Here is a 72,089-nt window from a genome sequence, read left to right as displayed (position 1 = left end):
ATAGCCTATTTATCTTTTTCATCCAACTAACACTCCCTCATCATCTGTACACAATATATTTTCCAGCACCTAGCTGATCCTCCCTAGAGTATAGAGCCAGTCTCTCCTGCCTACAAATCACAGAAGCCAATTCAGCACCTTATCCCATCCACAATGTGACACAGACAAGAGAAAACACCAGCAGCTACTACAAAAAAATCTAAAGAAACAAATATAAATTACTGAAGATGATCCAAAACCCAACAGTTTACACAGAAGAAACGGAGCCTTGAATTGTCAGAGAATTCAAGAGAATGTTGTTCATAGTCGCACAAGAAATTAGGGGATTAATCTTGAAAGCAGATGATAAGAGAGAGGTTAAGAATCCTGACACCAAAGGGAAATTCAAGAGTTAAGGCATGAGATAGCAGAACTAAGAAACAAAGTGAACGGTCTCAACAAAAAATGGAAGAATTGGAAAATCAAACCCATAAAAATGACGATAACAAGGTGAATCCAGTAAATGAGAGAAGCAGTCAAACAAAATGGCAAAAAAAAAATCTGAAGAAAGACTGAGGATAATGTGTAATTCTATGAAGTGAAACAATATCCGAATTATTGGGGTTGCTGAGCAGGAAGAAACAACTACGCCTACTGTGACAATTACATAATTTCCTGTCAACTTAAAAAAAGGTGGAGTCTAGACTGTCCACTAGGTTGCAGCTTGATGATCTCATTTTGGAGGTGCAAAGGAGATAAATAGCTCACTGGAGGCCAGATACACTCTCTGCTTGTCTCCCTGTGAGACACTCCTGATGACAAGCCTGATGGAGGTAGACTGATGCAGCCAGAGTCAAGCCTGATGGAGGTAGACTGATGCAGCCAGAGTCCTGCAGCTGGTGGAGCCATGTGGAGACAAACACCAGTGCTGGGATGCTTCTACCACCACTGGATCCACAAGAATTTCTGTCCACTGGCCTGTGATCTTCCTGTATTCATTGTCATTGTATATGTTCCATGAGTCTGAAGAGTAATTTGTAGACTGGTATTGCACATAATGGCTCATATAAGATTTATGGACTTGATCTAGACTGGGCTTGAATGTTTTATCCATATATAATTGCTCTTTTACAGAAAGGTCTTTCTCATATGCGTATGAATGTCAGTGATGATTATCTACTCAACCTAGACTAACACACCTACAGTTAAAATAGGAAGGGCATTCTTGGAAGAATACTTCTTCATTAACACAAAACAAGAGACAATAATATCCAGGAAGCACTGAGAACACCAATTAGATTAAAACTCCTCTGCCCCCCCCAATAAAAAACACATCAAGACATATAATTCTCAAATTATTCAACTTCAAAAAAACAAAACAAAAACGGAATCATGATAGCAACTAGAGAGGAAGGGGCAAAGTCACATATAAAGGTAAACAGATCAGAATAAGCTCAGACCTACAAAATAATAATTTATAAATTATCAAGGGCTCATGAGGGAGGGGGCAGAAGGGAGGGAGGGGAGAAAAAAAAGAGGACCTGATGCCAAGGGCTTAAATGGAGAACAAATGCTTTGAAAATGATGAGGGCAATGATCTTTACAAAATTGATGTATGTATGGATTATGATAGGAGTTGTATGAGTCCCTAAAAAATGTTAAATTAAAAAAAAGAATAAGCTCAGACCTCTCTTCAGAAACAATGCAGAAAAGAAGGAATTGCATATGGACCTTAAGAACTTAAACAGTCCCCTAGCAAAAATGAAATAGGCAAGGTCATCAAGAAACACCCAACTAAAAAAAGCCTCGGTACAAATGGCTTCACAGGAGAATTCTACCAAGCATTCAGAGAGGAGCTGACACCAATCCTAAACAAACTCTTTTGGAATACAGAAAGGGACAGAAAACTCCCAAACTCATTCTATGCAGGCAGTACAACCCTGATACCAAAAATTGGATAGACCCCACAAGAATTGAGAACTGCAAACCCATATCCCTCAGGACCATATATATAAAAAAAATCTTGGGCAATGAATGTACAAATGTGCTTTACACAATTAATGTATGTATGGGTTGTGATAAGAGTTGTATGAGCCCTTAGTAAAACAACAAAAAAATAGTGAATAAAAAACGAGAACAACTCCAAAGGTTACACAGGAACCTCAGTGAGTGGATATTAATGGAGGAAGCAACGGAAGGTGAGAATGGCTGCAGAGCTTGAAAAATCTTATCCATCACATCAGGCGGTGTGTAGACCATGTTGAACACATTTAGGATGCCATGCCGGTGGATGAGGCATTCTGTAAGCCCACAAATAGTAGTTTTGGCAGAAGCATCGCATGCAGGGAAGGCAAATCCATATCCCGAGTAGGTGTCTATTCCAGTAAGGAGAAAACACTGTTCCCTCCATGATGGAAGTGGTCCTGTGTAATCAACCTGCCACCAAGTTGCTGGTTGATCTCCCCAAGGAATGGTCCCATATCTTGGACTTACAGAATTTTGGTACCAGGAGTGCTTCTAGAGAAATAAATCATATATATGAGTTCCTTAGATTGGCTTTCCAACCTGATTCGTCTTAACCTCACTTCAACAACCCACTCCTGGTACCAAAATGTGTTAGACAGGGTTCTCTAGAGAGACAAAACCAGATTGCTAGTAATTATATATATAAAGATACATAAAACAAGAAATGAACCGATAAATTGCATACAGATAGATAGATAATACAAGCAATTAACAGTTAAATTTTAAATTTCAAAGCAGTGAGACACTAGCAGTCCTTTTAGTCTTGAGAGCTGTCAGTCCTTCTTCTGTAGAGAGAGCTGGGCTATATATACACGGAGGCAGCAAACAGCAAGGCAGGTCACCAACTGTTACCAACTGTGGGTCCCCAGCTCCAGAGATGAACATTCCAATCGTGTGAGTTTAAAGGGACCTTAACTTATAGAGACACAGTCCACAGGCTAGGCGTCCGGCAGGTAGTGTACCCTTAAAATTGAGGCACAGAACTAGCAAGGTGAGGCTCACCGAGCCATTTATCTCTCCGCCCTTCAATTAATCCTACTTGTGTTTATCGGCCAGGCTGGCACAACAAACTATCAAAAGTCAGCCAGTGGAATGAGAATTTGGGGTGGAGGGGAGCACAGAGGTGGTGATGGGGTGGGGTGAAGGTTATGATGTCCAAAGGTCCACATAGAAAAAGAATGTTTGGAAACTGCTCGTGGTATTAAATGTACAATTATGCTGGACATGATTGAACTATGGAATGATTTTTATATTTGTGTTAATCCCAATTAATAGTAATAACAAAAAATCCTTTTTATTCTTCACCCCATCACAAGTCTTTCTCTTATATATTGTTGTGTATTTTAGTCTGGGTAAACTAGGGAAACATATCCATAGAAATTACATATATATGAGAGAGCTATATATAAAAAGTAAGTGTACATTAAGAAAGCATCCCAACCCAGTGCTGTCCAAGCCAGTAAGCCCAACATTAGCCCATATGTCCGACACTGATCTACAAAGTCCTCCTCAGTCTCACAAAACACACGCAATGACGCTGACTGCAGGAGGAAAGCAGAATCAGTGAGTGTGTAACTATCTCATTGTTGGCAGGGGCCTCCACACGGCTACTCCAGCACTCAGGGCTGCATCACGGTAGGTCCATGTGGCTTCTCCTCGGGGGTGTCTGGCAGGAAGTGGGCCTTGCCAGCTGAAGCAGGGAACTGGCTAAGGCAGCTGCACCTTAGTCGGACCATCAGAGAGCAAGAGACCCGAGAACAAGGCTCACCAAGTGAATCCCACATGTGTTATTCAGTCAGGTTGGCACAATAAATTTAACAACCTCAATGTGGAAAATGAAGAACTTTTAATTAAGAAAAGAAATTTACGTAACCCAAAATTGATTCTGGTTTGTCTGTTCTGATCGTTGAAAGCGTGAAGAACCACAGCAGTCTAATGCCAACAGAAACAAACGAGAACACTGCTCAGTCAGTATCACTTCCACAGTTTCATTATTGAAAGGCAAAGCCTGTGGACCTTGTGAAAGAATGCTTAGCATGCCCCCTTAAATCACAGCATGCCGGTGCCACTGAATGAGCACCCCAGTTCCTGTTAGCTGAGGGCCCAGAATGGATAGAGGGAGACCGATGTTTCTGTTTCCAGCTCACTTTAAAAATATGTAGTAATGTGAAGAACAAGTGAGAGCTTAGTAATGTGAAGACCAAGTGAGAGCTTAGTAATGTGAAGACCAAGCGAGAGCGTAGTATTTCGGGACACTTTCTTGTGCCTTGGGTGAAAGTTTACAGATCACATTGGCTCCCCACCACGATTCCTTTCCTCAGTTACAAACCCCTCACACTGCCTGCTTCTTCCCTGCTTTCCAGTTTTCAATCTCCCGGCCCTTCCCGCTTCTGAACAGCTGCTAATCATGAAGTCTCTGTAGGAGAGAAACTTGGCCGTCCACCTGTAAAGATTACAGCCTTCGAACAGCAGAGGGCAGTTCTACTCTGTCCTGCAAGGTCTGTCTGAGTCGAAATCCAACCCGTGGCAAAGGGCTTGCTTGGGTCAGAGTCCCCTTCTGTTATACACTGGGGTCCCCATGAGCAGAACCGACCCAAGGACACCTATCAACAACAGCAGCAGCAGGTAAGCTGATTCTTTCAGGAAGAAAATGCACACAAGGTGCTTTTGTAGGCGTGTGGTCAGCACCGCCATATTCAGCTTCCTAACTTTTGCCTGGCCCAGTCAAGCTGTTCTTCAACTTAGAGACCTCTGGTCCCTCCAGCCTGCTATCCTCTCCGGTTAGCCATGGCATCGATGCCCTCCGTATGCAGGCTGAACTGCAGACTGAAACAGTCCACTATCACCCCCAGCCCCTGTGGCCCTACAGATCCGCTAATATCTCCTGAGGGAGTCTCCATTCTCCCTAGCCTGGGCAGTTTTTAATGTCGCGAACAGCAAAACCATGTAAAAACATAGGCTGGGGTGGGGGCTACATCTGATCTCTGAATTCACAGAGAGCAGATAGAATGAAACTCATCAGCCCAAGGCCAACCCTATGAGGTCAGCTTTACCTCACCTTCCAACCTTCTTAGCAATACTGACCCGACCATCCCTCCCAGGCACTGTCTTCTTCTCTGCTGGGGTCAGTGATCCCTGGCCATGGCCAACCAGAACTCACAGACAATAGTCATGATTAGAAGGTTTCTGCTCAGGACCGAGCAGCAGCCAGTTCTTGGGTCAGGACCGCCTCCTCTCAATTATGCTGGCGGACATGTGCAGGCCTTCAAGGCCCTGGCATGCTTGCACAAGTGCCACAAAGCTCCTTTGCTTCTCAATCCAGTGGTCCTTTGCTTTCCTTTTTTTTCCCCCCATCCCTCCCCATTCCCCCTTCCCTCATGAAATGAACCCTTGATAAGTTATAAATTACTATTGTTTTGTCATATCTTACACTGTCCAATGTCTCCTTTCACCCCCTTTTCTGTTGTCCATCCCCCAGGGAGGAAGTTATATGTAGATCCTTGTAATTGGTACCCCTTTCTACCCCACCCTCCTTCTACCCTCCCAGCATTGCCACTCTCGGCACTGGTCCTGAAGGGATCATCTGTCCTGGATTCCCTGTGCTTCTCGTTCTTATCTGTACCAGTGTACATCCTCTGGTCTAGCCAGATTTGTAAGTTAGGATCATGATGGAGGGGAAGGGAGGTGAACAAGCATTTAGGAACTAGAAAGTTTTACGTTTCATTGTTGCTACACTTCACCCTGACTGGCCCGTCTCCTCCCCATGACCCTTCCTTAACAGGATGTCCAGGTGACAACAGTTGGGTCTTGGGTTCCTAATCTGCATTCTTCCTCAATCACAATGATTTGATTTCTTTGTTCTTTGATTCCTGATACCTGGTCCCTTCCCCACCTTGTGATCACACAGGCTGATGTGCTTCTTCCATGTGGGCTTTGTTGTTTCTGAGCTAGATGGCCACTTGTTTAACTTTCAGGCCTTTAAGACCCCAGATGCTATATCTTTTGATAGCGGGAACCATCAGATTTCTTCACCACTTTTGCTTATGCACCCATTTGTCTTCAGCAATCCTATCAGGAAGGTGAGCACACAATGATATGAGTTTTTGTTCTTGGCTGCCTGATCCCTGATCCCTTCAGCACCTCGTGATCACATAGGCTGGTGTGCTTCTTCCATGTGGGCTTTGTTTCCTCTCAGTTCCTTCAAGTTTTTATGACCCTAGACGCTATATCTTTTGATAGCCAGGCTCCATGTGCTTCCTTCACCACATTTGCTTATTCACATGCCTTGTCGGTCCTTTGGTTTCTATCCTGCTTGAACACGATGACTCCACACAGTAAGTGCCATCTCCTGCAAGAAGACACATCTGAAGGTGTTCATGTCTAGCTCTCTGTCATATATCTGAGGCTTCTTACTGTCTCTGGTGTCTTCTGGATTGGGGAGATTCAGCACAGGGATTTCAGGGTCCATAGGACGTGGTCCATCCCTGCCTCGTCTTTCTTGATGGTGGTGAGAGCCCCCTTTGTACTTCTGAGAGGGCTCATTTTAAATCTACGGGGATGTCACAACTGTCCATGTAAGTTGTCCATGTTCATATACCCTATTTGCATGTTCCCACCCCAAAGGTGCCATGTATCTTGCAACTATCAGCAAGCTATCCAGTCCCTTTAATGAGCCACAGACAGTCCACATTTGCACAGTCTTGCTCAGTCCTGTATTAGGAATTACAAAGGCTAGAGCGAGAAAAGCACTATCAAGTAGTTCACTGTACCATGATCATCTACACTGTCACACAAGCTGTCTCCATCTAACATTGTGGGGAGAACGGGTCCTCAGGAGTGACTTTGCAATTGTGAAAAATATTAAAGACAGAGATTGCGGGGCACGAGGGATCCTCATCCCTACGTCAGGACCCAGAGAGAGAATGTATTTTCCAAAGGACATTTATAATGGGGATGATAGATCTTTCAAAAGGCAAACACATTACACAATCAATGGTCAATATCATAAGTGGGTAACATCCAGTGCTCCAAGACATGAATGCAACATGTCAGCGTGGAGTAGGGAACCAGTAGAGACATCTGGGGTGGGGGTGGCCCCAATCCCAACTACTACGTGGACACCTGCCCCTCGCTCCAGAAGAATTTATTTCGAAGGACGGCATTGAATCTTCAGCTCCGGGAGAGGGACATATCTGATCAGAGCACACAGGAGCAGATGGATGGGGGAGGAGGAGAGAGTGGAGCACATCCTGACCCACCAGGCCTTGAAGACGATGTTCCTAATTAGAACAGCCAGTTCACAGAGAGGACCAAATGGCCTGCCCAACTATGAGACATGACGCACCTCACTGACTCATAGCCCTACAGGGGACAACACCGGAGACACAGTGTGGGAATTGATCCCGACACAGCAAGGCAAAACACTAAGGGGGTGAAACATAACAGCAAGGGAATGGAACAGTGAGGTTCCCAGGGAATGCTGAAGGTGGACTTAGGGTCCACAGCGTGGCGCCCCAACACACTGGACTTGTAAACAAACACTCCTAAAGGCCAACAAACTTTCCTTGAACTAACTACAAGCTTTTCTTTCTTGTAGTGTTTTGGTTGTTGTTGTTTTTTTGTCATTAGTTTATTGTTGTTGTTTTGTTGGATATTGTTGCTTGGTTTTTCCTCTGTCTTGTGTTTGTCCATGTTATTATCTCCACAGGTCTGTCTAAATAAGATAGGCTGGATGAACAATCTGGAGGAGAAAATATCAGGACCGACAGTTCTGGCGGGGACTTGGGAGAGGGGGTGTTGGGGGCAAAGGTAGTAGTGTTAAAAAACCCAGGGCAAGGGAACAACAAGTGATCCAAATCAGTGGTGAGGAGGGTGTGGGAGGCCTGGTAGGACATGATCAAGGGTAATGTAACAAAGAGGAATTGCTGAAACCCAGGTGGGGGCTCAGCATGATAGTGGGACAGTAGGAAAGTCGAGGGACATAGAAGAAAGAGCTGGGAGCCAAAGAGGTCTAGATAAAGACACGTACATATGCAAATATATTTCTATATGACGATGGGGAAATAGATCTATGTGCATATATTATAGGTTTAGAATTAAGCTACTAGAAGGACATTGGGCCTCCACTCAAGTACTCCCTCAATACAAGAATACTTTCTTCTACTAAATTGGCATTCTTTGATGCTCACCATCTCCACACAATCGCTGACAACAAAGCGGGTGAATAAGCAAATGTGGTGAAGAAAGCTGATGGTGCCCGGCTATCAAAAGATATAGCGCCTGAGGTCTTAAAGGCTTGAAGGTCAACAAGCGGCCATCTAGCTCAGAAACAACAAAGCCCTCATGGAAGAAGCACCATCCTGTGCTATCACGAGGTGTGGAAGGGATCAGGTATCAGGCATCATCAAAATAAAAAAATCTTACCATAGTGAATGATGGGGGCAGTGCGGAGTAGAGACCCAAAGTCCATTTGTAGGCCACTGGATATCCCTTTACAGAAGGGTCTCGGGGAGGAGACGAGCCAGTCAGCGTGTGCTGTAACAATGATGAAAAATACAACTTTCTTCTAGTTCCTAAATGCTCCCCCCCCTACCCGGCTATTATCATTATCCCAATTCTACCCTGCAAGTCTAGCTAGACCAGAGGATATATACTGGTACAGATAGGAACTGGAAACACTGGGAATCCAGGGCGGATAATCCCTTCAGGACCAGTGGTGTTAGCAGTGATACTGGGAGGTTGGAGGGAGGGCAGGTTGGAAAGGGAGAACCGATTACAAGGATCTACATATAACCTCCTCTCTGTGGGATGGACAACAGAAAAGTGGGTGAAAGGAGTTGTTGGACAGTGTAATATATGACAAAATAATAATTTTTTAATTATTAAGGGTTCATGAGGGAGGGGGGAGCGGGGAGGGAGGGGAAAAAAGTGAGGACCTGATGCCAGGGGCTTAAGTGGAAAGCAAATATTTTGAGAATGATGAGGGCCATGAATGTACAAATGTGCTTTACACAATTGATGTATGTATGGATTGTGATAAGAGTTGTATGAGCCCCTAATAAGACGATCAAAAATAATTAAGAAAATAAAGAGCTACAAAAAAGTGGGTAACTTAATAAACAGACCATGAAATGAGTCAGTGACGTGATCTAGTACTAGTTGACCTCTGGCCACCTGAGACCTTTCCAGGGGGTGTAATCTTTGAACAGTATCAGTGAGAGATGTCAAAACAGAGTTTGCTACATTTTACCATTGGTTGGCTATAGAACCTCATTGTTCTTCTCTACAAATAACCTCCAGCCCTAGTGAAGCAGCCAGACACAAGGACGATTTATCTTTTATGGTAGCTCCTTTATGACTGCTCCTTAATGGAGGGTTGTGGGGTGTGTGTGTGTGCATCTTTTCAGCGTGGATAATGTGTATTTGAAAATATTTCTATCCTTGAAATGGAGATCTTTCTCAAAGTAGGGCTAGTTTTCCACTGGTCGGCATCTCCCTTCACCCACTTCCCTGTTGCCTATCCCCCAGAGAGGAGGTTATATGTAGATCCCCTTTCTACCCCCCTTTCCCTCCCAGTATCGCCACTCTCACCCTTGGTCCTAAGGGGTCCATCTGTCCTAGATTCCCTGTGTTTCCAGATCCTATCTGTACCGCTGTGCATCCTCTGGTCTAACCAGGTTAGCAAGGTAGAATTGGGATCATGAAAGTTGGGGGAGGAAGCATTTAAGAACTAGAGGAAGGTTGTGAGTTTCATTATTGCTACACTGAACCCTGAGCGACTCATCTCCTCCCCACTATGCCCTAAAAGTGATTCTTTGAATGCAGTTCTAAGTACACATTTCAGTCCATCTTTAAAGGCAAAATTCTAGGACTTGAGAAAGTGTGGACAGAAGCAGGAAGCAAAATGAATGTTATTATTCTTTAGCGTTAGTGAACGTTGCAGGGTGCAGCAATACCAATACGGGGTTACACACCAATCAGTAATATTGCAGTCAAATTTCAGCATCAACTGCTGCTACACGTCCATGATTTGATCTCCTAACCACGGGCCAGTTTGTTGCAGCTCAGTCACCTTCCCCTCCAGTTCATCATCCACCTTTACTAGAGTGGCGTAGAGTAAACTGGAGTTCAAAAAAACTCATCAGTTTTGAGAGAGGCCTAGAGTGTCTTCATGGTGGCAGGAGCAGTGGCAGAAATTGGAAGTCTCAGAAAGGCAACCATGGCCATGCTCACAAATCGGCGATGTCTTTCTGAAATGTCTGCAACAGGAGGCAGGGTCTTTTTGAGGTTTCTGTCAACATCTGCCCCTCAAGGTCTCTGGGTCGTCTCTCCACTCCCCATGCCACACCAGTGGTTGTCATGTCTTTCTTCCTGAAGAGAGTTCCATTTGCATTCACTTTCACCTGAGAAGACAGGAGCAAACAGCCCCTCCCTTTGGGCTGTTAGAACCCGGGGACAGAATTATCATCATTCACGGGATTCTCAAGTCGCTCCTCTTCCTTGGCTGCCTTTGCTCTCAGTCCTCTGCAGAAACATAAACAAACAGCCTCTCAATTTGACCCAAATGCGATTTTCCTCCTTCCACCAAATCTTTTCACAGTAAGGTTTTTCTGTAGGAGTGGAAAAGTATCCTTTTGCTAGATATTTTTACAGTTTTGGTTAGAGAAAATTGGGGGTAAATAAAGCTGAATGAAGTTTGTCACATAGTCTTCTTCCCCTTCATCTCCCCCTGTTTTAGTAATTGACATTTTTAAATGCTGTAATTTCCTACAGTTTCTTTGATGCAAAACCAGTTGAACCACTTAGACAATTTACATCTGTTATACAAATTCAGAATCTCTGCTCTCTGACAAATGACCCAACTCAGCACCTGTGGAATCAGCTCATAAAAAGCAGACAACCAAATGGCATAATTGAGATTCCTTGACACATACAGGTGAATTACAAGGGCTGAAAGTCATTTTAATATGGCCATTTTTTTTTTGCTTTTTTGGAATTACTTTCCCATAAGTGTGTAGGATTGAGTGTGACTACAAGCTTAATTAAACCATACTGCTCTTTAGGCTCTATACACTTTCGGCTGTAGGAAACCAGGAGGGGTTAGCGGCCTTGCCTTAAGTAATTGTTGATGACTAATATGATAGACAGGGTTCTCTAGAGAAACAAAAGTAGACACTTGTGATTTTATATATGTTGTACTATAGTGATTCATATCCTGTGGGTTGGTAGCATCGGGTGGCCTTTCCAGCACCTAGACAGGGAGGCCAGTCTGGTGTCCAGACCCCCTTGTTCTGAAATCCCCTCTCCATCCTTGAAGGTCAGGGTGCCTTTCTGCTTTGTTCAGCAGCCTGGCTCTTATCTTTATGAAGATCCTGTGTAAAGCTACCCTGCCTCTGGATTCCCAGGTGGTTCACTCCCCTGGGGCGCAGAGGCTTGACTCTGAGGTTTGCTTGGGGTTGACACCTGCTCGTCTACTGTCTTCTAATGCATCCTAATCATTCACAGAGACATTGGCCTGTGGAACTTGGATAGCTTATAGGAGACGTTGACCTGCACCGATTATCCTCTTTCTTTGCCTCTTCTATCTGCACAGCTTCTAAAAGCATCTGAACTCTTGCCCATCGGGCCCTGGTCTCAATACAGATATTCTCTGTTTCTCTGTGTGCTTTTCCAAAATTTCTAGCGACCTTTTCTAGGTCCTTAGAGGTAATATTCCTTCCTCAGGAAACCATGGATTGTATTTTTCATGACTTGAAAGTTTGCTTCATCTTTCTTTTCATGATTGCTACACTCAGTTTTTTAACAATGGTTGAGCATAATACAGTAACTTTCAGACTCAGACTTACTCTTAATTTGCCTCATAAGCCTTATATATTTTTAAATTCCATGCCTAAATTCTCACTTCAAAATAATCCTTCCAATTGTCACCGATCCTCGGCGGGGTCACCAAGCCATCGTGCGGAGATTCAGTTTTAGTCTTGACGGAGCTCTTTCCTCGAAGTCCCTGTTCCGTTTTGGGGTGAGGAGTCTCCACAGTTGAATGGGTCCTCAGGAGCAGTTTTGCAATTGTGGAAAAATATTAAAGGCAGATAGACAGAATGGTACAGGGGCCCCTATGTCAGGTCCAAGAGAGATAATGTATTTTCCAAAGGACATATATAATGGGACTGACTGATCTTTCCAAAATACAGGCAAACAGCAAATACATTATGTAGTCAATGGTTAATATTATAAGTGGGTACCATAATAAACAGACCATGAAATGACTCAGTGACTTGATCTAGTGCTAGTTGACCTCTGGCCCCCTGAGTCCTCCCCAGGGGGAGTAATCTCTGATCAGTATCAGCAAGAGATGTCAAATTTGAGCTTGCTACATTTTCTCCCTTGGTTGGCTGTAGACCCTTATTGCTCTTCCCTACAAATAACCTCCAGCCATAGTGAAGTAGCCAGATTCAAGGATGATTTATCTTTTGTGGTAGCTCCTTTATGACTGCTCCTTAATGGAGGGCTATTTGGGGGTGGTGGTGGAGCACATTTTCAGCTTGGATAATGTGTATTTGAAAATATTTCTATCTTGAAAAAATATGGAGATTTTTCTCAAAATAGGACTAGTTTTCCATGCCCATGGTTGCGAGTGTAGAAATAAGGCCAAATACACTCTACCAAGTCCTCAGATTATTACATTCCATCCTCAACCAGTCTGTCACGCTGCCTCCTTTTTTCCTCCGTTGTTCAGCACCCTTAACATCTTGCTTGGATTAAAGGCTTCTGCCTACTCTCCTTGGAAAGACCTACTTGCTGCTACCAGAATCTAACTTTCTTCTGCTTGAGACCCTTATAATTTTCAGATTAAATTCCAAATCTTTGGCTTATCAGGAAAATGGGAAACGTAAACTGGTGAGGTTGTACATTGTTTTTAGGAATGCTGAACGTCAGAGCTACTGTAGAAGACAATTTAGCAGTTACTAAAAGAAATGTTAACCAGGGAGTTAACAGACAACTCAGTGATTCGATTCCAGCAAGAGACGTGAGAGCAGAGATACAAACAGATTTCCATGAAGCAATGCTCCTGTCAGCAAAAGTCAGAGTAACTATTTCACCATAGGTGAAAACGACAGAGTGTCCTTCAGCACATGAATGGGATTTTAGAATGTGATGTACACACACAATGGGACGTTACTCAACATACATGGAAGGGGAGTCTGATACGTGCTATGCCATGGACCAAGCTGGTACACACTGTGTTGCAGGAAGTACGTCGGACGCCAGAGGGCAAAGAGTGTATGGTCACACTTGGGTCAAATGTCTGGAAGAGGCAATTCTTAGAGACAAATGGGCTATTAGTGCCTACAGGGAGTGGGAAGAGAGTGGGACGCATTGTTTGCAGGGAGCAGGACATAGAGTGAGACTGCATTGCAAGATGAGAACCGAGTTTCTGAAATAATTTTGCAAAAAGACAGAGGTGATGCTTGTGCAATCCTGTCCATGAAAGCATCACCACTGAACTGAGCACTTAAAAATAGTTTCATAATGACTTCATTTTATTTACTTACTTATTTATTTTTAAGGAAGGGTCTTGTGATCCGGCTCTGCTGGCTCTGCCGTTCCTTCCTCTCAAGCCCTGTTTTCACACATTGATTTACTCACGTCACTGGCCTCTGCCTTTTCTCAGAATGTGCCCTGTGTTAGGCCAGCTTGACTAGAGAAGCAAATCCAGGGACACTCATATATATGTAAGAGAGAACTTATATCAAACAGAAATTGTATATCAAGAAAACATTCCAACCCAGTCCAGATCAAGTCCGTAATCCTGATATTAGCCCATAAGTCCGATACTAATCCATAGAGGAGATGAGCCAATCAGGGTGCAGTTGCAGAAATGATGAAACATACCATTTTCCTCTAGTTCTTGAATGCTTCCTACCCCCTCCCCACCACTATCATGATCCCAATTCTACCTTACAAATCCGGCTGGACAGGAGGATGTACACTGGTACAGATAGGAACTGGAAATGCAGGGAATCCAGGACAGATGAACCCCTCAGGATCAGTGGTGAGAGTGGCGATACCAGGAGGGTGGAGGGAAGGTGTAGGAGAAAGGGGGGAGATTACAAGGATCTGTATATAACCTCCCTGGGGGGCGGACAGTGGAGAAGTGGGTGAAGGGTGACGTTGGACGGTGTAAGATATAACAGAATAATAATAATTTATAAATTATCAAGGATTCATGGAGAAGGGGAAAGAAAAGGGGGGGAAATGAGGAGCTGATACCAAGGTCTCAAGTAGAAAGCAAATGTTTTGAGAATGATGAGAGAAACAAATGTACACATGTGATTCACACAATGGATGGATGGATTGTGATAAGAGTTATACGAGCCCACAATAAAATGATTTTTTTAAATAAATAAAACCAGTGGGGGGGGGAATCTCTATTCAGACTCTCACAACCATATGCAATGATGCAGAATGCAGGGAGTTCACAAGTCAATGAGTGAAAAGTCTTGTGGATCCAATAACGGAGAAAGCAACACAGGGCTGGTTCAAGTCTGTGCTGCATGGCTTGCTCAGGTCTCAGTGTGGCTCCACATGGCTTGTCAGCAGGAAGATGAAGGAGAGGCTGTCGCAGGTCTCAGCAAGTCTCTGAGTGACTTGACAACAGGATGCCCAAGATACACAGTGTATGGCCCAACTACTGTAAGAGCCTCTTTTGGGGTGTCGACTGTTAATAATTGTGATATCGACCACCAAAGTTTGAATTCAAAGAGTCTTTATTATCTGGCAGGGACTGCTTCAGCCCCATGCAGGGGCTTGAGAGAGCAGCCCCTTGCCCCAGTAGAGTTGGGTACTTATAGTTTTACAATTCTACACAGAGGAGGAGTAATCAATCTAAAATTTTAAACAAGGCAGTTAATTAAGCATTTCCAACACCAGTCTTGAGGGGGCTTACTGCCCTCACATTCTTCAGTTATGAGTTCTTCCCTGCAGTCTTATCTCAGGATGTCAGCTATCAAGCAGAGGCATCTGCTTTGTTAGCCAGACTTGCCCTTCATATGGTAAGTTAGGGGCTTGCCTAAGGCAAGTGAAAGTTTACAGAAGCAAGATAGCATTAGTTAGGCCTAGAAATGTTTACAGAGGCAAGTGGGGGAGTACAGAGTGGAGACCCAAAGCCCATTTGTAGTCCACTGGAGATCTCATTGCAGAGGGGTCTAGGGGAGGAGACCAGTCAGTCAGGGTGCAATATAGCACCAATGAAAAATACAACTTTCCTCTAGTTCCTAAATGCTTTGTCCCACCCCACCGTTACCTTGTAAGTTTGGCTACACCAGAGGATGTACACTGGTACAGACAGGAACTGGAAACAGGGAATCCAGGGCAGATGATCTCTTCAGGACCAGTGGTGTGAGTGGCGATACTGGGAGAGTAGAGGGAGAGTGGGTTGGAAAGGGGGAAACGATTACAAGGATCTACATGTGACCTCCTCCCTGGGGCATGGACAACAGAAAAGCGGGTGAAGGGAGATGATGGACAGGGCAAGATATGACAAAATAATAATTTATAAATTATCAAGGGTTCATGAGGGAGGGGAGAGCTGGGAGGGAGGGGGATAATGAAGACCTGATGCCAGGGGCTTAAGTGGAAAGCAAATGTTTTGAGAATGATGAGGGCCATGAATTTACAAATGTGCTTTACACAACTGATATATGTATGGATTTTGATAAGAGTTGTAGGAGCCCCTAATAAAACGATTTAAAAAAAAGAAATGTTTCAGAGGCATGATAGCATAGCATTAGGCTTAGATTGGACACTTACTACAAGGAGAAAGAGAGGAAGTTCCCCGAATCCTCATGAGAAGGCCATGCCCACAAGGAGGCATCATCAGGCTGTGACCTGATTGACAGGCAAGACTCCCTACATTTATTTATCAAGCTGACATGAAATTATGTAACTACCACATGCCCCTTTTCTGGAACACCCGCTATCATTTCTTCATCTAAATTCAACAGAAAAACCTCACTGCCCCTAAGTCAATTCTCATTCATGTTTTCTCTAGAGAATAGGGTAGAATGTTCCCTGTGTGATTCTGAGACAACAACTTTTTATGGAGTAGAAAGCCTCATCTTGCCCCTCTGTAGCCACTGGTGGTTTCAAGCTCCTAACCTTGTGATTAGCAGCTCAGCATGGAACCACCACATCACCAGGCCTCCTAAACACTCACAGCCTTCAACTTGATTCCAGTGCACAGTGACCGTGTAGGACAGAGGAGAACTGCCAACATTGCAACTCTATGGGGGGGAGGTCAGGTGCTTACAGACATCCTCCCTGAACACAGACAGTCACCAGACCAAGGCGTGGGCCTGCTCCCTGCTGCTGGGAACAACGGACACGCCTGCAGTCATCTATTTGGTTACTGTAAGTGGGGTTTACACCCTACTGATAATGGTTCCTACAGAGAACAGGTCAAAGCTAAGCTGCCATCCTAAATCTAGGATCCGCCCCCCTTGTCACATGTATGTCCCCAATCCCTCCTTTTCCTATTGCAGCCCCTCTCACTGCTGTATAACATATACAGCACCTGTAACCCTTGGACGTATTAAGTCTCATCTTTCCCCGCAGGGACTGATGGTTTTGAACGGCTGACCTATCCGTCCACCATGCAACCGTCTACACACCAGGGGCTCCCCACATTGCACTAGTTCTCTGAAACAGCCCCAAAGTCACCATCTCCTAAAACCTTTAATTCTCCAGTGTTTTTAGGTCCTTTGTCCATGCCCCTGCCTTAATTGTCTAGTCCTTACACCACAGAAATATCACAAGTAGATGACTTTCAGAAACAGAAGTTGTTTTTTTCTCTCACAATTTATGAGTGTAGTAGTCTGAAGCCCGGGCACCTGCTCTAGGGGGAAACTTTCTGTTCTATTACTGAGAGAAGGTCCTTGTCTTTCTTCAGCTTCCGTTTCTTGGCTCCAGGGTCACCTCCAGGTGGCATGGCATCTATCGTCCCCTTCTCTACTTGTTCTTCTGCCTGATGTGCTCTTTTTATAGCTCAGAAATGATTGGCTTAAGACAGAGCTCAGACCCATAGTGCCTCATGAACTTACTAAGTAAACCCAGCACCAAATGCATGGTAATGATGCATACGAGGTTAGGATTGACAACACAAATTTGGGGTTGGGGTGGAACTAAATTCAGTCAGGAGCAAGTTTATGCTGTCCATCCTCTTACCTTCCCAACAGGCCCTAATGGTAGCCATCATGAGTACAGGGCACTTGTCCTAACTCATGTTTGTATGTGCTGCACTCTAATAAGCATCGTTAAAGGTACAAGTTAGATCAAGCACACCCTCCCTGTATTTCTGCCCTCCACGTTCTGAAAAAGTTCTGGAGAAGATATGAGACATTCAGGGTATCTCAGAAATCTTCTAATTCCCCCTCAACTACCACAAAAGACAAACCAGGAGGATACTCAAGTCATCTACCTTTATTTCCACGATCATCTCTCCTTTATAACTTGCTCCTTCACCAGTGGGTCAGGGACTGAGGCATTCCGTGGGAATGGAAATTTTGAAACCTCCCAGATCGCCCCACCCAACCTAAGGATGAGAAATCTCCTCCCTGGTTCTGCACAACTAGCCCTGCAATCTTGTCACTCTTTCTCCCTGGTCTTTCTTCCACCAGTCCCCTTTGACATTGTCACTCTTCCCATCTCCAGGAGTTCCTCCCCCTGTTTTCAAACAGCCCTCGACTCCCCTACATCTCCCTCCAATGAAAACAGCACAAAATGACACGTTAATGAAACCTTAGCTTTACTTTCGCTGCCAACTACTGCCTTCTCTACCTCCACTGCCACACCTCTTGTTGCCGTTATTGCTGCTCGTTGTCCATGCCAAGTCAGTAGACCCGATTGTCACAGAGTAGCACTGCTCCATTGGGGTATGACTGGGTGCAACTTTCAGAAGGAGATGGCCAGGCTTGCCTTCTGAGGCACCTCCATCTGGGGAATCCTGCCAAAACTTCCAAGTGTTAAATGTCTTCGGATGCAACTTCTGTTTCTGAAAGTCATCTACTTGTGATATTTCTGTGGTGTAAGGACTAGACAATTAAGGCAGGGGCATGGACAAAGGACCTAAAAACACTGGAGAATTAAAGGTTTTAGGAGATGGTGACTTTGGGGCTGTTTCAGAGAACTAGTGCAATGTGGGGAGCCCCTGGTGTGTAGACGGTTGCATGGTGGACGGACAGGTCAGCCGTTCAAAACCATCAGTCCCTGCGGGGAAAGATGAGACTTAATACGTCCAAGGGTTACAGGTGCTGTATATGTTATACAGCAGTGAGAGGGGCTGCAATAGGAAAAGGAGGGATTGGGGACATACATGTGACAAGGGGGGCGGATCCTAGATTTAGGATGGCAGCTTAGCTTTGACCTGTTCTCTGTAGGAACCATTATCAGTAGGGTGTAAACCCCACTTACAGGAACCAAATAGATGACTGCAGGCGTGTCCGTTGTTCCCAGCAGCAGGGAGCAGGCCCACGCCTTGGTCTGGTGACTGTCTGTGTTCAGGGAGGATGTCTGTAAGCACCTGACCTCCCCCCCATAGAGTTGCAATGTTGGCAGTTCTCCTCTGTCCTACACGGTCACTGTGCACTGGAATCAAGTTGAAGGCTGTGAGTGTTTAGGAGGCCTGGTGATGTGGTGGTTCCATGCTGAGCTGCTAATCACAAGGTTAGGAGCTTGAAACCACCAGTGGCTACAGAGGGGCAAGATGAGGCTTTCTACTCCATAAAAAGTTGTTGTCTCAGAATCACACAGGGAACATTCTACCCTATTCTCTAGAGAAAACATGAATGAGAATTGACTTAGGGGCAGTGAGGTTTTTCTGTTGAATTTAGATGAAGAAATGATAGCGGGTGTTCCAGAAAAGGGGCATGTGGTAGTTACATAATTTCATGTCAGCTTGATAAATAAATGTAGGGAGTCTTGCCTGTCAATCAGGTCACAGCCTGATGATGCCTCCTTGTGGGCATGGCCTTCTCATGAGGATTCGGGGAACTTCCTCTCTTTCTCCTTGTAGTAAGTGTCCAATCTAAGCCTAATGCTATGCTATCATGCCTCTGAAACATTTCTTTTTTTTAAATCGTTTTATTAGGGGCTCCTACAACTCTTATCAAAATCCATACATATATCAGTTGTGTAAAGCACATTTGTAAATTCATGGCCCTCATCATTCTCAAAACATTTGCTTTCCACTTAAGCCCCTGGCATCAGGTCTTCATTATCCCCCTCCCTCCCAGCTCTCCCCTCCCTCATGAACCCTTGATAATTTATAAATTATTATTTTGTCATATCTTGCCCTGTCCATCATCTCCCTTCACCCGCTTTTCTGTTGTCCATGCCCCAGGGAGGAGGTCACATGTAGATCCTTGTAATCGTTTCCCCCTTTCCAACCCACTCTCCCTCTACTCTCCCAGTATCGCCACTCACACCACTGGTCCTGAAGAGATCATCTGCCCTGGATTCCCTGTTTCCAGTTCCTGTCTGTACCAGTGTACATCCTCTGGTGTAGCCAAACTTACAAGGTAACGGTGGGGTGGGACAAAGCATTTAGGAACTAGAGGAAAGTTGTATTTTTCATTGGTGCTATATTGCACCCTGACTGACTGGTCTCCTCCCCTAGACCCCTCTGCAATGAGATCTCCAGTGGACTACAAATGGGCTTTGGGTCTCCACTCTGTACTCCCCCACTTGCCTCTGTAAACATTTCTAGGCCTAACTAATGCTATCTTGCTTCTGTAAACTTTCACTTGCCTTAGGCAAGCCCCTAACTTACCATATGAAGGGCAAGTCTGGCTAACAAAGCAGATGCCTCTGCTTGATAGCTGACATCCTGAGATAAGACTGCAGGGAAGAACTCATAACTGAAGAATGTGAGGGCAGTAAGCCCCCTCAAGACTGGTGTTGGAAATGCTTAATTAACTGCCTTGTTTAAAATTTTAGATTGATTACTCCTCCTCTGTGTAGAATTGTAAAACTATAAGTACCCAACTCTACTGGGGCAAGGGGCTGCTCTCTCAAGCCCCTGCATGGGGCTGAAGCAGTCCCTGCCAGATAATAAAGACTCTTTGAATTCAAACTTTGGTGGTCGATATCACAATTATTAACAGTCGACACCCCAAAAGAGGCTCTTACAGTAGTTGGGCCATACACTGTGTATCTTGGGCATCCTGTTGTCAAGTCACTCAGAGACTTGCTGAGACCTGCGACAGCCTCTCCTTCATCTTCCTGCTGACAAGCCATGTGGAGCCACACTGAGACCTGAGCAAGCCATGCAGCACAGACTTGAACCAGCCCTGTGTTGCTTTCTCCGTTATTGGATCCACAAGACTTTTCACTCATTGACTTGTGAACTCCCTGCATTCTGCATCATTGCATATGGTTGTGAGAGTCTGAATAGAGATTCCCCCCCCCACTGGTTTTATTTATTTAAAAAAATCATTTTATTGTGGGCTCGTATAACTCTTATCACAATCCATCCATCCATTGTGTGAATCACATGTGTACATTTGTTTCTCTCATCATTCTCAAAACATTTGCTTTCTACTTGAGACCTTGGTATCAGCTCCTCATTTCCCCCCCTTTTCTTTCCCCTTCTCCATGAATCCTTGATAATTTATAAATTATTATTATTCTGTTATATCTTACACCGTCCAACGTCACCCTTCACCCACTTCTCCACTGTCCGCCCCCCAGGGAGGTTATATACAGATCCTTGTAATCTCCCCCCTTTCTCCTACACCTTCCCTCCACCCTCCTGGTATCGCCACTCTCACCACTGATCCTGAGGGGTTCATCTGTCCTGGATTCCCTGCATTTCCAGTTCCTATCTGTACCAGTGTACATCCTCCTGTCCAGCCGGATTTGTAAGGTAGAATTGGGATCATGATAGTGGTGGGGAGGGGGTAGGAAGCATTCAAGAACTAGAGGAAAATGGTATGTTTCATCATTTCTGCAACTGCACCCTGATTGGCTCATCTCCTCTATGGATTAGTATCGGACTTATGGGCTAATATCAGGATTACGGACTTGATCTGGACTGGGTTGGAATGTTTTCTTGATATACAATTTCTGTTTGATATAAGTTCTCTCTTACATATATATGAGTGTCCCTGGATTTGCTTCTCTAGTCAAGCTGGCCTAACACAGGGCACATTCTGAGAAAAGGCAGAGGCCAGTGACGTGAGTAAATCAATGTGTGAAAACAGGGCTTGAGAGGAAGGAACGGCAGAGCCAGCAGAGCCGGATCACAAGACCCTTCCTTAAAAATAAATAAGTAAGTAAATAAAATGAAGTCATTATGAAACTATTTTTAAGTGCTCAGTTCAGTGGTGATGCTTTCATGGACAGGATTGCACAAGCATCACCTCTGTCTTTTTGCAAAATTATTTCAGAAACTCGGTTCTCATCTTGCAATGCAGTCTCACTCTATGTCCTGCTCCCTGCAAACAATGCGTCCCACTCTCTTCCCACTCCCTGTAGGCACTAATAGCCCATTTGTCTCTAAGAATTGCCTCTTCCAGACATTTGACCCAAGTGTGACCATACACTCTTTGCCCTCTGGCGTCCGACGTACTTCCTGCAACACAGTGTGTACCAGCTTGGTCCATGGCATAGCACGTATCAGACTCCCCTTCCATGTATGTTGAGTAACGTCCCATTGTGTGTGTACATCACATTCTAAAATCCCATTCATGTGCTGAAGGACACTCTGTCGTTTTCACCTATGGTGAAATAGTTACTCTGACTTTTGCTGACAGGAGCATTGCTTCATGGAAATCTGTTTGTATCTCTGCTCTCACGTCTCTTGCTGGAATCGAATCACTGAGTTGTCTGTTAACTCCCTGGTTAACATTTCTTTTAGTAACTGCTAAATTGTCTTCTACAGTAGCTCTGACGTTCAGCATTCCTAAAAACAATGTACAACCTCACCAGTTTACGTTTCCCATTTTCCTGATAAGCCAAAGATTTGGAATTTAATCTGAAAATTATAAGGGTCTCAAGCAGAAGAAAGTTAGATTCTGGTAGCAGCAAGTAGGTCTTTCCAAGGAGAGTAGGCAGAAGCCTTTAATCCAAGCAAGATGTTAAGGGTGCTGAACAACGGAGGAAAAAAGGAGGCAGCGTGACAGACTGGTTGAGGATGGAATGTAATAATCTGAGGACTTGGTAGAGTGTATTTGGCCTTATTTCTACACTCGCAACCATGGGCATGGAAAACTAGTCCTATTTTGAGAAAAATCTCCATATTTTTTCAAGATAGAAATATTTTCAAATACACATTATCCAAGCTGAAAATGTGCTCCACCACCACCCCCAAATAGCCCTCCATTAAGGAGCAGTCATAAAGGAGCTACCACAAAAGATAAATCATCCTTGAATCTGGCTACTTCACTATGGCTGGAGGTTATTTGTAGGGAAGAGCAATAAGGGTCTACAGCCAACCAAGGGAGAAAATGTAGCAAGCTCAAATTTGACATCTCTTGCTGATACTGATCAGAGATTACTCCCCCTGGGGAGGACTCAGGGGGCCAGAGGTCAACTAGCACTAGATCAAGTCACTGAGTCATTTCATGGTCTGTTTATTATGGTACCCACTTATAATATTAACCATTGACTACATAATGTATTTGCTGTTTGCCTGTATTTTGGAAAGATCAGTCAGTCCCATTATATATGTCCTTTGGAAAATACATTATCTCTCTTGGACCTGACATAGGGGCCCCTGTACCATTCTGTCTATCTGCCTTTAATATTTTTCCACAATTGCAAAACTGCTCCTGAGGACCCATTCAACTGTGGAGACTCCTCACCCCAAAACGGAACAGGGACTTCGAGGAAAGAGCTCCGTCAAGACTAAAACTGAATCTCCGCACGATGGCTTGGTGACCCCGCCGAGGATCGGTGACAATTGGAAGGATTATTTTGAAGTGAGAATTTAGGCATGGAATTTAAAAATATATAAGGCTTATGAGGCAAATTAAGAGTAAGTCTGAGTCTGAAAGTTACTGTATTATGCTCAACCATTGTTAAAAAACTGAGTGTAGCAATCATGAAAAGAAAGATGAAGCAAACTTTCAAGTCATGAAAAATACAATCCATGGTTTCCTGAGGAAGGAATATTACCTCTAAGGACCTAGAAAAGGTCGCTAGAAATTTTGGAAAAGCACACAGAGAAACAGAGAATATCTGTATTGAGACCAGGGCCCGATGGGCAAGAGTTCAGATGCTTTTAGAAGCTGTGCAGATAGAAGAGGCAAAGAAAGAGGATAATCGGTGCAGGTCAACGTCTCCTATAAGCTATCCAAGTTCCACAGGCCAATGTCTCTGTGAATGATTAGGATGCATTAGAAGACAGTAGACGAGCAGGTGTCAACCCCAAGCAAACCTCAGAGTCAAGCCTCTGCGCCCCAGGGGAGTGAACCACCTGGGAATCCAGAGGCAGGGTAGCTTTACACAGGATCTTCATAAAGATAAGAGCCAGGCTGCTGAACAAAGCAGAAAGGCACCCCGACCTTCAAGGATGGAGAGGGGATTTCAGAACAAGGGGGTCTGGACACCAGACTGGCCTCCCTGTCTAGGTGCTGGAAAGGCCACCCGATGCTACCAACCCACAGGATATGAATCACTATAGTACAACATATATAAAATCACAAGTGTCTACTTTTGTTTCTCTAGAGAACCCTGTCTATCATATTAGTCATCAACAATTACTTAAGGCAAGGCCGCTAACCCCTCCTGGTTTCCTACAGCCGAAAGTGTATAGAGCCTAAAGAGCAGTATGGTTTAATTAAGCTTGTAGTCACACTCAATCCTACACACTTATGGGAAAGTAATTCCAAAAAAGCAAAAAAAAAATGGCCATATTAAAATGACTTTCAGCCCTTGTAATTCACCTGTATGTGTCAAGGAATCTCAATTATGCCATTTGGTTGTCTGCTTTTTATGAGCTGATTCCACAGGTGCTGAGTTGGGTCATTTGTCAGAGAGCAGAGATTCTGAATTTGTATAACAGATGTAAATTGTCTAAGTGGTTCAACTGGTTTTGCATCAAAGAAACTGTAGGAAATTACAGCATTTAAAAATGTCAATTACTAAAACAGGGGGAGATGAAGGGGAAGAAGACTATGTGACAAACTTCATTCAGCTTTATTTACCCCCAATTTTCTCTAACCAAAACTGTAAAAATATCTAGCAAAAGGATACTTTTCCACTCCTACAGAAAAACCTTACTGTGAAAAGATTTGGTGGAAGGAGGAAAATCGCATTTGGGTCAAATTGAGAGGCTGTTTGTTTATGTTTCTGCAGAGGACTGAGAGCAAAGGCAGCCAAGGAAGAGGAGCGACTTGAGAATCCCGTGAATGATGATAATTCTGTCCCCGGGTTCTAACAGCCCAAAGGGAGGGGCTGTTTGCTCCTGTCTTCTCAGGTGAAAGTGAATGCAAATGGAACTCTCTTCAGGAAGAAAGACATGACAACCACTGGTGTGGCATGGGGAGTGGAGAGACGACCCAGAGACCTTGAGGGGCAGATGTTGACAGAAACCTCAAAAAGACCCTGCCTCCTGTTGCAGACATTTCAGAAAGACATCGCCGATTTGTGAGCATGGCCATGGTTGCCTTTCTGAGACTTCCAATTTCTGCCACTGCTCCTGCCACCATGAAGACACTCTAGGCCTCTCTCAAAACTGATGAGTTTTTTTGAACTCCAGTTTACTCTACGCCACTCTAGTAAAGGTGGATGATGAACTGGAGGGGAAGGTGACTGAGCTGCAACAAACTGGCCCGTGGTTAGGAGATCAAATCATGGACGTGTAGCAGCAGTTGATGCTGAAATTTGACTGCAATATTACTGATTGGTGTGTAACCCCGTATTGGTATTGCTGCACCCTGCAACGTTCACTAACGCTAAAGAATAATAACATTCATTTTGCTTCCTGCTTCTGTCCACACTTTCTCAAGTCCTAGAATTTTGCCTTTAAAGATGGACTGAAATGTGTACTTAGAACTGCATTCAAAGAATCACTTTTAGGGCATAGTGGGGAGGAGATGAGTCGCTCAGGGTTCAGTGTAGCAATAATGAAACTCACAACCTTCCTCTAGTTCTTAAATGCTTCCTCCCCCAACTTTCATGATCCCAATTCTACCTTGCTAACCTGGTTAGACCAGAGGATGCACAGCGGTACAGATAGGATCTGGAAACACAGGGAATCTAGGACAGATGGACCCCTTAGGACCAAGGGTGAGAGTGGCGATACTGGGAGGGAAAGGGGGGTAGAAAGGGGATCTACATATAACCTCCTCTCTGGGGGATAGGCAACAGGGAAGTGGGTGAAGGGAGATGCCGACCAGTGGAAAACTAGCCCTACTTTGAGAAAGATCTCCATTTCAAGGATAGAAATATTTTCAAATACACATTATCCACGCTGAAAAGATGCACACACACACACCCCACAACCCTCCATTAAGGAGCAGTCATAAAGGAGCTACCATAAAAGATAAATCGTCCTTGTGTCTGGCTGCTTCACTAGGGCTGGAGGTTATTTGTAGAGAAGAACAATGAGGTTCTATAGCCAACCAATGGTAAAATGTAGCAAACTCTGTTTTGACATCTCTCACTGATACTGTTCAAAGATTACACCCCCTGGAAAGGTCTCAGGTGGCCAGAGGTCAACTAGTACTAGATCACGTCACTGACTCATTTCATGGTCTGTTTATTAAGTTACCCACTTTTTTGTAGCTCTTTATTTTCTTAATTATTTTTGATCGTCTTATTAGGGGCTCATACAACTCTTATCACAATCCATACATACATCAATTGTGTAAAGCACATTTGTACATTCATGGCCCTCATCATTCTCAAAATATTTGCTTTCCACTTAAGCCCCTGGCATCAGGTCCTCACTTTTTTCCCCTCCCTCCCCGCTCCCCCCTCCCTCATGAACCCTTAATAATTAAAAAATTATTATTTTGTCATATATTACACTGTCCAACAACTCCTTTCACCCACTTTTCTGTTGTCCATCCCACAGAGAGGAGGTTATATGTAGATCCTTGTAATCGGTTCTCCCTTTCCAACCTGCCCTCCCTCCAACCTCCCAGTATCACTGCTAACACCACTGGTCCTGAAGGGATTATCCGCCCTGGATTCCCAGTGTTTCCAGTTCCTATCTGTACCAGTATATATCCTCTGGTCTAGCTAGACTTGCAGGGTAGAATTGGGATAATGATAATAGCCGGGTAGGGGGGGGAGCATTTAGGAACTAGAAGAAAGTTGTATTTTTCATCATTGTTACAGCACACGCTGACTGGCTCGTCTCCTCCCCGAGACCCTTCTGTAAAGGGATATCCAGTGGCCTACAAATGGACTTTGGGTCTCTACTCCGCACTGCCCCCATCATTCACTATGGTAAGATTTTTTTATTTTGATGATGCCTGATACCTGATCCCTTCCACACCTCGTGATAGCACAGGATGGTGCTTCTTCCATGAGGGCTTTGTTGTTTCTGAGCTAGATGGCCGCTTGTTGACCTTCAAGCCTTTAAGACCTCAGGCGCTATATCTTTTGATAGCCGGGCACCATCAGCTTTCTTCACCACATTTGCTTATTCACCCGCTTTGTTGTCAGCGATTGTGTGGAGATGGTGAGCATCAAAGAATGCCAATTTAGTAGAAGAAAGTATTCTTGTATTGAGGGAGTACTTGAGTGGAGGCCCAATGTCCTTCTAGTAGCTTAATTCTAAACCTATAATATATGCACATAGATCTATTTCCCCATCGTCATATAGAAATATATTTGCATATGTACGTGTCTTTATCTAGACCTCTTTGGCTCCCAGCTCTTTCTTCTATGTCCCTCGACTTTCCTACTGTCCCACTATCATGCTGAGCCCCCACCTGGGTTTCAGCAATTCCTCTTTGTTACATTACCCTTGATCATGTCCTACCAGGCCTCCCACACCCTCCTCACCACTGATTTGGATCACTTGTTGTTCCCTTGCCCTGGGTTTTTTAACACTACTACCTTTGCCCCCAACACCCCCTCTCCCAAGTCCCCGCCAGAACTGTCGGTCCTGATATTTTCTCCTCCAGATTGTTCATCCAGCCTATCTTATTTAGACAGACCTGTGGAGATAATAACATGGACAAACACAAGACAGAGGAAAAACCAAGCAACAATATCCAACAAAACAACAACAATAAACTAATGACAAAAAAACAACAACAACCAAAACACTACAAGAAAGAAAAGCTTGTAGTTAGTTCAAGGAAAGTTTGTTGGCCTTTAGGAGTGTTTGTTTACAAGTCCAGTGTGTTGGGGCGCCACGCTGTGGACCCTAAGTCCACCTTCAGCATTCCCTGGGAACCTCACTGTTCCATTCCCTTGCTGTTATGTTTCACCCCCTTAGTGTTTTGCCTTGCTGTGTCGGGATCAATTCCCACACTGTGTCTCCGGTGTTGTCCCCTGTAGGGCTATGAGTCAGTGAGGTGCGTCATGTCTCATAGTTGGGCAGGCCATTTGGTCCTCTCTGTGAACTGGCTGTTCTAATTAGGAACATCGTCTTCAAGGCCTGGTGGGTCAGGATGTGCTCCACTCTCTCCTCCTCCCCCATCCATCTGCTCCTGTGTGCTCTGATCAGATATGTCCCTCTCCCGGAGCTGAAGATTCAATGCCGTCCTTCGAAATAAATTCTTCTGGAGCGAGGGGCAGGTGTCCACGTAGTAGTTGGGATTGGGGCCACCCCCACCCCAGATGTCTCTACTGGTTCCCTACTCCACGCTGACATGTTGCATTCATGTCTTGGAGCACTGGATGTTACCCACTTATGATATTGACCATTGATTGTGTAATGTGTTTGCCTTTTGAAAGATCTATCATCCCCATTATAAATGTCCTTTGGAAAATACATTCTCTCTCTGGGTCCTGACGTAGGGATGAGGATCCCTCGTGCCCCGCAATCTCTGTCTTTAATATTTTTCACAATTGCAAAGTCACTCCTGAGGACCCGTTCTCCCCACAATGTTAGATGGAGACAGCTTGTGTGACAGTGTAGATGATCATGGTACAGTGAACTACTTGATAGTGCTTTTCTCGCTCTAGCCTTTGTAATTCCTAATACAGGACTGAGCAAGACTGTGCAAATGTGGACTGTCTGTGGCTCATTAAAGGGACTGGATAGCTTGCTGATAGTTGCAAGATACATGGCACCTTTGGGGTGGGAACATGCAAATAGGGTATATGAACATGGACAACTTACATGGACAGTTGTGACATCCCCGTAGATTTAAAATGAGCCCTCTCAGAAGTACAAAGGGGGCTCTCACCACCATCAAGAAAGACGAGGCAGGGATGGACCACGTCCTATGGACCCTGAAATCCCTGTGCTGAATCTCCCCAATCCAGAAGACACCAGAGACAGTAAGAAGCCTCAGATATATGACAGAGAGCTAGACATGAACACCTTCAGATGTGTCTTCTTGCAGGAGATGGCACTTACTGTGTGGAGTCATCGTGTTCAAGCAGGATAGAAACCAAAGGACCGACAAGGCATGTGAATAAGCAAATGTGGTGAAGGAAGCACATGGAGCCTGGCTATCAAAAGATATAGCGTCTAGGGTCATAAAAACTTGAAGGAACTGAGAGGAAACAAAGCCCACATGGAAGAAGCACACCAGCCTATGTGATCACGAGGTGCTGAAGGGATCAGGGATCAGGCAGCCAAGAACAAAAACTCATATCATTGTGTGCTCACCTTCCTGATAGGATTGCTGAAGACAAATGGGTGCATAAGCAAAAGTGGTGAAGAAATCTGATGGTTCCCGCTATCAAAAGATATAGCATCTGGGGTCTTAAAGGCCTGAAAGTTAAACAAGTGGCCATCTAGCTCAGAAACAACAAAGCCCACATGGAAGAAGCACATCAGCCTGTGTGATCACAAGGTGGGGAAGGGACCAGGTATCAGGAATCAAAGAACAAAGAAATCAAATCATTGTGATTGAGGAAGAATGCAGATTAGGAACCCAAGACCCAACTGTTGTCACCTGGACATCCTGTTAAGGAAGGGTCATGGGGAGGAGACGGGCCAGTCAGGGTGAAGTGTAGCAACAATGAAACGTAAAACTTTCTAGTTCCTAAATGCTTGTTCACCTCCCTTCCCCTCCATCATGATCCTAACTTACAAATCTGGCTAGACCAGAGGATGTACACTGGTACAGATAAGAACGAGAAGCACAGGGAATCCAGGACAGATGATCCCTTCAGGACCAGTGCCGAGAGTGGCAATGCTGGGAGGGTAGAAGGAGGGTGGGGTAGAAAGGGGTACCAATTACAAGGATCTACATATAACTTCCTCCCTGGGGGATGGACAACAGAAAAGGGGGTGAAAGGAGACATTGGACAGTGTAAGATATGACAAAACAATAGTAATTTATAACTTATCAAGGGTTCATTTCATGAGGGAAGGGGGAATGGGGAGGGATGGGGGGAAAAAAAAGGAAAGCAAAGGACCACTGGATTGAGAAGCAAAGGAGCTTTGTGGCACTTGTGCAAGCATGCCAGGGCCTTGAAGGCCTGCACATGTCCGCCAGCATAATTGAGAGGAGGCGGTCCTGACCCAAGAACTGGCTGCTGCTCGGTCCTGAGCAGAAACCTTCTAATCATGACTATTGTCTGTGAGTTCTGGTTGGCCATGGCCAGGGATCACTGACCCCAGCAGAGAAGAAGACAGTGCCTGGGAGGGATGGTCGGGTCAGTATTGCTAAGAAGGTTGGAAGGTGAGGTAAAGCTGACCTCATAGGGTTGGCCTTGGGCTGATGAGTTTCATTCTATCTGCTCTCTGTGAATTCAGAGATCAGATGTAGCCCCCACCCCAGCCTATGTTTTTACATGGTTTTGCTGTTCGCGACATTAAAAACTGCCCAGGCTAGGGAGAATGGAGACTCCCTCAGGAGATATTAGCGGATCTGTAGGGCCACAGGGGCTGGGGGTGATAGTGGACTGTTTCAGTCTGCAGTTCAGCCTGCATACGGAGGGCATCGATGCCATGGCTAACCGGAGAGGATAGCAGGCTGGAGGGACCAGAGGTCTCTAAGTTGAAGAACAGCTTGACTGGGCCAGGCAAAAGTTAGGAAGCTGAATATGGCGGTGCTGACCACACGCCTACAAAAGCACCTTGTGTGCATTTTCTTCCTGAAAGAATCAGCTTACCTGCTGCTGCTGTTGTTGATAGGTGTCCTTGGGTCGGTTCTGCTCATGGGGACCCCAGTGTATAACAGAAGGGGACTCTGACCCAAGCAAGCCCTTTGCCACGGGTTGGATTTCGACTCAGACAGACCTTGCAGGACAGAGTAGAACTGCCCTCTGCTGTTCGAAGGCTGTAATCTTTACAGGTGGACGGCCAAGTTTCTCTCCTACAGAGACTTCATGATTAGCAGCTGTTCAGAAGCGGGAAGGGCCGGGAGATTGAAAACTGGAAAGCAGGGAAGAAGCAGGCAGTGTGAGGGGTTTGTAACTGAGGAAAGGAATCGTGGTGGGGAGCCAATGTGATCTGTAAACTTTCACCCAAGGCACAAGAAAGTGTCCCGAAATACTACGCTCTCGCTTGGTCTTCACATTACTAAGCTCTCACTTGGTCTTCACATTACTAAGCTCTCACTTGTTCTTCACATTACTACATATTTTTAAAGTGAGCTGGAAACAGAAACATCGGTCTCCCTCTATCCATTCTGGGCCCTCAGCTAACAGGAACTGGGGTGCTCATTCAGTGGCACCGGCATGCTGTGATTTAAGGGGGCATGCTAAGCATTCTTTCACAAGGTCCACAGGCTTTGCCTTTCAATAATGAAACTATGGAAGTGATACTGACTGAGCAGTGTTCTCGTTTGTTTCTGTTGGCATTAGACTGCTGTGGTTCTTCACGCTTTCAACGATCAGAACAGACAAACCAGAATCAATTTTGGGTTACGTAAATTTCTTTTCTTAATTAAAAGTTCTTCATTTTCCACATTGAGGTTGTTAAATTTATTGTGCCAACCTGACTGAATAACACATGTGGGATTCACTTGGTGAGCCTTGTTCTCGGGTCTCTTGCTCTCTGATGGTCCGACTAAGGTGCAGCTGCCTTAGCCAGTTCCCTGCTTCAGCTGGCAAGGCCCACTTCCTGCCAGACACCCCCGAGGAGAAGCCACATGGACCTACCGTGATGCAGCCCTGAGTGCTGGAGTAGCCGTGTGGAGGCCCCTGCCAACAATGAGATAGTTACACACTCACTGATTCTGCTTTCCTCCTGCAGTCAGCGTCATTGCGTGTGTTTTGTGAGACTGAGGAGGACTTTGTAGATCAGTGTCGGACATATGGGCTAATGTTGGGCTTACTGGCTTGGACAGCACTGGGTTGGGATGCTTTCTTAATGTACACTTACTTTTTATATATAGCTCTCTCATATATATGTAATTTCTATGGATATGTTTCCCTAGTTTACCCAGACTAAAATACACAACAATATATAAGAGAAAGACTTGTGATGGGGTGAAGAATAAAAAGGATTTTTTGTTATTACTATTAATTGGGATTAACACAAATATAAAAATCATTCCATAGTTCAATCATGTCCAGCATAATTGTACATTTAATACCACGAGCAGTTTCCAAACATTCTTTTTCTATGTGGACCTTTGGACATCATAACCTTCACCCCACCCCATCACCACCTCTGTGCTCCCCTCCACCCCAAATTCTCATTCCACTGGCTGACTTTTGATAGTTTGTTGTGCCAGCCTGGCCGATAAACACAAGTAGGATTAATTGAAGGGCGGAGAGATAAATGGCTCGGTGAGCCTCACCTTGCTAGTTCTGTGCCTCAATTTTAAGGGTACACTACCTGCCGGACGCCTAGCCTGTGGACTGTGTCTCTATAAGTTAAGGTCCCTTTAAACTCACACGATTGGAATGTTCATCTCTGGAGCTGGGGACCCACAGTTGGTAACAGTTGGTGACCTGCCTTGCTGTTTGCTGCCTCCGTGTATATATAGCCCAGCTCTCTCTACAGAAGAAGGACTGACAGCTCTCAAGACTAAAAGGACTGCTAGTGTCTCACTGCTTTGAAATTTAAAATTTAACTGTTAATTGCTTGTATTATCTATCTATCTGTATGCAATTTATCGGTTCATTTCTTGTTTTATGTATCTTTATATATATAATTACTAGCAATCTGGTTTTGTCTCTCTAGAGAACCCTGTCTAACACATTTTGGTACCAGGAGTGGGTTGTTGAAGTGAGGTTAAGACGAATCAGGTTGGAAAGCCAATCTAAGGAACTCATATATATGATTTATTTCTCTAGAAGCACTCCTGGTACCAAAATTCTGTAAGTCCAAGATATGGGACCATTCCTTGGGGAGATCAACCAGCAACTTGGTGGCAGGTTGATTACACAGGACCACTTCCATCATGGAGGGAACAGTGTTTTCTCCTTACTGGAATAGACACCTACTCGGGATATGGATTTGCCTTCCCTGCATGCGATGCTTCTGCCAAAACTACTATTTGTGGGCTTACAGAATGCCTCATCCACCGGCATGGCATCCTAAATGTGTTCAACATGGTCTACACACCGCCTGATGTGATGGATAAGATTTTTCAAGCTCTGCAGCCATTCTCACCTTCCGTTGCTTCCTCCATTAATATCCACTCACTGAGGTTCCTGTGTAACCTTTGGAGTTGTTCTCGTTTTTTATTCACTATTTTTTTGTTGTTTTACTAAGGGCTCATACAACTCTTATCACAACCCATACATACATTAATTGTGTAAAGCACATTTGTACATTCATTGCCCAAGATTTTTTTTATATATATGGTCCTGAGGGATATGGGTTTGCAGTTCTCAATTCTTGTGGGGTCTATCCAATTTTGGTATCAGGGTTGTACTGCCTGCATAGAATGAGTTTGGGAGTTTTCTGTCCCTTTCTGTATTCCAAAAGAGTTTGTTTAGGATTGGTGTCAGCTCCTCTCTGAATGCTTGGTAGAATTCTCCTGTGAAGCCATTTGTACCGAGGCTTTTTTTAGTTGGGTGTTTCTTGATGACCTTGCCTATTTCATTTTTGCTAGGGGACTGTTTAAGTTCTTAAGGTCCATATGCAATTCCTTCTTTTCTGCATTGTTTCTGAAGAGAGGTCTGAGCTTATTCTTTTTTTTAATTTAACATTTTTTAGGGACTCATACAACTCCTATCATAATCCATACATACATCAATTTTGTAAAGATCATTGCCCTCATCATTTTCAAAGCATTTGTTCTCCATTTAAGCCCTTGGCATCAGGTCCTCTTTTTGTTCTCCCCTCCCTCCCTTCTGCCCCCTCCCTCATGAGCCCTTGATAATTTATAAATTATTATTTTGTAGGTCTGAGCTTATTCTGATCTGTTTACCTTTATATGTGACTTTGCCCCTTCCTCTCTAGTTGCTATCATGATTCCGTTTTTGTTTTGTTTTTTTGAAGTTGAATAATTTGAGAATTATATGTCTTGATGTGTTTTTTATTGGGGGGGGCAGAGGAGTTTTAATCTAATTGGTGTTCTCAGTGCTTCCTGGATATTATTGTCTCTTGTTTTGTGTTAATGAAGAAGTATTCTTCCAAGAATGCCCTTCCTATTTTAACTGTAGGTGTGTTAGTCTAGGTTGAGTAGATAATCATCACTGACATTCATACGCATATGAGAAAGACCTTTCTGTAAAAGAGCAATTATATATGGATAAAACATTCAAGCCCAGTCTAGATCAAGTCCATAAATCTTATATGAGCCATTATGTGCAATACCAGTCTACAAATTACTCTTCAGACTCATGGAACATATACAATGACAATGAATACAGGAAGATCACAGGCCAGTGGACAGAAATTCTTGTGGATCCAGTGGTGGTAGAAGCATCCCAGCACTGGTGTTTGTCTCCACATGGCTCCACCAGCTGCAGGACTCTGGCTGCATCAGTCTACCTCCATCAGGCTTGACTCTGGCTGCATCAGTCTACCTCCATCAGGCTTGTCATCAGGAGTGTCTCACAGGGAGACAAGCAGAGAGTGTATCTGGCCTCCAGTGAGCTATTTATCTCCTTTGCACCTCCAAAATGAGATCATCAAGCTGCAACCTAGTGGACAGTCTAGACTCCACCTTTTTTTAAGTTGACAGGAAATTATGTAATTGTCACAGTAGGCGTAGTTGTTTCTTCCTGCTCAGCAACCCCAATAATTCGGATATTGTTTCACTTCATAGAATTACACATTATCCTCAGTCTTTCTTCAGATTTTTTTTTTTGCCATTTTGTTTGACTGCTTCTCTCATTTACTGGATTCACCTTGTTATCGTCATTTTTATGGGTTTGATTTTCCAATTCTTCCATTTTTTGTTGAGACCGTTCACTTTGTTTCTTAGTTCTGCTATCTCATGCCTTAACTCTTGAATTTCCCTTTGGTGTCAGGATTCTTAACCTCTCTCTTATCATCTGCTTTCAAGATTAATCCCCTAATTTCTTGTGCGACTATGAACAACATTCTCTTGAATTCTCTGACAATTCAAGGCTCCGTTTCTTCTGTGTAAACTGTTGGGTTTTGGATCATCTTCAGTAATTTATATTTGTTTCTTTAGATTTTTTTGTAGTAGCTGCTGGTGTTTTCTCTTGTCTGTGTCACATTGTGGATGGGATAAGGTGCTGAATTGGCTTCTGTGATTTGTAGGCAGGAGAGACTGGCTCTATACTCTAGGGAGGATCAGCTAGGTGCTGGAAAATATATTGTGTACAGATGATGAGGGAGTGTTAGTTGGATGAAAAAGATAAATAGGCTATATGTTTTCAGGAATAGGTTTTAGTGAGTACTGTCAATCATAGGTAACAGTCCTGTTAAGTCTGTTAATTTCATATTGAGTTGCCCAAGAGGGTTGTAGAACATAAGGTTTTACTTGGTGTGTTAGGCAAGGTTCTCTAGAGAAACAAAACCAGTATGCTTATGATTATACATATGAATACACACACAAAACACACATACATACCATATATACTCATGTATAAGCCAAGCTTTTCAACACATTTTTGTAAATCATTATATTGGGGGCTCATACAGCACTCACCACAATCCATATATACATCAATTGTGTTCAGCACATTCGTACATATGTTGCCATCATCATTCTCAAAACACCTGCATTCTACTTGAGCTCTTGGCATCAGCTCCTCATTTTTCCCCTTCCCCCCCAATCACCTACCCTGTGAACCCTTGATAATTAATAAAATTTTCAGCACATTTTAAATGCAGTGTTTGTGGTAAAATTAGGTGCCTTGGCTGATATTTGGGTCAGCTATACTTGAGTATACATAATATATGCATACATATATTATGTACTATATAGGTGTATATTGTATGAAAGAATATAACAGCTAATTAGTCCACACAATGGTAAAGAGAGCTCAGTACATGTCACATATGTGGAACAGTTAACATACTGTAAGTCTTTCAACTCATGAGGGCTGCCAGGTCCAAGGTCAAGGAATTGGACAACTGAGTCTTCCCTTGGGCAATGCAGGCAGAGTCCAGCCACAGGTAGCTGTTCTGGATCTTTGCCCAGATGGGATATCGAAATCAAGCAATGCAAGATGACAGGATCCACCAGCCTCAAGCTCAAGCAATCTACACACCAGCTGCATGGTGAATCTGGTCCCAAAGGAACTTCAAACTTTAGCAACATGATCCATGGGTTGGCTTGTCCCACAGGTAGTGTTGCTCACAAGTTGACACAGAGAACTAACTACAGAAGTCTGATCACCAGAGAGCAAGAGTCAGAGGGGCTGACCTTGCTCAGCCATTCATAGCTTTGCCCTCCAGTCAAACTGCCACCTTATGAATGCCATATGTTCCAATTGGCCAGGGTGGTACAATAAACCTAGCTATCACACTTGGTAAGCTAAAGGAGGGTGTGTGTTATCAAGGTGTAGGAGGCAGGTTCTAAAAGTTATGGTGGTTGGGGTATGTTAGAGGTATAGCATATCTACCAGAGCCTTTTATTGACTCTGTAGATTATGTAGGGAGAGTGCAGGCCTCCAAACATTTGTGTTTTTAATGATAGCCCATTTATAATACGTTGCTGCAGAATTCAGGTCTGTCTGCTCCTTCCAGACAGTCTGAGGTGGAAGAGGCTGTTGTCGTGGTCGCTTCGGGGCAGAGGAGCATCGTAGCCAGAGTGGGGAAGGCTGCTCAGTGATCCTGATGTGCTCAGCTCCAACTCCTCTTGCTATGAAAGGAGCCCGAGTTGTTTTTTTCTCTCAGAACATGAACATAAATGTGACACAGAGCCAGCTATGTCACAAGTTTGAGCCACTCAACGTCTCACTGGGGCTAGCTCCCTCCTTAGCTAGCCTGGGGCTGTCTATCTGGAGTAGCTAGCTGCACTCGTGCTATTGTGGGAGTATGCAGGGCCTGGGCCAGGGGATTATCCAAATTTCGATTCCAATTTACCCATTCCACTGTTCTCCAGTGACCGGGACATCGAGAAGGCCAAGCAGAAATCTTTGTGATGTCCTATAGGGACAGACTGACATGAGTCTCATCCCTACTCTGGTGGATCTCCACACCAGAAAGAAAGGAGAGGAGGGTAGCAGTCAGTTCCCCACTGCCCATGGAGGAATGGTACCGGGTGGGCACAGCATCAGGAGGGAGCAAGGCAAGGAGGTCTCTGAGGAGGAGAACTGTGTTCATGGGTCAAGGGGGAGGGAGTAGTGGAAGGGAACGCTGGTGCTCTGGTAATAGGGGCAGGGAAATGCAAGGGACTGCAGCATGCATGTCATATGTGGGGGGGGAGGAATCGAGAGGGAGTGAAGTGGGACTGGGAATGCGGTGGTCTCAGGGCTGGGGAGGAAGGGGAGAGGGGACCCAGGTCGACACAGGGAAGCCGAGGGCACAGGTCTCCAGGTCTCCGATTCTGGGAAAGGCAGGGGCAGGAGTGCCCTGTGAGCACAAGTGAACACTCTCTGTGGAAACTGAAAAAGATCCCCAGGACACTGTGAGATCAGAGCCTGACATATGACAAACACACAATGGGAGTCACCAAAGGGTGATCCTACATTGGCGCTCTCTTCCCTGAAGTACTACAGAAAGAGTTTATGTGCAATGTTTGCCTCACTTTCCTTTCAAGTATTAAGTATGTAGGAATTCAAAGGGGACAACTTGAAGATTACAAAACGAGGAAAAACATGTTTTATGACATGATTTTTGAGTGAGCCATTAAGATGCGCTTTGGATCCACTGACTCAGGCTCTTGAACAAAGTTGATGAAGACATGCTGGAGCAGCAGGCACTCCAGCCCGCGCCTTTTGGGGTCTGATTCCCAACTCGGCTACCTTCTTTCAATTCCTTGATCATGTTTTATCCACACTCTTTCCGCAGCTTTGGCACAAGCTGTCTACTGGCCTGAAATACTCTTTGTGCATATTTGGAGTTCATGTCCGATGTTACTTGTTCTAGGAAACCTCTGACACCCTCACCCCTTTTCCTACGGCGTAGGACATAGGTTACATCACTGGACACCCTCCAGCTATCAGCAGGGCTGGATTAACTAGTATGCTCAATGTGCACCGGCTTACATTGAGCAAGGTAAGCTCAATGCTACTTGTGCTTACTTGCTAACCTGTGGTAAGAAATTTCATACGTACACTCTGATGTGGTGAGGCAAGATGAAATTGTGCCATGGAGGGTGGCACAGTTGGACCCATTGTGCCTCCCTTGTTGGTAACCCAGGCCAGATTGTGAGGGAGAATCTTCAGCTGGCACGTGACACAGTATTTGAGGGATTTTCAGAAAGTGTGTAGTAACGTGGAATTCAAAGATAAAAATTAATAAAATATAAGCTTCATTTCTCAAAATAAGCTCCATCAAGATCAAGACTTCTGTTAAGTGGTAATACATTCAGTCCATCACTAAAATAATGGAGGGTCCAGGGAATTTGACCATGCCAATAGTTACAATGTTTTACATTATTGTATGAAGAAAAATGGGTGCCCTTTAAAGATTTTTTTTTAAGTGTTGGAAATAAAAGGATGTCAGAAAGAGATAAGTCAGGAATGTAACATAGATGTCTAATGATTTCCCATGGGAACTCTGGGACAATGGCCCCCTTTGATGAGAGGAGTCAGCAAGAGGATATTTGAAGATGCCATGGAATCTCTCCAAGGCACTTTTGTTTCCTGCCAAAGCTTTGGCATACTTTCTGAAAACTCTGCCACTCTAAGGAGACAGTAGCCCTCCAGAAAGCCAACAAGCAAAATTCCATGAGCATCCAAAACCACTGCGGTGGTGAATTTTGCTCTGTCGACCACTTCGACCAGTTGGTAGGCAGGTCTTTGACTTTGGTATCATAATGGAAAAATGATGGTTCATCTTCTGTTACAAGAAATGTTTCCAAGAAATGCTTCAGGGTCTTGATCCCACATGTTCACATTTCCATTGAAGCTCTGCTCTCTTTTGCAGCAGATCTGGGCGCAGGTGTGGTGGCACCCGTTGAACAGAAACACATAAGCAGAAACAGTTGATATGTCATGGTGTTGGCTATTGTTTTTGTTGTCAATCATTGTCCTCTTCGATGACAATAGTAAAATTTGTTTTCCCTTGAAAATCAGTGTGAATGATCTGTAGTTGCAAGCTTTGTCTTCAGCATCCTCTAGACCAGCGGTTCTCAACCGTGATCCCCTTGAGGGTCAAAGGACCCTTTTATAGGGCTCGTCAAAGTCATAGCAGTAGCAAAGTTACATTTATGAAGTAACAACAAACATAATTTTATGTTTGGGGGGTCACCACAACATGAGGAAGTGTTGCGAACCACTGGTCTAGACCCTTCTTGAAATGAGTTCTCCATTTGTAAACTGCTGCTTGCTTTCTTTGGGTTTACGGGAAAACAGAAGTGTGGAGAAATACCTCAGTGGCATTTTGTAAACTTTCCAAAAATCATCTGAGATTTCCATTTTCTACCCATGGCTTCCCTTAAATTTGGTGCTTGTTTTTGCTCCAATGTTAGCTAAGTTCATGTTACTTGTATAGGAGTTCTTTTCTTTCTAATTTTAATTCTTTTATAATAGGAGCTCTTTCCAAACTGAAATCTTATGCATTTTAGTGCCTCCAATGAGATCCTGTTCAGGATGTTCATGTTACAAGTTGGAACAGGTTAATTTTGGTAGAAAAAATAAAAGCCATTCATGCATAGTGTGTTTTTCTTTCTCACTGAAGAACGTTTTCCTGACTGCCTTGGAAACCTGTGTATGTTCTATGAGTGCAGGGACCATGTGCTCCTTCTCAGCAAGTGCTGTGCTTCAGGGAGTCCGAGATTCCAGACACGCTCAATAACCTGCAGCACATTCGGAACCCAGCACGAGTTTCACTTCAGACTCCTCTGAGCACACGCCGCTGAAGACAGCAGGGAACTGATACGGATGTGTTTAGAATTTTGTGCTTCTGTACTGTTTTCCAATGCGCTGGTAATACAGTATTTTACCGCGGCAACCTGAGGGTTTTCATTTTCTCAGGCACTTAGGTGATGTAACCAATAGTGAGATGGGTAGATGAAGAAGTTCCTTCCTTTGGGAGACAGCAGAGGGAGGAGGTTTGCGCTTCAGAAGGATTGAGGTTGAGGCTTCAGGAAGCCTCAGATGAACAACCTAGTCTCCTCAACACTAGCTGTTAGGGCAGGGATTCGTTCTCAAGTGGTCATTAGAAGAATTATATTTCCTCTTTGCTGATCTGTAGATTTCATGCGTGTAGCGTTGGGAGTTGAAATTTTCAAGCCCCATGCTAATTCTTCCAGGAGTGCTTACTCTAAAATCTACTGCCTGTGCGTAGCAATGAGGAGCTCTGGTGGCCTAGTCATTTGGGTATGAAGCTGTTAACCACAAGGCCAGAGGTGCAGACTCCCCAGCCAGCCCTCAGGGGAAAGATGAGCTGTCTACTCCTCTAAAGACTTACTCTCTGAAGCCAGGGAAAAACAAAACAGTCATTGTCATCAAGTCAACTTCAAATCATAGTGACCTTGTAGGACTTCCAAGTTCCAATAGGTGAAAACAATTTATGGGAGTAGAAAGCCCCGCCTTTTCTCTGTAGAACAACCAACTGATGGTTTGAACAGTTGACCTATCTTTTTCTTCTTTAATTGTTTTATTAGGGGCTCATATAACTCTTATCACAATCCTTACATACATCAATTGTGTAAAGCACATTTGTACAATCATTGGCCTCATTATTCTCAAAACATTTGCTCTCCACTAAAGCCCCTGGCATCAAGTCCTCATTTTTTCCACTTCCTCCCCACTCCCCACACCCTCATGAGCCCTTGATAATTTATAAATTATTATTTTGTCATATCTTGCCATGTACGACGTCTCCCTTCACCCACTTTTCTGTTGTCCGTCCTCCAGGAAGGAGGTCACATGTAGATCCTTGTAATCAGTTCCGTCTTTCCAACCCATTCTCCCTCTACCCTCCCAGTATCACCACTCACAGCGTTGGCCCTGAAGGTATCATTCGCCCTGGATTCCCTGTGGTTGCAGTTCCTATCTCTACCAGTTTACGTCCTGTGCTCTAGCCAGACTTGCAAGGTAGAATTCGGATCATGATAGTGGGAAGGGTGGGGGTGGGGAAGCATTTAGGAATTAGAGGAATGCTGCAGTTTTCATTGGTGCTACATCGCACATTGGCTCATCTCTTCCCCTGGACCCCTCTGCAAGAGGATCTCCAGTGACCGACAAATGGGCTTTGGGTCTCCACTCTGCATTCCCCCCACATTCACTATGGTAAGATTTTATGTTCTGATGATGCCTTATACCTGATCCCTTCAACACCTCATGATCACACAGGCTGCTGTGCTTCTTCCAATTGGGCTTTGTTGCTTCTGAGCTAGTTGGCCGCTTTTTTACCTTCAAGCCTTTAAGACCCCAGATGTGATACCTTTTGATAGTTGGGCACCATCACCTTTCTTGGCCACATTTGCTTATGCAACCATTTGTCCTCAGTGATCATATCATGGAGGTGTGCACCCAATGATATGACTTTTTGTTCTTTGATGCCTGATAACTGATTCCTTCAACACCTTGTGATCACACAGTCTGGTGTGTTCTTCCATGTGGACTTTGTTACTTCTCCGCTAGATGGCCGCTTGTTTACCCTCAAGCTTTTAAGACCCCAGATGCTATATCTTTTGATAGCCGGGCACCAACAGCTTTCTTCACCACATTCGCTTATTCATCCACTTTCTCTTCAGCAGTTGTATCGGGAAGGTGAGCATCATAGAATGCCAGTTTAATAATAGAAAGTATTCTTGCATTGAGGGAGTACTTGAGTGGAGGTCCAATGTCCTTCTGCTACCCTAATACTAAACCTATAAATATAGACACATAGATCTATTTCCTCATCCTCGTATCTAAATATATTTGCATATGTTCCTGTCTTTATCTAGACCTCTATAAATGCCTTTTGCCTCCCAGCTCTTTCTTCTATTTCTCTTGACTTTCCTCCTGTGCCATTATCATGCTCAATCCCCACCTGGGTTTCAGCAATACCTCTTCATTACATTACCCTTGATCATGCCCTGCCAGGCCAACCACACCCACCTCACCACCAATTTGGATCACTTGTTGTTCCTTTGTTGGGTTTTTAACACCACTTCCTTTCTCCGCACCTCCCCCTATCCCATGTCCCCCCGGAACTGTCGGTCCCATTGTTTTCACCTCCAAATTGTTCATCCAGCTTATTTTATTTAGACAGACCTGCGGAGATAATAACATGCACAAAAACAGGACAGAGCAAAACCAAGCAACAATATACAACAAAACAACAACAAACCACTGACAAAGAACAAAACAAAACACAAGAAAGAAAAGCTTGTAGTTAGTTCAAGGGTCATTTGTTGTCCTTTAGGAGTGTTTCCCAGTCCCGTCTGTTCAGGCACCAAGCCCTGGCCCCAAAGTCCACCTTCAGAATTCACTAGGGACCTTCCTGCTCCATTCCCTTGCTGTTCTGTTGCACTCCCCCAGTGCTTTGCCTCAGTGTGGGGGGATCAGGATGGGCACAATTCTCACACTGTGTTTCTGGTGCTGTCCCCCAAAGGGCCATGAGTCAGTGAGGGGCATCATGTCTCATAGTGGGACTGGCCATGTGGTCCTCTCTGTGGACTGGCTGCTCTGATTGGGGTCATCGTTCTCAAGGCCTAGAGGGCCAGGATGTGCTCTACTCTCTCCTAATCCCCGTTCTTCTACTCCTGTGTACTCCGATCAAAAATATCCATCTCCCAGAGCTGAAGATTCAGAGTTGTCCTTTGAAATAAATTCTTCGGGGGAGGGGCAGGCGTCCACTTAGTATTTGATACTGGGGCTAGCGCCCAGACCTCTCCACTGGTTCCCTACTCCCCGCCGGAATGTTGCATTCACACCTGGGGGCACCGGGTTGAAGTCTGGTCCTTCTTTCCCTGTGGAGATACAAACAGCACCCTCCCCTTGGGTGTGTTAGCACCCTGTGCCCCCGCTACCCATTTCTTCCTTATTTTTATCATTTGTTTCCCTTCCTCACCTCCTCCCCAGTTGTCTACCATGTGCATCCCTGCATTTGATCTCATCCCTGCCATACTACACGGTCCTCTCCCCAAGAATGTTTGTATACAGTAGCTTTTCCCCTATGCCCCTTTTGCATTTTTTTAAAATGCTTACCTCAGCGGATACATGTTGTACCTGTACTTTTGTGCCTGACTTACTTCGTCTAGCATGATTTCCTCCAGTTCTTCCCATGCAGCGATGTGATTCATACGTCCATCATTGTTTTTGTTTAGCGATGCATAGTACTCCGTTGTGTGTATATACCAGTTTTTTAATACAATTGTAAGTTGATGGAAATTTGGGTTGCTTCCATCTCCTCGCAATTGTGAACTGTGCCGCAATGAACATTGGAGCACAGATGTCTGGCCTTGGTTTGTTTCTTGCCTCTTCTGGGTACAATGAACAGTTGACCTTTCTGTGAGCAGTCCAACACATACCCAGCAGGCCATCAGGGCTCCTGGGGAAAGCACAGGGGCACCTCTGCTCTGTCCTAGAAGATTGCTATGAGTCAGAATCAACTCGGTGGCAGTGAGTCTAGTAAGCACTCTAGAAAGAACACTCTGTAGATGAATTTTCCACTGTGAAGGAGAAACTCCCCCAGAGACAGTTGGAAAAGCAAAAGCACACTAGAACATTTATAAACCATTTATTTTATTTCCATTCTGAACATAAAGGTGAATATATTAAGTTGATTCTGAAATCAATCCCTTTGCAAATTCATCTCATAAAAATACTGATATTATAATACATATAATTGTTGAAAATCCTGTAGTTATACCCTCTGACCAATTAACCAAGCACCTGTTTTCAAAGCAATTAAGATGTTTTTCATAGGTTTCCATAAGAGCAAAGAAATCATCTTGGGACAGAAGAGTAATTTGATCGCAATAATAAAAAAAGTCCTTTTCTATTTCGTCTTTTTAGACGCTAAGGTTGGCTAGTCTTTAGTGGCTCTTACTTTGTCATTTGTACAAGGTTTGTCCAGTTACCGTGGATCCTATCTTATCCTCATCTGCAATCCACTACAGTCAGCAAAATTCAGTAAGGGAAATGAACCCTAAACCTTATTTGTCTCTAGCATTATGGAGTGATCAACTGAAAGGGTGGCAGTTTGGTCAACAGCCACCCTACAGGAGAGAAAGGGGGCATCCTGTGCATCGGGACATGGAGTCTGACCAAAGAGCGCCACCGCAGCTCCTTGCCCTGCCCCACAGGATTGCTGCCAGGACCCTGCTGCCACAGCGGGCTACAAGTTGGACTACGAATGGGAAGGTCAACATTGTAAAGGATTTACGGCATCAGTTCTATGATCTCAGTCACCAAGAGTTGGACTGGCAACTCCATGGCAGCGAGTAGGTTTGGTTCATAGGGTTGCCAAGAGTTGGGTCTGCTCTATAGCAATGGGTTGGTGTATGGGGTTTGGTGTTTGGTGTTTGGTGTAGGTAATACGTCCAGTACAAACTTTATCTGAACAACCGAGTATTAAAGTGCAGAAAAATGCACTTTGGTGGAGTCCTGGAAAGCAGACAGACAACACTGGGCAGAACTGGAAACCATCCTGATCACTTTAACGCCATGGGGAGTGCCAAACAAGTGTTTTCCCAGAAAGTGTCAAAGTTCATGCATTGTAGAAATGGAGTTTCCATTTAAAAGTATCGTTTTATTGGGGGGCCCATAGAACTCATCACAATCCACACATGCATGCATTGTGTCAAGCACAGTATCATTCTCAAAACATTTTCTTTCTACCTGAGCCCTTGATATCAGCTCCTCACGTTCCCCTCCCTTTCTGCCCTCCCTCTCTCCCGGTCCCTGCATAATTTATAAATTATTTTGGAGATTTTCCATTTATTTTCAGTGTTTACTTACTTGGTGAATGACTCCAATCTTTTCATTTGCCCCCTAATAAAAAAAAAATTTTTTTTAGGGCTCTGGTCCAGCGGCGACACGGCCTGTCCACCAGAGAGCGGCTCTGGCTGAGGGTGGAGGACCCGGGGAAGTTGTTGAGGAGCCGAGGCAGGGACCCCTGTCCCCAGAGGACCCTGAGACGGTGGCGGAGAACCTAGTGGAAGAGTTTGAACTGCCAGAGGAGGAACAGTGGTACCACCACCGGGAATTCCAGCAAGATCTCCAACTGCCGTGATGATGATGTTCCTGAGTAGAGCAGCCAGTCCACAGAGAGAACAACATGGCTGGCCCTACTATGAGACATGATGCCCCTCAGTGACTAAGGGTGATACAGGGGACAGCACCGGAGACACAGTGTGGGAATTGCACCTGACCTGATCCCACCACACCGAGGCAAAGCACTGGGGGAGTGTAGCGGAACAGCAATGGAATGGAGTGGCAAGGTCCCCAGGGAATGCTGAAAGTGGACTTTGGGGCCAGGGCGTGGTGCCCCAACAGACTGGACTGGAAAACACTCCTAAGGGCCAGCAAACGATCCCTGAACTAACTACAAGCTTTTCTCTTGTGGAAAAAACAAAAAGATCTCCAACTGGCTGCTCAGCTTGGGAAGATCCTGCTGGACCGCAACACAAAATTGGAAGATTCTCTTCCACAGATGTATACACCCAATCAGGTGCAGTTACAAGAAATTGAGCATCTGGCCTGGCAGGTAGAACTTCTGCGGCAAATGAACAAACAACTGCAAAATTTTATGAGCAACTAGATGTCACAACAAGAGAGCTGGAAGAACCCAATCAAAACCGAGTGGCTGACAGTAAGCCTTACACAAAAAGATGCTGAGTTCGACGGAAACAATTTTATGTCTTCAAACCCACATAGGTCATCTTCAGAGCCAAGTGGGAGAGTTGAAGTCGTCTGGCCAAGGGAGAAGGAACCAGGGAGGATGTGTTCTGCAGAAACCAGCCCCCAGGTTCCCGGACCTGATAGGGCTGTAGACCTCCGCCGACACTTCATGCATGATTGTAGGGAGCTGCGTGTCTCCCCACCCTGGATTTTAGCCCTTGAATCTACTCTCGCCATACAAACTGCCCAGATGTTTTTCTGCCCTTTGTTCCTTTCCCGCCAGAAGGTGGCTGCCCTGACCCTTGATAGGATTAGTGATCTTTCACTAGCAGCTGCTATGCTCATTGGTCAAATACATGACTGAGGGCATCCCCCCCAGGCTCACCAGGAATGCTTCGTTAGCATACGTACCTGTTTGATCAGTTGCCCGCCATTCCTTCCTTGTTTGAAGATGCACGACTATTGGCTACCTCAGCTGTACCTTATTTTACATGTGACGTAATGGTGCCAGCCCCTCGCTGGCTATTTAAACCTCTGCCCTCAACTCAATAAAACGAGGCTTGATCAGATTCCTGTCTTTCCTCCATTTCTCATGCCCTTGCCCATCTTCATTCCCAGTCCCTCTTTCAGGTCCACGTTGATGATGTCCTGTGGGCCAGGACACGTGATCACGTGTTTGTGAAGAAGAGAACCTCCTGCAGTCAGCAGAGGCCTGACCAAGAAGGAAACGGACACTTGACAAAAACATGACAGTGCTGGAGGCCCGGCTGAGCGTGGAGCGGCAGAAGCCGGTGGCCCTGGACGAGGAATACGGGCTGGTGCTGAAAGAGAACAAACGCTGAGCAGAACTGCAGCTGGGGGCATGGATGGCAGCGGATGCCTGGCACTAGAGCATGAGGCCGAGGTGAGGGAGATGTGACAGATGCTGCAGGCGGGGCATCCTTTTGTGCATGGAGTTGAGAAGCTGGTGCCAGACTCTGTTTACTCCATTCAAAGAGCCCAGTCAGAGCTGTGGAGGAGATGCTCCTGGCTGTGCCAGAGCCCCTAGAAAGCCGCTCAAGGGCAGCAGGGAGACCGTGCTAAGCAGCCTGGCTGGGGGTGACACCGTGAAGGGCCACGAGGCGACCTGCATCAGGGGGCCAAGGCCGAGAAGCAGCGGGCATCTATCTCCCTGCGGCATGAAGTGGACACTCCGCACAGTGCCCTAAGAGTGAAGCGGGAACAGCTGCCGAAGAAAGGCCAGCGGGAACAGGATTCCCTGCCACACAAGGCTGTGCACGCCTCCAGGGCCCAGCCTAGGACCTGACCGGAGTGCAGGCCAAGCCTGAGCCTGCGCCTGGGAAGCGGGAGACAACCTGTGGGACCCCAGAGGCCCCCGGTTCCCCCACTGCTGCATCGCCGCCAGAATGCCAGTGCTTTTTAAGGGGATCTTCAGTTGCATCCAAAGACCAGTCTGTCTCCTCTCATCCTGAAGTGAACCAACTGCTCTCCTTATTAATTTGACTATTTCCTTTCACCCCCTCTCCCAAAGCACCTCCCAAAGAGGCCCAGCCAGAGGCTCATGTCGCCTCCTGGCTGTGCTGATTTAGCAGACGGATCGAGCGAGGGAAGCTGGTGGTGAGTGGTGCCGGCTGTTGTGCAGTTTCGTCCCCTGTGAGCTCTCCAGGAAATCCCATGACAAACTTGCCTCTGGCTGGTGCACCAGTGAGGCTTCAGCTCTTGTAAGATCCCCCAAATACAGGAGACAAGACCGCAGAGAAGTGGAGATCTGTAGGAACTATTCTGCTGTTTCCGTAGACAGTCCAAGTGATTCCAACTCAGTGACCCTGGAGGACAGAGCAGAACTCCCGCACAGGCTTTCCAAGGCTGAGTTTTCTATGGCACAAGGAGCACTAGGCTCTCTCTTCCTTACAGCCACGGGGGTGGGCGTGATTCCAACTGCTGACCTTTTGGTTAGCAGTGTACCCCGTAGCCACTGCACCACCAGCACCCTGATAGCAACTGCTGAATGGTGGAAAGAGTAAACTCGAAGCCAAGATGAGGCAACTCCTACTGCCGCTTGGCTTAACTTCTCACAATTACATAGACGCCCAGGAGGGGCCTGTCAAACTGAAAGACCACGCCAACACTGCTGGACCTTGTGGATTCACTAGGGACAATGTTCAGGAGGCAGCAGGGTTCCGTCCAGCTAAGTGGCATTAATGCCCCCAAGCCTTTGGGTTTTGTTTCCTGACTACCAGTTGACCCGTGCCCGATGGCAATCTGTAATACATCTAAAATGAGCGGAATGCCAAACTCAAACCCCTGAGGGACAGATTCAGACACTTTCACACACAGCATTTTCTCAATATCTATCTGACACGTAGGAGAGGTGACTATGTAGATCATTCATTCCCTTTTCAGATGCAAACTGAAGAAGGCAGATCAAATGAATAGCTCCAAGACAGTGTCCCGAGCTGGCTAAGCTGCCAGCCACAAGCTGCTCCTGCTCACTTCCTTTCAGACCTGCAAATATGTTTAACATGCTGCAGAAATTCCGATCTGCTACTTTCTTGAACAGTATTGTATGTTCTGACTGTAGAAACATATTCATCCTCTTTCATACTTTTAATTTAAAACTATTTCAGAGAACGAAGGGTCAGATTACTGTGTATATTTTTCTAATACCCACATAAAGCTATGTATGAAAATGAAAAATTTTTAAACTATTTATTGGCACCAAGTTTGCAAAGAACAGATGGAATTCAAACCTGTTGGCTAACAATGTACATGATACAAATGGAAAAAAGTTGGAATGACTGGATAAAAGAGGAGGGTCTTGCTGGATGTAACTTGTAACAGCTCCTTGTTTTTTTTGTTTTAAAGGAATGTTCAAAGCTTTTTTGTTTTTTAATTCGTTGGGATACAATAGAATATAGCTCTAGAGAACAAAGCTGAACACCTTCCAGGATGACCTTAAAGTTGAACTTCAAACAGGCTTTCCTTCTCCCAGTGAGTACATTAATTATAAATCCAGAGCTTATCATTCCTTGAGACACTGGACCTTGGCTCCAACTATTTCAATGCATGCCCGATGATGTGGGGGCGTACCAGCCACACAAGCTGTGGGGCCTGCACATGCTGCAGCTGCAGCTGAGAAAAGCCGGCCTGCTCCAGGGACTTCCAGCTCTCCCGGGTCAGGTTGCACCCATCGAACATAAGGAACCAGAGAGGATCCAGGACCCGCTGCCAGAAGTAGGTCCAGGTGGAAGGCTTAGCAGCGACATGCTCCAAGAAATAAAACGCTCCTCCCTGAGAAAGACAAACAAGTGAAGACTTTTAGTTTGGGGGAAACGGGGTGATAAAATGGTCGATCAGATGATTCCAGGATCAGTGTTTCTCCAGGTCACCTTCACAAGCAGTCAGTCAGGGGGATAGATTCAGATTGACAAGACAGACAAGAACAAGGTCAGTAAGCTTTGTTCCCCATCAGATTTTATCGAGAGAGCGACCGACAATGTCTGCCCAATTTAAAGCCATTAAAATATGTGTGTGACCATTAAAGTAGTGTACAATTATAGTTGAAATTTCAGTATTTACTGCATGCTGGGTGTGTCCTGAAATACAGATCATGGAGTCAGTTAATCCTCGCAACAAACTTAATAGCTAAATATTAGCGTTGTCCTCACTGAGCTTACCCTTGAAGAAACCGAGAGACTAATTCCATTAGAGAACGAGTTGACTTGCCCAGAGTCACACAGCTTATAAGGGTCAAAACTTTATACTGCTGAGAATGAGCATCGGCTGTCTCACTCCTGGCTGGCAATGCTCTCTCATCCGAATGCTTATTTTAGAAAGTTTGGAAAATACGTGCATTTTAAAAAGCAAAACCACCAACATTCACCACCACCACCACCCCCAATCTCTGAGGCATAATCACTTTTAACATCTTGCTGTGTAAAATTTTAGATGGATAGGCATGTTTTCCCAATAACTGGAATGGTCATGTACATGTTATTTGTAGCTGGCTGTCTTTTAGCTACGTATTTTAATATTGTTCTGAAATACCATTAAAATATTTTATACAACATGTACAACTACTGAACATACCTTTGCTGCTTTACCCATCCCATTTGTGGTTATTTATCATTCTGTATCTTTAATAATGTGATTCTGACATCTATCTTTAATAATGTGGTGCTTACCCAGAAGTCTTGCTTACCAGTGCTAGTTATTTCCAAAGAAATGACCTGTTAAAATGTGGAATTGTGCGCTAAGGGCCTGTGCCTTTTTTGAGCGTTTGGTACAAGTTGTCGAACGGCTCGTCAGAAACATTTATTCTCATATACCACTGCGGAATTGACGTCCCTGTCCCAATACCTTACCACACCCCTCCCCCCTCCCCTTTCAGTCAATTTGTCTCTTTATAAAATGCTTTTCATTGCTTAAAATGTGCATACATGTAATAAATATCACTCATTTTACAAAAGCTTATCAGCTATTTGTATCTCCACTGATTTGTCTGTTTCTATATGTAATTTTTCTGATAGGGGTGTAAAATTTTCCTGTACTGATTAATAAAAACCTTTTATTATGTAATCAGACTATGTATACTACAATATTTTTCCCTGCTTGCTTTTTACTTTTTGACTCAATATGTATTTGTTTTGACTAATTTTATCTTATTTTAAACCTTTTAATTCATCTGCGAGTCGGTCTCCGGCTATCTTGAAATGAATAGGAGAACCATAGCGTTCTCCCTCAGGAGGAGACTGAAACCGCTCCCCCCCCCCAAAGCACTGCCTTGTGAATGGAAGGACCACCCCCAAGCTCTTGTCCTGTTCATCTCAAGAGTGTAAGTGGATCGTCAATGAAAGTACGAATCTCCCCGAAGAATTGCTGAATTTTGGGGAACATTTTTAAAAACTCATTTTATTGGGTGCTAATACAACTCATCACAGTAGTCCATACATACATCCATTGTGTCAAGCACATTTGTGTATTTGTTGCCATCATCATTTCCAAGACATTTGCTTTCCACTTGAGCCCTTGGCATCGGCTCCTCATTTTTTCGCCTCCCTCCCCACTTCCCTCCCTCATGAACCCTTGGTAATTTATAAATTATTATTATTGTGTCATATCTTTACACTGTCCATCATCTCCCTTCACCCACTTTACTGTTGTCCATCCCCCAGGGAGGAGGTTATATGTAGATCCTTGTAATTGGTTCTCCCTTTTACCCCACTCTCGCTCCACCCTCCTCGTATCACCACTCTCACCACTGGCCTTGAGAGGTTCTTCTGTCCTGGATTCCTTGTGTTTTCCAGTTCCTATCAGTACCAGTCTACAACCTCTTGTCTAGCCAGATTTGTAAGGTTGAATTGGAATCATGACAGTTGGTGGGAGGAAGCATTCGAGAACTTGAGGAAAGTTGTGTACTTCATCATTGCTACACTGCACCCTGATGGGCTCGTCTCCTCCCATGACCCTTCTGAAAGGGGATGGCCAGTTGCCTACAGATGTGCTTAGGCTCTCCACTCCGCACTCCCCCTCATTCACAATGATATGATTTTTTGTTATTTGATGCCTGCTACCTGATCCCTTGGACACCTCATGAACACACAGGCTGCTATGCTTGTTACATGTGGGCTTTGTTGCTTCTCAGCTAGATGCTTGTTTACCTTCAAGTCTTTAAAACCCCAGATGCTATATCTTTTGATAGCTGGACACTATCAGCTTTCTTCACCACATTTGCTTATGTACCCATTTGCCTTCAGCAATTGTGTCAGGAAGCAGAGCATCATGGAATGCCAGTTTAATAGAACCAACTGTTCTTGCATTGAGGGATTACTTGAGTGGAGGCCCAATGTCCATCTGCTTCCTTAATACTAAACCTATAAATATATGTACAAAAGTCTATTTCCCCGTCACCATATAAAAATATGTTTACATATGCACCTCCCTATATTTAGACCTCTATAAATGGCCTTTGCCTCATAGTTCTTTCCTATATTTCCTTTTCCTTCCCTCTCGTCTCACTATCCTGCTCAGCCTTCATTCAGGTTTCAGTAATTCCTCTAGGTTACATTGTCCTGGATCAAGTCCTGCCAAGTCTGCTACACCCTCCTCACCACCGAGTTTGGATCACTTGTTGTTATCTTGTCTCTGGGTTTCTTAATACCACTTCCTTGCCCCCACCTCACCCTCTCCCATGTCCACCCAGAACTGTCAGTTATCTTGTCTCTAGGTTTCTTAATACCACTTCCTTGCCCCCACCTTACCCTCTCCCATGTCCACCCAGAACTGTCAGTTATCTTGTTTTCTCCTCCAGATTGTTTATCCAGCCTATCTTATCTAGAAAGACCTGCAGAGATAATAATATGCACAAAAACAAGGCAGAGCAAAGCAAAGAAACAAAAGAAAACAACAATAAAAATAACTAAACCAATGATGAAAAAGAAAAGAAAAGCCTGTAAATAGTTCAAGGACTCCTTATTGACCTTTAGGAGTGTTTTCCACTTGAGTTGGTTGGGGTGCCATGTCCAGGCCCCAAAGTCTATTTTTGGTACTTCCTCTGGACTTCCTTGCTCTGTGACCCTTGCTGTTCTGTTGCACGCCCATCAGTGTTCAGCATCAGTGTGGTCAGATCAGGCGCAATTCTCAGTGTCTCCAGTGTTGTGTCCTGTAGGGCTGTGGTTCACTGAGGGACATTGTATCTCGTGGGGCCAGCCCTATGGTCCTCTCTGTGCATTGGCTGCTCTGAGGTCTTGGTGGGCCAAGATGGGCTCCACTCTCTCTTCTTCCACCTATGTTTGCTCCCTTGCGCTCTTATCAGACATGTCCCTCTCCCTGAGATGTAGCTTCAGTGCTGTCCCACAAGTAAATTCTTCTGGGGGATGAGCGGGGGATGCTGACCATGCAGTTGGGATTGGGGCCGGCCCCTACAACTTCTTAACTGGTTCTCTGCTTCCTGCTGGTATGTTGCATTCACATCTTGGAGAACTGGGTTGAAGTCTGATCCGTCTTTTCCTATGGAGATATAAACAATACCCTCCCCTTGGGTGGGTGAGTGCCCTGTTCCCCTGCTACTCATTTCTTCTGTTTTTTTTGCTCCCCCCCCCCTTTGTAGCTCGCTACCATATGCATCTCTGGATTTGGTTTGGCCCCTGCCATACTACCCAAGGAATGTTTGTATACAGTGGCTTTTTTCCTATGCCCATTTTGCATTTTGTTAACTTTACCTCAGTGGACTCATGTTGTACTTGTCCTTTTGTGCTTGGCTTACTTCGCTTAACATAATTTCCTCTAGTTTATCCCATGCAGTTATGTGCTTCCTGCATTCATCACTGCTTTTTAGCAATGCATGGTACTCCATTGTATGTATGTACCACAGTTTTTTAATCCATTCGTCTGTTGATGGAAATTAAGGTTGTTTCCAACTCCTTGCAATTGTGAACTCTGCTGCAATGAATATTGGAGCACAGAAGTCTGGCCATGGTTTGTTTCTTGCCTCTGCTGTGTCTATGCCCAGTAGGGGGATTGCTAGGTTGTATGATAGCTTAACTTCCATCTATTTAGATATCGCCAGATAAATTTCCATAGTGGTCGTACATAACTACAGGTCCATCAGAAATGGACGAGAGTTCATATCTCACCATAGCATCTCCAACACTTGTTGTTGTTTAATTCTTTGAATTGAACTATCTTTAAGGGTGTTATCTCATTGTTCTTTGAATTTACTTTTGTCTTATGTTTAATGATCGGGAATATTTTCTCATGCGTTTATTGGCCATTCAGATTTCTGCACTTCTGAAACTTCTTTTCAGGTCCTCTGCCCATCTCCTCAGTGGGCAATTAGGTTTTTTTTTGGAAGCTAGCAGAGTATTATAGATTTTAGTAATGAGGCCTTTGTCTGATGTGTCATTGCTAAAGAGGTTTTCACAGTCGTGGACTCTCTTATTACTCTCTTGGTGAATTATTTGATGTACACGGGTGTTTTATCTTCAGTATATCCCACTTGTCAATTTGTGACTCTTCTGTGTTTGTGCCCTTTCCCGAATCCTGATAGCCTATGAATTCCCTGTGCCAAAGTTCTCTGGTTGGTCCCAATTTCTTCACTGATGGCCCTAATAGGTTTGGGGTTTTACCTGGACGTCTGTGATTCACCTTGCGTTTATTCTTGTGCTTGGAGTGAGGCAAGGGTCTCGCTTCATTTTTCTGCAGGTAGATATCTATTTTTTTCCCCAGCACCTCTTGTTGAAGAGGGCATATGCTTCCCATTGGATATTTTTTTGCGCCCTAATCAAAGATCAATTGTCTGTATGTTGATGGCTTTATTTCTGGTTTTTCAGTTCTTTTCCATTGTTCTGAGTATCTGTCATTATACAAATAACAGGTGGTTTAGACCACTGTGGCTGTATAGAATGTGCTAAAGTCAATTCAAGTAAGCCGTCCTACTGTCACCTTCTTCTTGAGGAGTTGTCTGCTAATTCTGGCTTCTTCCCTCTCCATATGAAATTGGTAATCAGTTTATCCATTTCTTTGTAGATAGATGAGGGTAATTATATCGGGATTGCCTTAAACTTACAAAGTGCCTTGGGCAGAACTGACATCTTTACTGTGTTGAGTCTTCCAATCCACGAGCATGGGACATTCTTCCATTTGTTGAGGTCACTCTTGGTTTTAGTAATAGTGTTCTGTAGTTCTCCTCATATAAATCTTTTGTTATTTTAGTCAGGTATACCCCTAGATATTTCAATTTGTGCTTGGCTATTGTGAAGTTACCACCATTTTGATCTCCTCCTTTGTGGCCTTATCTGATGTTTATAGCAGTCCAATAGACTTCTGTTTGTTGATCGTGGATTCTTCCACTCTGCCATACTCATCTATTTCTTCCAGGACTCCCCTTGAGGAGCTTTTGGGATTTTCCATTTATAAAATCATATCATCTGCAAATAATGATAGTCTCCCCCTTCTTCCACAGTGCAATACTTTTGTAGTCTTTTCTTTGCCTTATTCTCTTAGCTAAAACCTCCAATATGATGTTAAATAGGACGGGGACAAGGGACATCTTTGTCTTGTACCCCTTTTCAGTGGAATTGTGTTTATCTTTTCTCCATTGACTACCATGTTGGGTGTTGGTTTTTCATATCTAGCTTGTTTTACCTTGAGGAATTATCCTTCCATTCCTATCTTCTTGACGTCTTAAACAGGAATTGGTGTTGGATATTGTCGAATGTTTTTTCCGCATCTATCAATAGTATCATGTGGTTCTTATAGTTTTTCATGTTAATGTGGTGAATGATACCAATGGTCTTTCGTATGTTGAACCATCCCTGCATCCCTGGTATGAATCCTACGTGGTCATGGCGAATGATTTGTTTTATATACTTTTGTATTCTATTGGGCAGTATTTTGTTAAGGAATTTGCATCGATGCTCATTAAGGATATTGGTCTGTAGTTCTTGATTCTTTTGGGTCCCTGTCCAGTTTTCGTATCGGAGTTATACTAGCACCATAGAAGGAGTTCGGGACTTTCTCATCTTTTTCTATGTTTCAGGAGAGTTTGTGTAGAAATGGATCAGTTCTTCCCTGAATGCTTGGTAGAATTCTACTAGGAAGCGATCTGGTCAAGGGGATTTTTTTTCTTGGTAATCCTTTGATAACCTTGTCTATTTCTTCTATTGCTATTGGTCTGTTGAGATTCTTGATGTCCCTTGGGGATAGTCTAGGGGTGGATTGTTTTTCCAAGAATTTGTCCATGTCTTCCAAGTTGTTGAATTTATTGGAGTACAGTCCTTTGTAGTACTGTGTAATTATCCTTTTTCTTTCATGAGAGTCTGTTGTAATGTGCCCTCTTTCATCCCTCATCCTTGCCATGTAAATTTGTTCCCTCTTTTATTTGGGTAGGTTTGCCAGTGACCTATTGATTCCGTTTATCCTTTCAAAGAACCAACTTTTAGCAGCATTTCCTCATAGTTTTCTTATTTTCCCTCTCCTGAATCTGAGCCCTAATTTAATTATTTATTTTCTTTTGCTTTTAGCAGCATTGTCCCGTTGACTTTGCTCTAGTTGCTGAAAATTATGTGCCTGCGTAGCAATCATAAATCTTTCTTACATTTTCATGTGTGCATGTATTGCTATGAAATGTCCTCGGATAACTGCCTCTGCTGTTTCCCATACGTTTTGGTGTGCTGTTTTCTCATTCTTGTTGGTTTCAAGAAATTTCCTAATTTCCTCTCTGATATGTGACAGTACACACTCCTTTTGCAATAGAGAGTTATTCGTCCTCGAATTGTTTGCTCTTGTTTTCTTCATGTTCCTTTTGTTGATTTCCTGCCTTAGGGCACAGAGGATAGAGAGGTATATATGATATCAATGTGCTTAAATTTATGTAGATTCACCTTATACTCCAGCATGTGGCCGATCTTTGAATATGTGCCATGCGGACTTGAAGTGACACATTTTGCATTTGGATGAAAAGCTGTGTAAATCTCTATCATGTAAAGTAGTCTATTTTTAGTGTTTAGATCTCTAGCTTCTTTATTGAGTTTCTGCCGCTGTGATCTATCTTTTTCAGAGAGAAGTGTATTGAAGTCACGTACTGTCAGGGGAAGCCAGCCCCTAACACATCATTACGGGTCCGGTAGGTGCAATTGTACAGCGATAATAAATAAAAATCATAGTAAAGTTATAGAGAGCATGAGAGATACAAGAGAAGTATTGAAATAAATGGAGTCATACACAATTCATGGTAGCATGCTAACCTCAGCCCCACTCGATGGTCCATGTGGAGGGAGAGAGTGACCTCTTTAATGCTAGCCCAGGCTTTTTATATTCTCCAGGGACGTGCAAGCCCCCTAATTACAGGTGAGTACCTACACAAAAGGGAAGGGTTGTGCCCTAGGTAATACAGTAATGAGAAAGGATGGTCTAGGGACATACATGCAATACATGTCACAGAGTCAGTTTGGCCTGTTCCCTGACTCAACTGACAGAGATCATTATAGGTAGGGTGAGAATGCTTGGTTGCAGGCCTCAAGGAGAAATAGTTTATTGTCCCCAGTAGCAAGGAGTGAGGTCTGCCATATAGTCTAGTGACTAACTGCCCTAGAGGCCTACCTTGTAGTCTGGTGACTAACTGCCCTTGGGGAGGATGTCTGTAAGCGTCGGACCTCTCTCCACAACCTACTATAATTGTTGAGACTATGACTTCTTTTTTAATCTTTTGGAGCGTTTGGTTGACTTATTCAGCAGGTCTTTCGTTCAGGGAATATATGTTTAAAATGCTTAGTGGTTATTTGTCTACTTTTCCTTTGAGCATTATATAGATTCCCACTTTATCTCTTTTTAGGGTGTGCACTTTGAGGTCAATTTTATCTGTGATTAGGATTACAACCCCTGCTTCTTTTGAATGCTGTTTGCTTGGTATGCCTTTCTCCATCTTTGATTCTCAGCCTATTTTGGTCTGTAGTCTTGAGATTTGTGTACTGTCCGCTGCAGATTGATGGGTGGTTATATTTTCTAAACCAGTCTGCTAGCCTCAATCTTTTAATGACTCTGTTCAGTCCATTGATATTCAGTGTTATTATTTCCATCTATGGACTCTGTGATGTTATCTTATGTCTTTTGTGTTGGGTTTTTTCTTACCTCCTTTCCTTATCAGTGTGTTGTGCATGTGTGATTCATTTTGTACTTCTTTCCACCCTTAAGCCAATGCTATCCTGGGGGCTGTTTTCTCTTTTTTGCCCTCGGAGTGGTGTGGTTCTATGTGGCAGTATCTTATCCATGCTTGATGAGTGCTGTTCTTCTGCCCATACAGGATCGGTAAAGATCTTTTGTTGGCCTGGGTTTCTTTCCACGTATTCTTTGAATTTTTCCTTGTCTGGGAAGACTCTTATTACTCCATCTATCTTGATAGACTATTTGGCTGGGTAGCATATTCTTGAGTTTGCATTACTTTCCTTTAATTTTTGGAATATGTTACTCCACTCTGTCCTTGTATTCATAATGTCCTCTGACAGGTCTGAGCATATTCTTATTTGGAAACCTTTATATGTGATTGCTTGTTTTTCCATAGCTGTTTTCATGATTTTCTCCTTTTCTTCAAGTTGGATAGTTTTTAACTATTATATGTCTTGGTGACTTCTTCTTTGGATCAAGTCTAACTGGTGTTCCTTCAGCCTCCTGAATGGTTTTCTGGTTTTCATTCATTAAGCTGGGGAAGTTTTCCTTCAAGGATTTTCTCACTATTGTTGCAGATTATTTCTTTGTTGTGACTTACTTCGGTAATCTGATATTCTGATGTTCCATTTTATAGCATCAGACATAGCCCTTAGGCTTTCTTCAGCTTCTCTGATGACCTAATTTGATTTTGTTTCACATTTGTTAAAGTCTGCTTGGCTGTCCTCTAGGTCACTGGTGCGGTTCCCTGCCTCCTCCAGTAGATTAGCGAAGTGTGTGAGTCTGTTTCTGGTTTTTGTTATCTTGTCCCTAAGCTCTTATATTTCCCTTTGGAGTATGGAATTTATCTCCTCTATAATTTCATCCTTTTTCTGTATTGTTTCCCTCATATCCTGTATAATTCCAAGCAGCATTCTAAAGATTTCTTTCCGTGGAAGATCAATGTCTGCTCTTCTATGCATCTCATTAGGTTCAGGACATCTTCTGCCATTGCCTTTTGTTTCTCCTGGTTATTACTTTGGGGGGGGGGGGGCTGAATGCTGTTTGTGTTGTATTGTTTTAGAGGAGCCAGCTGCCATTTTCCAGGGCGTTAAAGAGCACCGACTCTCTCTGGGAGACGCCTAGGGATGCTTCTTCAAACTGCCTGCAGCTAATTTCACTATGGAATTGGCATACTTCTTTATCTTCCTGTGGCCTCACTCTTTACCTAGTCAACCAGTATTCTGTTATTTGGAAGGCAAGTTAGATGGTCCTCTTAAGGGATGCTGCTTGGGTTGTTGTGGACCCACAAGGATGGTGCTGTACTGGATGATCTCACAAGAAGCCATGATGGTGTGGCCCACAGCAGCTTAGGGTGCTGCAGAGGGCATGTGAGGGTGCTCATTGCAACTGTAGTGCCACAACAGACTGCTGCGTTTCCTGCTTTGGTGGGGCAATGATGGGCAGAATTTATGTGGTCAATTAAATCGCTGCTGAGTTTGGCCAATGTCCCTGCAGCTGCGTGGAATGTTTTCAAGTGTTGGTCCAGATGCTGTAGGCTGTGTGAGTCAGCAAGGCAGGCAGGATGAAGTTCCCTCAGTCACAGAGGGTGGATAGGAGCTTCCAAGCATGACTTCCCGCAAAGCCTTAAGCACTGAAGAGGGTGGGAGGTCACAAATTCCCATGGAAGGAGTTCAGTGGGATAGCCACTGGTGGAGGTGGGCAGGCATTCCCAAGCCTCGGGTTACCTTCAGAGGGTGAAGGCGTAGCTCCCTAGGCTGAGGCGAGGTCCGCAGTGCCATATGAGAGAACAGGGGAGAGAAAAAGGGAAGGAAAAACATCTAAGCCCACTGAGACTTTGGGGGACAGAAAGAAGAGATGGAACCAAAATAACAATGTAGCTGAGCCCTGAGCCCTGCCGTGCGGCTGTAAGGATTCAGTCCCTGCACCGAGCCAGGCGGTGGCAAGCTGTGGCTGTATTGAGTAAAAGTCCCTGTGCCGCTTCCAAATGGTCCTGGCTCTAGCCGAGACAGTGATGGGACTCAGGTAAAGCCCTAGCCGGACTCCTCTGTGGTAAGCCCAAATGGCCTTGGGGCCCCCAAAACCTATGGCTCTGTGCCAATTTATCTTTATGATGCTCCTCCTGAGATCCAGCAAGGTTGAATTACCCTCTTAGTAACTCCTGGGCTGATTTCTGTGGAATTCCTCTGGTATGCGTTACTCAGTCACCATCTTCCCAGAAGTCCCGTGGGTCACATTTGGTCATTAAATATTGCATTAAATCAGTGAATACTAAGTGGAAATTACTACCATGCAGTTATGAGTAATTTTCCTATTGTCAACATATTCATGCTATGAACATTGCACTGAAGACCTCCGCTTCTTGCTGCTGTTGTTCATCTTATCATCATGTAGTGGTTCCTCGTTGAGCTGCTAATCACAAAGTCAGCAGCGGAAAACCACCATCTGCTCTGTAGGAGGAAGGTGAGACTTACGGCCTCCATTGTTGCTCAGAGGAAAGGTGAGACTTTCTACTTCAGTTATGAGTCAGAGTCTCAGAAACCCAGGGTCACTGTAGGTGAGAATTGGCTTGATGGCACTGAGTATGTTTTGATTTGGAGATCATTAGTAATATGTACTGCATACAGTGTTCCAACGTGGGAGCATGCTGGTGTTATCATTCTCAGATGTCCACTCACACACCCTCACACTCTCAGACACTCAATTTGATGATTTCCTGTTCACAACCCTGAGGCCTAACAGGCTGGAACATGGCATCTTCCTTGCAGAAAGTTACTGGGAAGGACTGTGAGGGCAGAGCAGAGTCCCAAAGGCCATCTGTAGACAGTTGGATATCTCCTTCAGAAGGGTCAAAAGGAAGAGACAAGCCAGTCAAGGTGCAGTATAGCACCAATGAACCACACAGTAAAGCACCAATGAAGCTCTAGTTCTTTAATGCTCCCCACCCCCCACTATTATGATCCCAATTCTATCTACAAATCTGCCTACACCAGAGGATGTACACTGGTACAGATCAGAGCTCAAAACACAGTGAACCAAGGACAGATAAATCCCTCAGGACCACATTTAGAGTATTGATCTGTGGAGAGTAAGGGTAATGTGGTGGTGGTGGGGGGGACGGGACGGGGGCAAGCGGGAAGTAATCACAATGATCTACATATAACCCCCTCCCAGGGCAATGGACAACAGAAAAGTGGGTAAAAGAAACAGCAGTTTGTGTAAGGCATGGAAAAATAATAATTTGTAATTTATCAAGGTTTCATGATGGACGGAGAGTGGGGGCAGGGGGAAATAAGGTAATACCAAGGACTCAAGTAGTAGGAAATGTTTAGAAAATTATAATGACAACATATGTACAAATGTGCTTGACACATGCATGTATGTATGGATTGTGATAAGAACTGTAAGACCCCCCCCAATACATTGACTAATAAAAGGAACTTGAAAACCTCCATTCATAAGAATATTGGTCTGCAGACCGTTTAAAATATGAGCATAGAGAATTTGTCTTCACACACACGCTTCCGGGTTCTTAGTTTCCCACAGTAGTAAGAACATTTGCATAAAAGAGTGTTAGACCTACTAGCTGTTCCACTTTGGGTCAGGTTCTTAAAGTCTTTGAGTCTGTTTCCTTACATAAAGATAATACAGATATGGCATCTGGGGTCTTAAAGGCTTGAAGGTAAACAAGGGGCTCTCTAGCTCAGAAGCAACAAAGGCCCACATGGAAGAAGCACACCAGTCTGTGTGATCATTACGTGTCAATGGGATCAGGTATTAGGTGTCAAAGAACAAAAAAGTATATCATTGTAAATGATGGGGAATACAGTTTGGGGACCCAAATCCCATCTGTAGGTAACTGGACAAACCCTTACATAAGTGTTGCAGGGAGCAGACGAGCCAGTCAGAGGGCAATCCAGCAACGATGAAACGTACAACTTTCCTCTAATTCTTAAATGCTTTCTCTGCCCAGACTATTAGGATCCCAATTCTACCTTACAAATCCGGCTAGACCAAAGGATGTACACTGGTACAGATCGGAATGGAAACACAAAGAATCCAGGACATATGATCCGTTCAGGACCAGCGGTGAGAGTGGCGATACTGGAGGGTGGAAAGAAGGTGAGTTATAAAAGGAGAACCGATTACAAGGATCTACATATAACCTCCTCCCTGGGTGACATACAACAGAAAAGTGGGTGAAGGGAGTCATTGGACGGTGTAAGATATGACAAAATAATAATTTATAAAGCATCAAGGGTTCATGAGGTAAAGGGGAGCAGGGAGGGAGGAGGGAAATGAGGAGCTGATACCAAGGACTTAAGTAGAAAGCAAATGTTTTGAGAATGATGAGGGCAACAAATGAACTAATGCTCGACATACAATGGATATACGTATGGATTGTGATAAGAGATATATAAGCCCGTAATAAAATTATGTTTTTAAGATAATACACCAAAATCTGTGAAAACCTGTTGAAGATGCACAAGTGAGAATATTTTCATTCTTTTTTTTACTTTTTATTGTGAATAGGGTGAAAGTTTACAGAGCACTCATCAGTTTTGTACTGAAAAAATTCATATAAATTTTGCTTCAACTCATTCATTGAAATCTCCTCAGTGCAACAAGTCTTCCCATTCTCCTCCTTTGTTTCTGGGCTATGTTCTTTCTTATTTTTAATATAAATCGTTTTATTGGGGGCTCATACAACTCTTATCACAATACATAGATACATCCATGCATCAAGCATGTCTGGCAGAACTGATTTCAAGGGCCCAAGTAGAAAGCAAATGGTTTGAGAATGATCAGGCAAACAAATTTACAAATGTGCTCCATGCAAAATGGTTTCTGCTACGGTATATTCTCAAGTATAATCCGCCCTGAAGTTTTCAAAATAAATTTTTCAAAATTGAGCAATAGCTAAGTAATAAAACTACACTCTGCTTAAGGCAGAATGTTTGCAAGATGTACCAGTCAATTTCTGGCTCTCACAAGCTTCAAAAGATTGTTGCAAGGGCGAAAGGAAAATGTAATAAGTTCCCTGAAGTCTGTGACATAGAACACAGACACTCTAGGACAAAGGCGGGGTGAGATTAACTGCTGCTAAACCCAATCTCCAAATTCCTTTCTTCTTCCAGAGGCACCTTGACTGTTTTATTTGGCTTTGCCTGGTTTTTTCACTTATTAATGTATCTGCATGGATATCTACATGATTTGGAGATGAAAAGAATGGGCCAATGGTTCAAGGGGGACACGGAGGAAGGGAGGTGGGAGAAAGGAAGGTGAGGGGTGGGGACCAATCCAGGGACAAGGGAGCAACAAGTGAACTAAAACAGATGGAAAGAAGGGCATAAGATGTCTAGTGGGGCTTAATCAAGGGTGATGTAGCAGCGAGAAATTACTAAACCCAAATGAAGGCCGAACATGGTGGTGGGACAAGAGGAAAGTAAAAAGAAATAGCGGAAAGAGCCAGGGGGCAAAGGACATTTATAGACACCCAAATACAGGCAGGTACATATGCAAATATATATATAACAAGAGGGAAATAGAATTATATACTCATAGCTATATGTTAAGAATTAAGATTGCAGATGGACATTGGGCCTCCACTCAAGTACTCCCTTAGCACAACAACACTTTGTTCTAACAAGCGGCATTCTGTGACGCTGATCTTTCCCAACATGATCCCTGAAAACAAAATGAGTGCATAAGCAATTGTGGTGAATAAAGCTGATGGTGTCCAGCTATCAAAAGACATAGCGTCTGGGGTCTTAAAGGCTTGAAGGTAAACAAGCGGCCGGCCATCTAGCTCAGAAGCAACAAAGCCCACATGGAAGAAGCACACCAGCCTGTGTGATCATTAGGTATCGATGGAGTCAGGTATCAGGCATCTAAGACCCAGATCAAAACCATACCCATGGTGAATTCAGGGCGCTGTATACCACTGATGAAACACACAAATTTCCTCTAGTTCTTTGGTGCTTCCTTCACCCACTATCATGTCCTGAATTCTACTTGACAAATCATATTAGACCAAAGCACACACACTGCTACAAATAAGAGCCTGCAACACAGGGCATCCAGGGTAGATTAAAAACCTCAAGACCAACAAGGAGAGTAGAGCTACCAGGAGGATTAGGGCAAAGTTGGGGGCAAAAGGGGGAATTGATCACAGGATCAACCTATACCCCTCTCCCAGGGGAACGAAAACAGACAAGTAATGAGGGGTGACAGAGGACGATGTAAAATATGAAAATAATAATCTATAACTTATCAGGGGTTCATGAGGGAGGGTAGGTGGGGGAGCAAGGAAGAAGAGAGGGAGAGCTGATATCAGGGGCTCAAGTGGGAAGAGAATGTTTTGAAAATGATGATGGCAACATATGTGCAAATGTGCTTGACACGCTGGATGAATGCATGGTTTGTGAAAAGAGATGTAAGAGCCCCAAATAAAAGTAGTTTATAACAAAAAAAAGAAAGAAAATAAGACTGCCCAAGAACAGGATCTCTCTAAGAGTTCCATGTGTTATCAGTACTAAAATACAAGGATAATGACGTACCTTGCAGGAGTGCTGTGAAATTATTAACCCTGTAAGCAGACCGTCTAGCTGTGTCCAGTTTGTGCTCAGTCTTGGGCCACAGGACACAAGAATGCAGCATCTGCTTATAAGAATCAGCTCTCTTTCCTTTACAATGCTGATGTTTTCCTATCTGTGAGTCAAAGCCCAGAAAGTCAGTTGCCAATGACATCTTGTTCTCGGCTCCAGGTGATTTTATGTGGGTCAGAATAGGATTATGCTCCCAACGTTTTCAATAGTTGACCTTATTGAAGATAATCTGTAGAATTTTTTACCTCAGATGAACGCAGACTTCCAAACTTTCTGTCAGAAGAAACTAGATTTATCATTGGCAGTACCGAGGGACTTCAGGTCAAAGACAGGATTAGATCATTGTTGCTAAACTCTGTCTCCAAGTGCCTTTCTTCCAGAGGGACATCCTCTGTTAGAAAATAAAACTGGGGCTTAAAGATTCTGGGGCTTTCCCACAGAATCGTCTGGTTCTCTGGTAAACTAATCACACTTCTGGTATGTTCAACTACGTTGTCAATGAAATGAAATATTCCCTTTCACTTGCACAATGTACACTGTGGTAGGGAATGCGCACGGCAAAGCACAGACTGCGTTCACGGTGTCGACAACTCGGTGACCTGGGTGCCATTCATGGAGGGGGCAGCAGTCTGTCCTCCTTTCAGAGTGGTTCCTCCTCATCATCAAAGACTCACTGCCCCTGCAGATTCCTTCTAGTCTTTCAAGTTGCTGCTGCCAATGTGATCCTGTGTAGCTGGATCCTGAGAGACCTCATTCCTCAGGGGGGAAATGAAAATACAGAACAAATCTCAAACTCATGTCCATGAGTCAACTGGCTTATGGTGGCCCTATAGAGGAGGTTTAAGAGCCCCTGTGAGTTTGGGAGATTGTAATTGTGTGCAGCAGTAGAAAGCCCTGCTTTTTCCTCCCAAAGGAGCAGGCTGGTTTTGAACTACCAACCTAGGGGATCTCCATCCAACAGTTAATCACCATGCCACCAGGACTCCCTTAATGGGTCAGCTAAATTATTTGGGGTGATCCTCCTGCACTTTATGTCATTGTATGTGTTGCATGAGACTGAAGAGGAATTTATAGATTGCTATTGGATATATGGGCTAATATCAGGTGTATGGACTTGGGCAAGGCAGTGGTGTTTTCTCAGTATTCAACGGCTCTTGCATGAAAAGCTCTTTCTCACACACAGATGAGTGTGTCTTCGAATTTGTGTCTCTAGTCAACCGGACTAGAGAATCCTGACAGTCCTTGGTGCCAGAAAGTCTATGATTTTCAGATTTTGAAAATTTGCTCCCAATTGCCTTCTTTTGATCAGGATTCTTCTACAGAACTTTTAATAACAATGTCCAGTATAGGTAGCCAGGCACCATCACCCAGTTATTCTGGTCTTAGGGCAAAGGAAGCACTTGTTATTATGAGAGGCAACACATTATGTCATTATCCACACACACACAAAACCCCCCAAAATCACTGCTATGGAGTTGATGAAGACTCATACTCACCCTATGGGGTTGGGATGCCCTTCAGGGAAGGGGTAGAACTGCCCCATGTGAATTTCCAAGACTGTAACTTTTTTTTCTTCAAATATGTCTGTAACTCTTTAATGGAATAGAATGCCCCATCTTTCTCCCTCAGAGAAGCTAGTGGTTTAGAACTACTGACTTTGTGGTTAGCTGCCTAATGCATCACCAGCACGCTACTGGGGCTTCCTCCTCACATTAGCTCAAAAATCCAAATGTCTGGCCATCATGTCGGTTCTGACTCACAGCAGTCCTTCAAGACAGAGAGGAACTGCCTCTGCAGGTTCCCAGACTGAAAATGTTCCTTAGAGGAGACCACGTCATCTTCCTTGGAGCTGCGGGTGGTTTTGAACTGCTGGCCTTGCAGTTAGCAGCCCAAAGTGTAACCCACTATGCCACAAGGGGCCCATGGCCTCCTCCTTCTCCGGACTCTCCTTCTCTTTCTGATGCTCCAGCAATAAAGAAAGTAATTGTGAAGCACTTAACATGAGACAGAAGAAAACTATTTAAAGCAAGGTTTTAAAAGTATATGTAATAAAAGAGTATGTGAAAATTACAGAAATTCAAACTGTACAACAGGCAGGTATAAAATTCGTTTATTTGTAGACATTCAGTGCCAGTCCCCAGGGGACACCAGGTTAATAGTGTGTCTATCATGCTCACATTAAAAAAAACTGTATTTTCTATCTAAATGCTACAATTAATGAAGACGCAAATGCATCTGAGAGCATCATTGAATGCTTGGCAACATTTGGGCATTAGGTGCTTTATTCTGTTAGTGCGTGTAGGAATCAGTAATTAGCATCTACGCAGGGAGATTCTTCTCTTCCCGCACACACAGGAGTACACTCTCCTGCCCTTTGCATGACTCTTCTCCTTTAACCTTCTCTCCTGGGTGTTTTTCTTTGCTTCTTTTTTAATCAAATTTAAAAATGATCATACATTCAACCTGTAAACCCAAACCCAACTGCGATCCTGTAAGTAACAGCGATCCTGAAAGATAGAATTGCTAAGGTTGTAGACCATGAACAGAGGAGATAGCCAGTCTTTCTCCAGAGAAGCGACTGGCGCGCTTCAAACTTCTGCCCTTGTGGGGAGCAGCCCACCTTGTGTCCCTCTATGCCACCAGGGCTCCTAACTGGTAAACAGGAACCCTAAGCATTTCACAGGTGAACACACACATGAAACCCATGAAATGAAGAGCATTGGGACCATCCTCGCCGCTCATTTCCTTATTCTAACCTGCATTGAAGGATCAGTGACAGTCAACCCCTGAATTAATTAATGAAATTAAATCAGCTAGATGAGCCACTGATCCTGAAATTAAACTCCCGTGAGCTGCTGTTATTCTGCCTTTTACTCACTGTAACTGTTCTACTCACTTTCTGTTATGCAGGGGCGTGAGTGCGGGGGGAGCTTATGACATAGCCTCGTGTGTGTCCTTTACTCTAAAAATAGCTTTATTCGCGTAGAATTTACACATTATATACGTCATTCGCTCAGTCATATTCAGCAGAGTGGTATAATTGTCATAAAAATCAGTTCTAGAACAATTCCTTCCTTCTTGTATCCTTGTTATTTCTTCCACATTTCCCTCCAACCTCCCCTCCCCTCCCCTCCCCTCAATAAACCATTAATCCAGTTCCTGTTTCTACAGATTTACCAATCCTGGACTTCATATATAGGAGAACGTACCAAAACATCAGCAACAACAAAATCCTAGCAAAATATTTTTTAAAAATGAACCAGAGAAAAACCTCAATAGAAAAGAAAGCAGGAAATATTTAAAACTAGGAAAAAGTTCAAAATGGGTCAAAAGGGAGATCAAGTGATGAGGTATTACGTTTTCATCCAACGACATCTGCCATAATTGAGTTCACAATGCCCTCTGTCTGATGGCAAGGCTGTCCACAGGCCTCGGCTACGGTCAGAGGGGAGTCACGGGATGGTTAATCCAAGTAAACTCAAAACCAAACTCACTGCTATTGCGTCAAAGCCAATTCATAGGGAACCTATAGGACAGGGGAGAACTGCCCCTGTGAGTTTCCGGGACTGTTTATGGAAATAGAAAGCCCCGTCTTTCCCCGAGGACAGGCTGGTGGTCTTGAAGCAATCTCCTGTACGCAGCCCAAATTGTAGCCACCGTGTCACCAGGGCTCCTTCAATCCACGTGGGGACCCTGCAAATGGGTTTGGGCTTCTACCCAATGTCATCCACGGCCTTCTGAAAAACTGAGTGTTCACAATTTAAGCCCTGATACCACTCCCTCCCTTGGAATTGGAACTCAATGTATTCGTTTTAAAGACCAAGAGTCTTTTCTTTTCATGTTGAAATAGAATCCATTTGCATAATATTTTATTCAAGTAATTAATTATAATAAAGTACAACTGGTATGAACATCATTTGGAAATAGAGTCCCAGATTTTATTATTACTTTTTTTAATTTAAAAATTGGAACTTAATTTTTTTACACTTCTGCTGGTGGAATTCCAAATGTATTTGACTCCTTAGCATATGGGCTTTTTCAAGTCCCTCTGTTGGGACATCATGTATTTCCCAAATTCAAGATAACATTATTTTATCCCAAGAATCTCTCAGTTGTTTCTTCTTGCCTGACTGGCATTAAGAAAGCCAGCTCATGTCAACATTTGGCCGAGGAGCAGTACATTCAACCATCGTTGTTTCTCATCCACGACACAACATCAAGTCATCGCTGACTCTCTGAAATAACTGAACAGGGGGCTAACAGCGCCCCTCTCACTCATACCTCCCCCATGTCTACCAGCTTGACACTGTATGTTTGCTTGACACTGACTGTATGTTCATTGCTGTTCAAAGCCCTCACAGGCTGTTCTTTTAAGGTTCCATACCTATGAGAGGTGTTGAAAAACTGTCCTCTTGTATAACAAAGTTTCAGGAAGGACAGTAAAATCAACCCTCAAAAAATACAGATCATTTTGAAAAGTTCCTTTTAGGGTACACTCTCACACATATTTCCCTTCTTATTAGCATATAGGAGTGTAACTCTTCCTCCATCTTTCAATCTCAGCATTCCTTAACAGCACAATATGAGGTGACAATGTGCTCCCATTGGTCGACACAATGTACAGTTCCAGTTTGTGGAATGATCAAATACTGCTATAACGAATATCTCCCATAAGGATGAATTTTTGCACCTTAATAGGATTAGTGCTAGAAGGAGAATTACTATAATTTTGATATCAGATTGCTCTCCAGAGGAGCAGCACACATTTTTCACCTTTATACCTTCTTCTATGTGAATTGTGGCATCTACTCCCCCAATTCTGCCCCAACCATATTGTAGGATTCTAAGGAGACTTTTCCCCAGCTTTCCCCCCCCCCCCCAAAAAAAGACATGCCAAACATTAGAGGTAATTTGCCAGAACATGGTGGGAGGTCATGTGCTTACAGACATCCTCCCTGAAGGCAGTCAGTTGCCAGACACCACAAATGGGGCCTGCTGCCTACTGTTAAGGACAATGGGTTACTTCTCCCTAAAGGCTTGAGGCCATCAGTCTAGTCCCTGTAAATAAGGTTTATAGCCTACTGATAATGGTTTCTGTACTGAGCCAGAGAACAGGTCAAACCTGCTCAGTGACATCCAAAGTTAGGCTGCCATCCTGAACCTAGGATCCGCCCTTATTGTCACATGTGTACCCCAATCCCTCCTCTTCCTATTGTGTGTATGTCCCCAGATTGTCCCCCTCTCATTGCTGTATTACCAATAGTGCAACTCCTTCCTGTCATGTGTGTCTGTACCTGTAATTAGGGGGCTTGCACACCCCCCAAAAATACATACCTTGGTTAGCAATAAAGATTCCCCTTGGTCTCTGGTTGCCTCCCCCTTCCTCTCCCTGACCTTGCTCCCCTGTTCCCTTTCCCCTTGTCCTCCTTCCCCTCCCCCTCTCTCCTGCCCTCTGGTCTCTCTCTCCACATGGACCACCAAGTGAGGCTGAGGTGAGCATGCTACCATGAAATGTGTCTGACTCCATTATTTCGATCTCTCTTTTATCTCCCATGCTCTCTATGACTTTATCTTAATCTTTATAGATATTTTTAACCATACAATTACACCTATTGAACCCGCAGTTACTTGGGGGACTGGCCTTTTCCCTCACCCCATATTGGCCCTAAAATGCTCTGACAATGATACAGGTAAATGACATCTCGCTTTAATTTGTTCTTTGCGCACGAGGTTGAACGTTGTGATCATATAACTAGCTCTCTTTCATTTAGATTCCTGCTCTTTCTTTTTGCCAAGTTTCTCTGATGCTTATCATCATACCAATCCCACCGAGTTTCAATTTCTCTGAAAAGGAAGGAAATTTTGGGGCATCATTCCAGGGAAATATTTCTTCAAAGTTTGTTTATGAACTGTGCTTTTAAGTTTTTCTATTGTAGGTGTTTAAAATGTTTAGGAATTGAAGTTTATCAGCCTTCCCCTTTATAACTTCTTTTCTACTCTACTCTACTCTTTCAGTTTCTAGTCTTAAGCCTCTTTTAACCCAACAGTTTCTCCTCTAGTTTTTTTTCTTTTTTTCCCTCCTGCTTCTTTGTAAATTCGGTGAAAATATGAGCAACAGAGCATTGTCTTCATTTACATTCCAGTGACATCAATATCATGATCAATATCTGTTTCCAAAGCATTTCCCCTCTGTTAGCGAGCACTCAGAATGCTTGCTGCCTCTGAAATGGACAATGGACACTGGAGCTAGTGGCCACCCCTAACATGCGCCCCGCCCGCCGCCACTTACCGGCCTCAGCACCCTGCGCACCTCTTTGATGACCTGCTCCTGGTCCTTGACGGAGCACAGCACCGTGGTGGTGACGACCACATCCACAGAGCCATCTGCCACCTGGTGCATGTCCTCCCCAGGAGCCACCACGAAGCGCTCGAACTGCAGGTGACGGCTCTCAGCGACGCTTTTGATCAAGAACTTCTCAAAGTTGGGATTGGGGTCCACACAGGTCACCCTGCATCCGGGTGGGTAGAACTTGAAGTTGGCCCCCGTGCCACAGCCCAGTTCCAGCAGGGAGAGCTTCCCAGAGGGGCCGGCAAACTCCTGCAGGTTGCTGAAAAGCTCCCGCTTCTTGCTCTCCATATACAAGTTGTATAACACAGAGAACCTCACCATTAAGCGGGGGAATAATTTTTTGCAGATATTGCTCCAGAAGCCCAGGAAGTGCAGCAGGTACACGGGGAATGCCAGGATGCCCACAAGCAGCCTGAGAAGGAAGACGGCAAGCTCCATCGCGCCTGCAGAGGAAAAACAACAGCGACTCGACTCCTTTGGACTCCTTTCCATAGCAGGGAGCAGCGTTCAGGCCACACTGGGCAGCCAATCAGCGGCAGGGGTGCAGCTCTGCCTAGCAGGGCAATGGCCCTCCCCTTCCCCCATGTAATAGATGCTTGTGTGGAAGTTGGCACAGAGCTTACTTCTGTGCAGCGAAACGACAAGCTGTGCACCTTTTTCTTAGAGGGAATGTTGATTACACCCCCTTTAGCCCCAACTGTATTCCCGCTTCGCCTATTCTGGGCTTGGGATGATTTCTGTTTTCCTGCTGCCCTGTCTACTCGCCCAGTGCACTTAGACCCCGCCCTGCCCGCCCTGAGACCTCGGAACAGAAAACAGAATCTGCCAATTGTCTTCCATGTCAATCCCTAAAGGAACCCCGATTCTTCCCCTATCACCTGTCAAACAACAACTGTTTTCCTGTATGCCTGCCCTCAATTTGGCATGTTCCTGAGGTTCACCCATGTTCTAGCATGGCTTACTACTGTCACTCCCTTTAATAACTCGTAATCCCATTGTATGGGTAGCCAACTTGTTGCAGGTTCCCAAAGCACACAAGCTCACTGTCAGTGAATAGATGCCCATTCTTGGCAACCCTCTAGAACAGGGCAGACCTCCTCCTGTGGGGTTCCAAGACTGTAACTCTCTATGGCAGCAGGAGACCTATTGCAGGATTAGCTACTAGGAATATTTGTACAGTTGATTGTTTTTGTCCAATTTTTAAACATAAATTTGAATTTCAGTTTAAAACAAAAGAAATAAATTAAACTGCTATGAACATAAAAGGGGCCAAGTCTTGGTGTAGATGGATAGTTTTATTTCCCCTCGGTCTATATTTGAGTAGATTGACTAAATCGTCTGGTAGGGGTCTCCCTCTCTCTCTTTCTGTCTCTGTCTCTATGAAATTGCAGCCAGATTCAAGAGATCAAAATTTTCTTGCCGACAAAGTTTGACCTAGGCAGAGACCATTGTGATCTTGATTATGCTGGATGGAACTCGATACCTGGTCAGTTGATCTCCATATGGACCCGACCTGAATAAGTTCTGGGTACAAGTGTCTCTTACCTGTTCCATGACAGAAATGTCTTCCCTGGCTTTGTGGACGTTGATGGGTCTTTCTTTTTATGCATCATTTGCATTTTTGTCTTTACATTATTGTTATTTTATCCTTGCCACCTTATATCAATTTTGCCTTTTATTGTTTCAGTTGGGTTTCCCAGTTTGTGAACCACAGCATGAGTGGTGCATACCAATAATAATTGATACAATGATTTTTTTAGGGAATACAGAAGGGAGGTGTGTGTGATAGGGGGGGAAAGGGGTTTGGTGGGTAAATAATGAAGGTAGAATGGGAAGGGAACATTTTGTGTTTGTAATTGCACAATTCAATTTAAAGGCCATTTAACCATGGAGGGGGGGGCAGAACATTGTAAAATTGATGGTGCAATTCTCCTAGATATGACTGAATGATTCAATTATGATTGAATTGCATGATATATAAATTGTGTGCCAATAAAAATGTTTGGAGAAAGAAATGTTTTGCCTACATTGTTTTGCCTACAGAAGAGCTCTGTTCATTGTTT

General features: G+C 44.2%; 1 protein-coding gene and 1 pseudogene across 1 annotated transcript; one reads left to right on the top strand and one right to left on the bottom strand.

Annotated features, from left to right (window-relative positions):
• The first annotated feature begins 43,821 nt into the window (after window positions 1-43,821).
• LOC142451504 (cerebellar degeneration-related protein 2-like) lies at window positions 43,822-46,880 on the top strand (annotated as a pseudogene).
• Window positions 46,881-48,462: 1,582 nt separating this feature from the next.
• LOC142451034 (thiol S-methyltransferase TMT1A-like) lies at window positions 48,463-70,464 on the bottom strand. Its single transcript, XM_075552971.1, has 2 exons — window positions 69,967-70,464; window positions 48,463-48,699 (listed from the first exon to the last, which is right to left on the bottom strand). Exons 1-2 carry the CDS (start codon window positions 70,462-70,464, stop codon window positions 48,463-48,465), a joined length of 735 nt encoding a protein of 244 aa, XP_075409086.1.
• Window positions 70,465-72,089: the final 1,625 nt, after the last annotated feature.

The sequence above is a fragment of the Tenrec ecaudatus genome, chromosome 6 (genome assembly GCF_050624435.1).
Source record: "Tenrec ecaudatus isolate mTenEca1 chromosome 6, mTenEca1.hap1, whole genome shotgun sequence".
NCBI lineage: Eukaryota > Metazoa > Chordata > Mammalia > Afrosoricida > Tenrecidae > Tenrec > Tenrec ecaudatus.
This window is presented reverse-complemented; position numbering and strand designations above follow the sequence as displayed.

What these genes read in the sequence shown, in the direction of transcription:
- LOC142451034 (XM_075552971.1), bottom strand. Translation starts at nt 70,464, where the DNA reads ATGGAGCTTGCCGTCTTCCTTCTCAGGCTGCTTGTGGGCATCCTGGCA. An exon ending in TGCGCAGGGTGCTGAGGCCG is followed by an intron (nt 48,700 to 69,966) that starts GTAAGTGGCGGC and finishes TGTCTTTCTCAG; the next exon opens with GGAGGAGCGTTTTATTTCTT.